The following is a 72,089-nucleotide window of genomic DNA, read 5'->3' as shown; positions in this document are numbered from 1 at the left end:
GCCCTGTGACATGCTTCCCGATGATGCAGCGGCGTCTGATGCGACATTGATCCTCTTCTCCGGCGATGCGAGGCGCTTTCTCGTTGTGAAGCGACAGCGGGAGTTCGGCGACATGCTTCTTGCTCATGAGTCGCGCTTCCAGCTCTTTGTGACACGCAGTCCCTCAGAAAGCCTCGCAAAACAGCAGGCACTTCCAAAGAACTCTTGGGGAGCTGGTTGGTGAAGTCTGTTGTCCCTGAGACTTCAGCAGGAGGCAAGCTCTTTTCTCAAGCCCTTGGAGATCCTTCACAAGTTGAATAAAGTATACACAAAGTTCCTTTCTCCTCTCTTTGGCAGCCAGTCAACCACTGCAGGCCAATCCCTCAAGCTTGGGAATAGTCTCTCCTCAGTCTCTCTGGTTCCTCTCCTCAGCAAAGGTTTCTTCTTGTTTCCCAAAGTGATCTAAAGTTCTTGGGTTTCGGTCCCAATATTTATACTCAGTTTCTCTTTGTTCTCTGAAGGCAGAGAGGCCTTTGCCTAGTCCAAACCAGTTCTGGTCAGTCCTGGAGCACTTTGTTTACATGACTCCTTCTGTCCTTTCGCAGTGCAGGGCAGAGACATCAGACGCACCACAGGGGGTGGAGCCAGCATTGTGGAGGGAAGGCACAGCCCTATTCAGGTCCCAGGTGTAACTCCTCCCACCCATTTGCATGCAGATCTCTCTATTCAGTCCTGTGCTGACTCACCCTGTCTCCTGGAATCCCCCAGCCCCTGTCACTCAAACTCCAGACAAGGAATACACAACCTATCAGAGGCAGGCTTGAATGGTTAGACAAGAAAACACCTACTTTCTAAAAGTGGTATTTTCAAACACAGAATGTTAAAAACAACTTCACTAAAAGATGTATTTTATCATTCTGAGTTCAGGCATACTAAACTCGAATTTCTACCATGTTCCCTGAGTCAGTTAGGATTATAAGCTGAAACAATCAAACTGGCCATTCTGGCCTATCGGGACTGGCAGCCTTGCAATAGTGAAAAACGAGAATGGCTGTAATTCTTTAGTAGGACATGCCACACACTCCAGGGCACGTCCTACCTTATACTTACAATGCACCCTGCCCTTGGGCCTACCATAGGGGTGTCTGATATGAAGAAAAGGGAAAGTTTAGGGACTGGCAAGTGGGTGCACTTGCTCAGTCAGCATGTCAGTACCAGACTGCACACGGGCTATGCAATGGCAAGCCTTAGACACACTTTTACAGGCCGCTTCTGTGGGTGGCACAACCAGTGCTGCAAGCCCACTAGCAGCATTTGGATTATCAGCCCTGGGCACTCCTGGTGCACTGTACTAGGGTCTGACAAGTAAACCAAATCAGTCAATCATGGCATCACTAATCCATACATCAATTTAAAATAGGGAGGACTTGCACTGTGGCACTGGATAGCAGTGGCACAGTGCCCAAAGCATCTAGCACCAGCAAAAACACATGAGGCAACAGCAAAAAAATGGAAGGGAGACCCAAGCCAAGGTGCCAGGTCTAACAGACACGCAAAGCATTTTCAGCACATAAGCAGTGAAGTCAGGATATTAATCTATGTAGGAGTGAGAGGAAAAAAGACAAGAGAAACATACTAATATGTATAAAGGATCAGTTTACAGACAAGCAACAATAATCACATATGCACATGAGGCACACAAGAGGAAGACTAAACTTACCATTGAAAACATATACAATGCCAGTTGGGGAGATGTGAACAGACCATGAGGAAAGGAACTATACAGTGATGCAACAAGAGGCTACTATTTGGAAGAAGGTAAAAGAGTAACAATAAATAAATGGTAATAAGTTGCAATAAGCATTTAAAGAAAATGAAAAAGATAAACAATGCTATATTATGACAAGTAATTTAATGGAGGATGCCCCTAAATCCATGGCATCTGTTTTGTGTTGCTTAATGAAGATTCCTAAGTCAGCGGGTTCTTCAAATGAGTAGGATTTGTCCTTGAAAGTGATTTTTAAGAGGCATGTGTGAAGTTCACAATGACATCATCCAAAGTCAAATGAGTGCGTGATTTGGTGGGGGAGTCAAGGTCTTTTTTTGGCTGCTGGAAAGAGGTGGGATTAGAAGATGTTTTTGATATGGTGCCAGTGGGTGGAGAGGAGAGAGAGCACTCTCTTAAAAATTCGGAGGCATTTTCCTTAGTGACGGAAAATGCCAGAATAGATTTTGCTGACTGAATGCGCTGTACACAGACAGCTGATGCAGACTTAGAAAAGGAGGATGAGTTACTGCTACTTTGCACTTTGTGAGGTCTCCCCGTATAAGATTGCAAAGCCAGGGTAGTGAGAAAAAGAAACAAGCATTGGCATAGCCAATAGGTCCCGTCTTTGGGAGCTTATAAGTATTTAGCCATGCATCTCATTAACCTGGGTGCTACGAAACCTACAGATGCAGTATTTCTTCATTCTGAGTTGATGCAGCCCCATTTATAGTGGATCTGGTGGAGGATGCTAGCGGGTGACCGCGCTTGAAACAATGTTTAAACAAGTGTGCTCCTAGACAGACACAGATACAGATGCAAATGTGAACATGGATAGACATGGCGACAGAAGAAAATATGCACAGACACTAAGATAGAGGCAAGCGTGCACACCAGCACAGACAGGGCGACAGCTGCAAACACACAACCCTACAGCTGCGACACACACTGTCTGCCGACAGTCACAAAAGTACACAAAATGCACTCAGCCACACTCACTCAGCACAAAGGAATGTAAGGAGCAGAACAAACATGGAGACAAGCTCACAAGCACAGACAGATAGTCACAGAGTAAGAAGGACAAACCAATGCAGACAGGCTGATAGTCACAGAGGAACATTTTTAATTAACCATCACACAAACAAGTAAAGGGACACACACAGAGACATGCACACATACACACCAGCATGCATGAAGAACAAGGAAGATAGAAGCACACAGTCTTGTTTGCGGGAAGACGTACATAGAGACATACTTGCGCATAGACATGCAGGGGCAAACATGCACAGCTACCTGCAGACTGCCATGAGGATATGGAGATATGTACATGAAACATAATGCTAATGCAGAGCACACAAGACACATCAACAAGTACACACACAAGCAAAGAGGCACATATGCACATCCATATCTAAACAATGGGGGGAATAGTCAGTATGCAGACAAACAGAATCTGCATTAAACAAAACCTAGACAAAAAGAGAGCCAACGAGGTGCCTACTCAAACATGCACAAACAAACACAGCACAGTTGAGTTTGTATGTCGTGCACTGCTCTGGTTTTTGGTCAAGCTGATGCTACCTTGCAGGGGCTACAGGCAGAAACACAGACAAAACAGACAACATATGAGAAGGCATATCAGTTGTAAGAAAATGTATTGGTGAAGGAGAGACATGCAGTAAATAAGAGTGCATGTCAAAAATTAAACAAGCAGAAGCTCCATTTCCCTTTTCTTCGAAAAACATGCTGCTATCAAGGTGAGGGAGGAGGGTGGTAAATACATCGGAGGGTGGTGGGGGGGTGAGTTAAATCACTGGGAGTGGGAGGAGGGCATGGGGTTCTAAGCCCAGCTTGTTCTGAAACATACAAACAGAAAATAAACACAAACAGGGGCAGATTAGTGAGGCCACAAGTGCAACAGCGTAAAAGCAGCAAATAATCGATTTGTCAATAAAGACTCAAGTTGTCATAGACATTTTGCCTGGCTTCAGTATCTCTGCCATTTCCTGATGTGACGCAGTACGCAAGCGCAGTTTAGCGCATGTTGATGCTCTTGTCAAATGCGTGCTTTATAACTGAAGTTAACCAAACGAAAAAAAAGAAAGTAGCATTTACTTGCAAAGAGAAGAAGTGCATCGTGGTGGATATGTTTAACAGTTCAAATAATGAGGATTAAATAAAAGATTTTCAGAGCTGTTGGAGCAGCAATGATGTGCAGGAGGGGGCAGGGGATGGCACTGAGAGATAATGTGATTTACACCAAATATGAAGCATGGAGGCCACCACACTGATATAAGGTGCGCTTCGCACATTCGCAAACAGAAGTGCTGTTTGTAAATAAAAAATTGCAGTAACATGAGACAAATTGTCAGCCGTCAGAGTAGTAGCAACGTGCGGGAGGTGGTGGAGGACGGCACGGTGAGATGACATGCTGATGTGATAAAAGGCATGTGGCCACACAGCTGCAAACAGAAGTGCAAACAGAAGTGCTCATTTTAAATAAAAGACTACAGTTACAGAAGAAAAATTGGGGGAAAACCATGAAAGCAAAAAAAAAAGCAGACAGAGCTCAGAGTTTCATTAATAGCCCGGATGATGCCCCACTTTATCCTCCAACCCCCCCAAAAAAGGGGCTTGACGTCCATACTTACGTCCATTGCTGTTGCTTGTGCAGTGACACACTTCAATGTTTGTCCGTTTGCCCAAGAGGAGGAAGAAGAAGAGACTTGGGTGCCAACCAAAGTTAAATAAAAAAAGTAGTGCACCTAAATTAAAACATATGGCCGATACTAAAGGATCCTTGTAGCAGGGGCAGTCTCCAGGGCGGGAACAAAACAATCAAAAGGCGGGACATATGCAAGCTATCACCAACGAATCCAAAGGAATTTCTAAAAGCACACAAAACCCCCAATGAAAAGAGGTGGGCGTGTTTGAAGCCCAGAGAGTGAATACAGAAGGTCTTGAATACAGTGCATGCGTGCTGTCTAGGCTCGACTCAAAAAACTTCAGTCAGTAAAATTTAAACTGAAAATAAACAACAGGAACAGGAGTTAGAAAGGTTTTCATGGAATAATTATTTCCTCATGTTGAATAGAACATAGCAGTAATGAGCCTCAGCACTGAATAACTTATGTGGTAATGAAAGTTAAAGGAAAGCCAGTATGCAACATTTTAAATAGACATGAGGATGAAACCAAAGTGCTACCATTTTAAGTCATCTAACAGCCATAGGGCAGTGCAAATAAACAAGAGTAGCGTGTTGTGTGACAAGAAAGAGTTACCTCAGGTGCATTATTCAAGGCTAAATTATAGCCTCCGGAGTGTGCATCACATCTGGGTACTGAAACTGAAATAGGAAATGCTGCCATATTTATGTTGCAGAGGTCTTCCGATGGCAGGGGATGAAGAGGAGGTCTTCAAAATCGTGTCCAGAGCTCTCGTTTCTACATTGAAGTGCCACAGCCACACAGAGCTCTAGTGAGCAGCGGCCATCTTGCGCGGCAGCCAGCCAAACCCCCACTTATCAGTATTAAAAAGGAAGTCTCAGGCCTGGCAAAAGGTTTATTTTGAAAGGTTGAAAGAGCAGTTTAAAGCTGCACTAGAGGCTGCAGTGGCAGGCATGAAATATGTTTTAAAGTGCTACCTTAGTGAGTGGCACAGCGAGTGCTGCAGGCTTACTAGTAGCATTTAATTTACAAGCCCAGGGTGCAGTTAGTAACATTTACTAGGGACCTAAAGTAAATTAAATCTGTCAATCAGGTGTAGACCAATTTTACAATGATTTAAGGAGAGAGCACAAGCATTTTGGCACAGCTAATAAAGGAAAAGGCTCTGGTGATTAGTTCTCCTCCATGGCCTGCCTATACGTATTCAACCATCCTGCAGTTCTTGAAAAAGAAATGGCAAATAGTCACCATGCAATAATAGTGTTCCAATCCTAGTGACAGAGAGGGAATTCAATCCTAGAGACAGAGAGGGAATTCAAGCTTTGAGACTAAAGTCCCTTAGTGAATCTGGCCAGAGTGTGGCTGCTTTTGGGCAACTTCAGGCTGGTTAGTGGCTGCTTTTAGCCAATCCACAGAGGAACTCAAGAGGCTATCAATATCAGTATTTCTGTGCTTAGAGATGGCGGAGTAATTAAGGACTCAATCTGCGTATCTAAATGCTGTAGGATGCTTGAATGATAATGCAACTTCAAAGATGTAAAGAAGAAGGTGATTAGCACATCACTGTAGACAACATTGTTACAGTCTTCATGTTCAAGTCGTAAGCATGAATACTTCATGAGAGTCCACATTTGATGATGTCCCATCAGTACAGGAAACAAAGGAAATCAGCTGATTTTTTTCTGTAGATTTATGTAACTTCATTCTTTTAAATTAAAGTGGTCAGACAGAGAAGGTGTCAGTGTAAAAGTCTCCTTTTTCAGGTCGTAAAGACATGATTAGATACAGCTTCATACAATTGCTTTCTTTTACGTGTTCCTGTAAATGTAAGAAAATATAACATTATATTGTATTTCGCATTTTCCACTCCTCATAAACATATATTAGTCACTCATTTAGAGACTTGCATGTGGTCAGTTATCCACTAGGGGCGGGCGGCAGAGGCAATAACATCCATGGCCCTCGTAGAGATCTTTATGCCTTCAGAGAAGCCACCTCCACAGCAGCTCCTCTGAAGGCACAAAATGTTTTCTGAGTGGTTGCCATGATTCATGCAGCCACTCATCAATATTTTTGCTTTTCAAAAAAGTCACAAAGCACATAATGACCCTGACACCATGGGGGGTTTGCCCTACTTTGTAGGGGGTCATTTTCTTGTTTTTGTGTGGGGGACGCCGGGCTTTCCTTGGAAGTTCTGAATAGAAAAAAAAAGTATCTCAGGAAGCTACCCTACATTGGGCAGATAGACTGAGGTACTTTCATTGATAGCAGTTGGCTTACATTTTTTGCTGGTGAGACCCGGGGGAACCCCTGGTAGAAATATGACAGCCTTACCACCTCCAAATAGAGTCGGAGTCCCATCAGTTTGGTTCTAGGGTACTTAGTCACCTTTATGGTGGACTACCCTGCCCACCAATGTCAAAATGAGGGCCTCAGCCTCCTACAAGAAAGTCAAAGAAACTCATTTACATTCCAGTTTATTTTCAGTAAGTAATTGGGATACTAGTTTTAAATGAATCTCTTGCTGAACAGCACCCAGCTCTTGGCTTTTGTGTGATAGCTTCTATAAAAATTATAGCTTTCAGCTCGAGAGGTCAAAGTGTTACCCACATTCTGGTTGAACATCATATGAATGTAGGTCACTGATTGGGTCAGACAGCACACTCCAAGGTAGCCTTTCCAGAGAAATCCTGAAAATTCTAACTGAAGAATTTTTGTCATCACAGATTTCAACTTATAATTTTGGGTTATGATGTTAAGACTAACATTTACCAGAATGTTGGCACCTCTTGAGGAGGTGCTGCATAGTAAGAGTACTCACTGTTGTCTGGATGTCTGATTAAGTCACTTCCCTCCCAGTCCTATTACTTATTTGGATACACAGGGATTTTCCAAGTTTCTACTTATTCATTAATTTTTAATATTAGATAACATACAGAAGCCCTACTTCCTTCTCTCAGTGGATTTGAAATTAATTTGTGTTTGGTTCGGATTTGAACATGGAGCTATGCTCTTACTCATAAGCTAGTAAATGGCAAGACTGCTGTAGTAGAACTAGGTTTTCGAATTATATAATGGTTATGAGAAGCTAATGTATGTGCCAGCCCCCTTGTGGCTTTTTTGTATACCTGCAGGCTGCATGTGCTTTTGCAGCACCATAGGTTTGGATGTTGTAAATGAATTGGAATAATATTTGTTGTGGCCAACTGTCCACCTTAAGGAATAATCACAACTCTTGTCAGGGTAAACCCTTACAGTCACCAAACCAATCTGAGTTCAACCCCTGTGGATCTCTACTTAGAGCCTACAGGGTTAATTTAGGGCAATGTATAAATTATTTCTGCAGTACTAAAACAGTAATACAATTTTAAAAAAACACAACTAATAAAAATCAGAAACTGAATAATAGAATAGAGTAACATGTATTAAACAAAACAACACAAAAAATCAATAAGGGAAATGGAAAGATAGAATTTTAAAGCTTTAGGTTGAAATAGTGCCAAAAAGGACAAAGCGTCATTGATAGTCAATGGTCATGTGAGATCAGTACCTAGGCACGATTTGAAGCCAACCGCATGGAGCTTTGGTTGGATGCAACAAGTGAATTGTTCACGTTAAAAAGTCCAAGTTTGAAAACATTTCTGAGTCCTAATTCAAAAAGGGTCTTTGTCTCTTTTTGAGTTGAAAATCCTCTCTGTGCAGTTTGAATCTGAAATTATAGGCACCACCGTGGAACTGCAGTTTGGATGCTGGAAGCAGGTTGGTCCAGCTAACACTCTGGAGTTTTTCAATCTTTTGTTGACAAATCTTCTAAGTCCCAACACAGAAAGGATTATGGAGATGTAGAGATCTCATTTACATCAACAATAAAATCAGGAAACAATAAAGTTGCTATCAATACTTTCTCTTAATGTCAATGGTATGACTCATATTAAACACAAAAAGGTTCTGGTCTTCTTAGGAGTCAAGATACTCGACATAGCTCTTATACAAGAGACACATCTGATAACGGAGGAAAGCAACAATCTTAAGAGAGACGGGTAGGAAAATTGATCCACACCTCCACCTTCAGGGTCCTTCGAGAGACCCCATTAAACCACAGGACAAGGGATTCGGCAGTACTGATTCATAAATCCCTACTGGTTAGATTGATCTATACCGGTCAGACAAAAGGGTCAGATATATATTTGCCAAACTCAAAATACGTGATACACATATCATCATAGGGTCCATATATGTACTGGTGACTGACAAGACAGGCCTTTTCTTGGACAATGCGGAACTGCCCTCCTCATTTTGAAAGAAAAAGTTGTAATGAATAGAAACTGGAAGCTTATGATTGACACACTCCTGATAGATTGGGTTCCCGTATCTCAGACATGATAGAGATCAATGAATATTTACATATATCGTTCAGGATAATGCCCTATTTGGGCTGTGTAGACTTTTATATACCACAGGCCGGACCTATACCTTTACCTCATGCCCCCACGGAACGGGCACCAGGATAGATTAAATTGATGAGAGAAGTACATATGGCCTTCATAATCCCGGTGGTGTTTCAGACCACAACATGATTGAACTAATTATAGATCTAGGCCTGACTACCATGCCACATAGTCAATTGAATAATACATATATCCAACTACCAGGACCCTAAATTTAAGGACATTTACAAGCATGTGTGCAACAATGCATAACAGAAAATAAGGTCACACTTTCATCTGTAGAGATATTATATGGTGCATGGTAATGCATGTATCAGAGGAAGCCTAATGAGAGATATAGCACTGACAAAAACAAAAGCAAAATGAGAGAAAATTCAACTTAAAATGCAAGTCGGTATGTTAGCTGTCACAAATACTTCACATTCCACACAATTCGAACTTGTGTAAATTAACTAAGTCTAAATATACCATAAAGTCCTATACAAAGCCTAAGCTGAAATTGTCCTCTTTTGTTTCCAGCAGTGACATTAAAAAAAAAAGGTGAAAAAGTAGTACGCTTATTGGCAGTGCAACTCAAAACACATGACACAGACAGGAACAATCTGGCTATTCGTACCACAAGAGCTAAGTTACTGACAAACCTGAAAGACATCTTATCTGAATTCCAGATATATTATGAGACTCTATACAAATTGGATGTCCAGCATTATCTGACCAATGAAACTAATTTCTTCAACTAACTACCTATACCAAAATTACTGGTTACACATGCTGCTGTATTGGATTTAGTGATTACAGAGGAAGTGGTACTACGAACAATAGACAAAAAGTCCCAGGAAAGGATAGCTTCCCCACAGACTTTTACTAGGTCACCAAACCACTTATGAGACTCCTGCTTATGTTGGGGCTGCGTCACGCAATGTCTTTTCCGATGAGGAGCTGTGAGGTCCGGATCGAGGATGCATCATGCAGTGGCAGTTTCGATGAGCTACAAGGGCTGCGATGTGGACTTGCATTGGCTTCTGCGTCATGCTGCATTGGTTGCAAAGAAGCACTGCAAAGAGCTGTGTCTGGTTTGTGTTGCACTGTAGAGGCAACAGCTGGGCTGACAGAGCACCTTTAGCCCTAAACACAAGGGTCCGTGACTTGGGAGGGCTGGGACTCATGGTACGTTATTTCCAGGTGCAGGAGCTAAAATGGTTGGACCATTTTCTGTCCTTGATGATCTGACCAGGAGGCCAGCCAACTAGCCCTTGGATTTACTCTGGTGGTCTTGGGTTCAAGATGCATGTTAATTCCTTCTCACTCAGGCAGTAGGGCATCAGAGTAGCAGGGCAGTTACTCTTGCAGCAGAGCAGCACACCAGTCCTCCTTCTGAGACTTCCACAGGTCCAGAAGTATAATGAAGAGTTTGGCGGGGGTTCAATATTTTTACCTGGTACCAGCTTTGAAGTGGGAGTTTCCCCATACAGATGTGCCTGGAATTTCCTTCCTCCCTGCCCTGGCCCTAGCTTGTCTTGTGTTGTGAAAGTGTGTACTGACAACTCCACCCCGTTATCGAGTCAGAGATGGCCCATCCTGCCAACACCTATCCCCCTTTGTCTCACTGTCTGGGAGCAATACACAAAGACCAACTGCCAGCTACACCTAGTCATGTGACTCGGATACAGGCTGTAGGTGCCAAATTCTTGGGACAAGAAAATGCCAAATTTCTGAAAGTCTATTATCTGGTACAAGTACCTACAAGGGAATTTGCTTTGCTATATAGGAACAATCGATAATTTCATTTGTGAATCCAAAATAGTGGATTCCAACATAAAATGTCGATGGTTTAGTGTAATCAAAAATGAGTAAACCATATACAGACAGGTGCATTTTATATAAAAAGAAGATTAATAATCATGTTAATTGATCTCAAGGGTCAATACAGTCTTTACATAACCAAAAGTGACAGAGATTTGACAATCTTCCAAATGAAAAACATCTAGAGATCACTTAAGACTATCTCGTCATGAACCCCACCCACTAATGCAACGCCCGGCACAGGAGGGGGAAAGGGCGTGGCACTGAAGGGGTTAAGTACTATACCCATTTCTGATGTCTATCGGTCTTCTAACGTTATGCATCTATGGTGAGAACTCTGCTGCCCTAACCATGTCAGGACGCTAAATGATTATGGTGCCTTTCACAGTTCACAACGATTGACACGCCAAACTTTGACAGCGCTAAGACTTATCCAAGAGGCATGTTCCAACGCGCTTTGTTATAAGTACTCTACATTGACTGATTGAAGGCACAAATTGCATATTTGTTTTTGGATCTTTTACCTGCAAAATCAACTTTGACACATTCTCCTTATAAAAAGTCCTCTCTCCATATAGAATTGTTATCGTCCTGAAGATGGCCTTAAAGATGCATAACGTTAGAAGACTGAAACGTCGACCAACATACACACTTTATTCTACAATAAAGTTGCATGCAATTCTTTGCCTAATATGCAGGAAGAATTCCTTGTTTGTGATAGATATTAGAAATGGGTATTGTACTTAAGTGATCAGTAGATGTTTTTCCTTTGGAAGATTGTCAAATCTCTGTCCCTTTTGTTTATGACTGTATTGTACCTTTTAAAACAATTATAAATCTTCTATTTCTAAAGAGTGCTCCCGTCTGTATATGATTTACTCATCTTCGATTACACTAAACTATTTACATTTGTCTGTCGGAAACCACTATTTGGGATTCACAAATGAAATTATTAGTTGTTTCTAAATACCAAAGTAAATTCCCTTGTAGGCACTTGTACCAGATGATAGACCTTGTTAACCAAACCCACAAGGTTACATCGGGTTACCCAATCAAGTTTCTAAAAGTGGCATTTTCTGAATTGTGACTTAAAATCCAACTCTACCATTAAAGAGTGTTTTAAATCACACCTCCTTAGAGATCAAACTTGATATTCCTACCTACTCCCAATTAAAAGTTATCATTCATAAAATGTACTAAGGTAACCAAATGGTATCCTATGAGAGAGATAGGTCTTGCAGTAGTGAAATGCAAATGTAAGAGTTTTTTTCTACTAGGATATGCAAAACTTAAAAGTACACGTCCAACTTTTTAAATACACTGTACCCTCACCTAAGGACTATTTAATGCCTACTCTAAAGGTGACATATGTATTGGGAGGCCTGAGACAGGTTTAAAGGACTACTTAAGCATGTGGCTTAAAACTGCTTGCCAACACAGAAACAGCAGGTCTTAGGCTAGTCAATGTAGAATGTTACTGGATGTTAACAATTGCCCAATTCAGTATACATACTCAAAACCTATAGAGAAACACTACAGTTGGTTCTTATAGAAAGACGTATACTTCAAATGAAGGTTGAATTAGCTATCTGAAATGAAATTAAATGAAATGAAAATGGCACTTATAAAGCGCATGGCTACCCTAAGGCCTCCCAACGCTATCTACTATATGTGTTAGGCCCAGTGTTATTTGCATTATAACCCTATGATGCATTCCCCGAGGCAAGCATGGCTAAAATCTCACAGGATGTAAAACATCCCAGTGCTTTCATATGCTAAAGCTCTTTTGTGAAGAGCAAAGACATAAGGATCGGAGGGGAGTAAATAAGTTTCAATATAGGCAGACCCGTAAATTCTATTCATTGAAGCTATGCTTAATAATGGAAGAATAAAATCCTTTCCAGGATTAGTATGGGAATACCACATTCCACAAACACAAAAAAAAGATACGCCAAAATGTCACAGGCCCTCAAACAAACTCTAGGTACTTGACTCATCTCTTTGGAGAGATCCACACGTCAACTCTACCTTTTAACATGGATGGAATTTAGAGGAAAATTTCAGGATTTTACTCAACATTGATCAATACTGTTTTTTCAAAAGACAATTCAAAAACTCTTTGACTGTCATGGCAAGATGAGACTTAACACATAATTTCTAGATTAGGACTGAGATACAGTAATGGATGAACAGGACAAGGGCTTAATGAAAGCCTGTAATCACAGGGAAACTCCACGATGCGTGGAGAAAGGAACAAGAGGCGCGGGGTTCTAGGAGCTAGCAGCCTCCACTACTAACTGTTTACCACAAAAAGAGCTGCTCCTAGTATAGTGACCCTGTTGAAGTTACAATAGCATTGTGAGTGAAGGCATCTCACAAAAAGTGACAGACTGGTCTCACACACCACCTGGTGTTATGCTTCATCATTGACCAGTCCTCGCCCTATAAAACCTTAGTTTTATAGAGGGCGGGCATACACCTGACAACAGGGATGCACTTCTAAACTACTAAGTGGGGGCCCGTGGAAATGTGAGTGAGGATAAAAATCATTATAGTTATCATAAATCTATTTTAATGTGGCTAATAACTATATGATACTAAAATCAATAGACGGTGAATGGGGAATTTATTGTCCCCTAGCCGTCATGTGAGTGGTCAACATGTTTCTGCCATGTTGGCCCAAGTGGGTCCAGGGCATTCATCAGGACCTAAGTATAAAGATGGGGGCTCCATTCTTACCAACTGGTGGCAAGAAGATACAACTGTGCGGGTGTGACAAAAGCCACTCTCCACTTCATAAACGGCTGCCAAATGTCAAGCCTAAATAAAAAAGTGTAATAAATATTATACATTATTGTAACAATAACCTTGGGTCAAGAGAACATGTATACATTTTTTGAAACAACACATGCATTGGTTCATTAAAGGTGAGTGACTATTGGTGTGACATGTGACACTCTATGTGTGTACACACACAGAAAATTGTGTGAGTGAGAAGACTCTCACTTTCCTTACCCTAAATGCAACAACTACTTGCCCCATGGGGGGAGGGGGAGGGAAAACTCCTGTTGTCCGCTCTGAAAGGAAAAAGATATAAAGACCACATTCTGCGTGAATGAAGGTTTTGGAAATGGAGGGAAGCCTCCACATACAGACACATCCACACGCTCAGTCACACATTACAGGATCAAAGAATCCTGATGTTATCTCTCAGCTCAATCACACTCTTACTGTCTCAGGTAAGTTTTCCTCATGCGTCCTATGCGGCTGCTCCCGGTCCTCCCGAATGTTAGAGTGAGGGAGTGGTGCTGTCGAATGTACAGTGCAATTCGATTCGCTAATTGATGGTAACAATGTCTGTAATTGCCAAAAAATGCCTCCCGGTGTGTGACTTCCGGTGTCCCCTATGATCGTAGACTCGATCGTGCTGGCAAGTGCCTGTTTTCGAAATGGCGGCGGTGCGCGTCTACTGATAGGGTGGACGGAACGAGATGTGCCCTTATCAGGGGCATCCGGGGCGGGATGAGGCTAGATGTGAAGTAAAAGTACTCCGTGACTGGCTGGAGGAGTGCGCGCATGGGTATTGATGTCCCCTGAAGTCAGGTGCCGTCCGAGTGTGGGCTTGGTTGTCATCAAGCGTTATCATGCGTGCAAATGTGACGTGTGACGGCATTTGTTGTTGCCATAGTGATGCGGTAGCATCAAAAGGAGTATAGGTGATCGACCGCCGAGGCAGAGTCTATGTTGGAGTCAGTGCTCTTAAGTAAATGTGCGCTACATACACAAAATCTACACCAGAATAGACAATACAGTGATATTTAACTGGCTGCAAAGGGCAGTGGATTAGCCGTATGGAAGTTCCATAAACGTCATTATGATGACGGGTATTGCCTGCACGAGGGAGTAGAAGGGATCTATTTTTATGTTTACAGTGATGTTAATAAAATGGGGGAAAATGCCCTGATGTTGCTAGATTTTGGGTTCAAAAGGGGGCAGTGATACAGATGTGCCCCTTGTTCTTCGAATGGTATATCAATTGAGAGTCCCTGTGGTAAGACCTTGTGTTGTAGGAAATTAATGGTCACATGTGGGTCTATGGGTTCAGTGGGGGTGATAATGATAGGTCTAAATGGGTGATCCTTCTGTAAATGTTCAGATGTGTCAGGATATTAATGATTATTAAAAGGCAGGGAGGGATTGTTGTATAGTGTTTATATCACAGTCTTTATCGTCGTCCCAACTGTAGCCACGGGATATCATCATTAAGGCCCTTCTCATGGGATGGCAGGCGGTAGACCCATCTTTGTTCCCTAACATGTAGGGCTTTTGTAAGATCCAATTTGCTTTTCTTCATTACCTCAAGGATGGTCCACCTCAGGTCCATATCATTGTGATTTCTTTCCATGAAGTGGCGTGTCAATTTAGTGTTTGTCTTCTTACACCTGATGGTACTACGGTGTTCGTTGATGCGGACTTTTATCTTTCTGGTGGTCATGCCTACATATTTAAGGTCGCATGGACATGTTATTAGGTATACAACGTTATCGGTGTTGCAGTTGCTGAATGCTCGTAGTTGCCATGGCCTTCTGATGCCTATGTTCACCTCTTTTGTGTTGTTAGTGAGATTACAGGATGTACATCCGCCGCAGGAGAAGTGGCCCACTACTCGTGGTTGATTCCAAAGTCTCTGTTGTTCTTCACCTTCAGGGTTCATCATTTTGGCATGTACCAGTTCATCTTGCAGACTCTTGTTGTGTCTAAAAGCAAACAATGGTGGTTCCCATTGTCTTCCAGCACTGTTCAGGATGTGCAATTTCTCCTAATAATTTTTTGTACTGTATTCGAGGCTGGAGTGAATGTGGTGACGCACACCATTCTCTCGGTGTTTTCTTTTGTCACATCCTCCAATAATGCTTCCCTTGGGTTATTTCTTGCTCGTTTTTTAGCTTTTCTCACCATCTTTCTAGGATAATGACGTTCAAGGAGTTTCTCTTCTAGTTGTACTGCCTGTTCCTCAAAGGTATCTGTGTTGGAGCAGTTCCTCCTGACACGAAGGAACTGTCCCACCGGTAGGTTTTGTCTTAGAGCCTTCGGGTGGTAGCTCTCATATCAGAGTAAGCTATTTTTATCGGTAAGTTTGTTGTGTACTTTGGTTGCTACCCTTCGTTGGTCAGTGTAATATCCAAGACTAGGAATACTGCATGGTTCTTGCTGATTGTGTGTGTGAATCTAAGGTGACTGTCTTTGGTGTTGACCCACTGGACAAATCTTGTTGCATCCTCTTCCGTTCCATACCACACTATCAGCACATCATCTATGTAACGCTTCCATATTTTTAAGTGTTTCAAGAATGGACTGTTTGGACTGTGGAAAAAGTCTTCCTCGAATTGTTGGACATAGAGGCAGGCCATACTGGGGGCAAAAGTACTGCCCATCGAAGTTCCTGTGATTTGATGTTAAATAACACTCTCAAATTCAAAGAAATTCTCTGTGAGGGCCAGTTCGGCGCATTCCATCACAAAGTGTTGTGGGGTGATGAAATCCAACTCCATGTTAAGGATGATATTTTCCACGACTTCCAGGGTCCGTCTTTGAGGTATGCTCGTGTATAAGGCTGCAATGTCCATTGTTATAAACCAGTTGTTTGTTACATCCACCTCCAGGTCTCGGAGGAGACATAGAACGTCCTTTGTATCCCTGAGGTAAGATTGTGATTCCTTCACAATTGGTCGTAGGAACCAGTCACAAAATTGTGACAAAGGCTCCAGAGCTGACCCTATCCCCGACACAATTGGTCTTCCTGGTGGGGGCGTCCGGTTCTTATGAATCTTCGGGAGTATGTTGAATCTTGGCATCCTGGGATCCTCGCTCACAAGGAAGCCTGCCTCTTGTCTAGGATCCAGTCGTTGTTGAGTGCTTCTTCCACAATATTTTTGATCCTGGCCATGAGTGGGCCTGTAGGGTCGGTCCGATGTATAGCGTAGCTAGCTGTGTCAGAGAGCAATCGTATACATTCTTCTCGGTACATGTCTTGATCCATAACAACAGTGGCTCCCCCTTTATCAGCAGGCTTGATAATAAGATTGTTGTTATTTTTCAAGCTTTGCAGAGCCGTGCGTTCTTTTCTAGTGAGGTTATTGAACCCTTTCGTATCTTGGAAATTAATTTCCTCAATATCTTTAAGCACTGCTTGTTCGAATGCTAGTACCTGACAATAAATGTTTTGACTGTGTGGTTGGAAGGTTGACTTCTTCCTTAGTCCTGTTTATCTTTTCTCTTTTGTGTCATCGTTAGTATCTCCAAAGTAGTCGCGGAGCTTAATTTTACGGAAGAATTGAGCCAGTTCCGTATTAAGTACAAAGGGGTCGTTGTTAGGTGTAGGAACAAACCCCAATCCTTTGGAGAGGACAGTCTCCTCATCACATGTAAGTGTGTGTTTACTGATGTTAACAGTGTTTGTTATTCCCTGCTTGTCGAGGGCATGTCTGTTCTCCCTTTGCTCCTGGTCACCACCCCATGGGGAGGTTGGTCCTCCCACTGCACCCTTGTGTTCCTTCTTTTTTGGCGGCCTCTCCCGCTGCCTCTGCCCGGAATAAAAAAGGCGGTGGGACTTGTGGGAATCCGAAGCCTGGTGGGAAGTATGGTTGTTGCCAATAACCAAATGGTGAAGGTGGAGCTTGTACCATGGGTTGGTGGTAGCCCGGTTGTTTGCCATATTGTGGTCCTGAGCTCTCATCGCTGCTACTATCGCTCTTCTCCTCTCCTGAGCTGAATGTCCAGTTTAAGGGAGTGGGTCTAAACCGTTGTTTTCTCCCTGCCTGTTGTTGAGCTGGTTTGTCATAATGTTCATCAGTGACATATGGGTATACAGTTTCTTTACTGAACTTCTGTACGTCTTTTCTAAGTTTTGTCAACTTGGATTGTGTAAGGCATTCCTTATACTCGGAATGGTCATTGTTGATTTCTTCCAGTTTTTTCTTAAAAACTGAGAGTTGCACCGTTGTTTTAAGTTTACAATCGCTTTGTTGGATCTCAACAAGAAGGGCGTCTGCTAATTGCCTGGCGGTATTAATGATTAAGATTAGCCAATCTTTAGTGCACTTCCAGGCAATGCTGGACCAGTTGATCCGGAATTCTTTGTTGTTGAGGAACAATCTTGTTTCATTAGTGACAATGAGTCCCCTTGGAGCCGTGTTTTTTCGGAGGTACTCTGTAAGGGTGGGCGTAGTGGGTGTAGTGGGGCTACGTGAAGCAGCACGTAGTGTGCCCGAATCTACGCACACTACGCGCTTCGCGTAGCCCCACTACGCGCCACCCGCCACCCACCCACCCTACTTTTAAAAGCTAAAATAAATTTGTAATAAAGCAAATTAAAGGCACTTACCTGATGCGCGGCATCTCCCGGGGCTCCCTCTTCCTGGTTTTCAATTTTCCTGACAAATGCGCATGCGCGGACGCCCGCGCATGCGCATTTCTTGCGAGAAATGCGCATGCGTGGGCGTCCGCGCATTTGTCAGGAAAATTGAAAACCAGGAAGAGGGAGCCCCGGGAGACGCCGCGCGTCAGGTAAGTGCCTTTAATTTGCTTTATTACAAATTTATTTTAGCTTTTAAAAGTAGGGCGGGCGGGTGGTGGGTGGCAGGCAGCTACGCTTCGCCCTCGCGTGTGCGTAGGCGCTGCCTGCTTCGCCTACTTCGAAAACTGTGAAGCAGGCAGCGCTACGTACACTACGTGGGCGAAGCGTAGTGTCGCGCCCAGGGTCTGTCACAAATGCCCATGGAGGGCTGTACGTATCTGTTCTTTTTTCTTAGTAGATAGTGCTTCCCATTCAACGGAATTTTTAACCGTTTGTGTAACTACGGTCTCGGCTAGCAGATATGGTGTATTAAGGATGTCTGCCAAGACATCCTCCCCGAACGAGAGTTCGGTATCCATATTGCAAGTAGAGTAAAGGGATTGTTAAACGTGATCAACCTGTGATTAGCTACTTTCGTTATTCGTGTATAGGACTTGGACTTCACTAAGTTGGTCCGTCCTTTTGTTCTGATCAAAAGAATTTTTGCTTCAAAACATGCCTTTACAATTATGGAAGGGTACCCCTTAATCTGTTCCCACAGCCATCAGCTTTACATAAATGTAATAATCACAGGGAAACTCCACGATGCGTGGAGAAGGAAACAAGAGGCTCGGGGTTCTAGGAGCTAGCAGCCTCCACTACTAACTGTTTACCTCAAAAAGAGCTGTTCCTAGTATAGTGACCCTGTTGAAGTTACAATAGCATTGTGAGTGAAGGCATCTCACAAAAAGTGACGGACTGGTCTCACACACCACCTGGTGTCATGCTTCATCATTGACCAGTCCTCGCCCTCTAAAACCTTCGTTTGATAGAGGGCGGGCATACACCTGACGACAGGGATGCACTTCTAAACTACTAAGTGGGGGCCCGTGGAAATGTAAGTGAGGATAAAAATCATTATAGTTATTATAAATCTATTTTAATGTGGCTAATAACTATATGATACTAAAATCAATAGACGGTGAAAGGGGAAGTTATTGTCCCCTAGCCGCCGTGTGAGTGGTCAACATGTTTCTGCCGTGTTGGCCCAAGTGGGTCCAGGGCATTCATCAGGACCTAAGTATAAAGATGGGGGCTCCGTTCTTATCAACTGGTGGCAAGAAGATACCACTGTGCAGCTGTGGCAAAAGCCACTCTCCACTTCATAAACGGCTGCCAAATGTCAAGCCTAAATAAAAAAGTGTAATAAATATTATACATTATTGTAACGATAACCTTGGGTCAAGAGAACATATATATACATTTTTTGAAACAACACATGCATTGGTTCATTAAAGGCGAGTGACTATTCCGGTGACATGTGACACTCTATGTGTGTACACAGTTACAGAAAATTGTTTGAGTGAGAAGACTCTCACTTTCCTTACCCTAAATGCAACAACTACTTGCCCCATAGGGGAAGGGGGAGGGGGAGGGGGAGGGGGAGGGGGAGGGAAAACTCCTGTTGTCCGCTCTGAAAGGAAAAAGATATATAGACCACATTCTGCGTGAATGAAGGTTTTGGAAATGGAGGGAAGCCTCCACATACAGACACATCCACACGCTCAGTCACACATTACAGGATCAAAGAATCCCGATGTTATCTCTCAGCTCAATCACACTCTTACTGTCTCAGGAAAGTTTTCCTTATGCGTCCTATGTGGCTGCTCCCGATCCTCCCGGTCCTCCCGAATGTTAGAGTGAGGGAGTGGTGCTGTCGAATTGATAGAGCAATTTGATTCACTAATTGATGGTAACAATGTCTGTAATTGCCGAAAAATGCCTCTTGGTGTGTGACTTCCGGTGTCCCCTATGATCGTAGACTCGATCGTGCCGGCAAGTGCCTGTTTTCGAAATGGCGGACGTGTGCATCTACTGATAGGGTGGACGGAATGAGACGTGCCCTTATAAGGGGCGTCCGGGGTGGGGTGAGGCTAGAAGTAAAGTAAAAGCACTCTGTGACTGGCTGGAGGAGTGCGCGCATGGGTATTGATGTCCCCTGAAGTCAGGTGCTGCCCGAGTGTGGGCTTGGTTGTCATCAAGCGTCATCATGCGTGCGAACGTGACGTGTGACAGTGTGTGTTGTTGCCATAGTGATGCGGTAGCATCAAAAGGAGTATCGTTGATCGACCGCCGAGGCAGAATGAAAGCCTACCACAATACAGTTTCTTCTAGATCCTCCAGCATTGGCATCGACCGCCTGTAAAATTTCCAGAAAGCTAAATTCTGCCCAGAATCTAAGATCTGAAGATGTAATTAGAGAGGTAATGCAATAGTTCACATTGTATGGGAACCTCCATCAATATCTACTTACCGCCAGCCGTTATGGGGCATTATAAAAGTTAACACTGATTCATCAATGGATCTTACTGCTACGATTGCAATGCTATATGACACCATGGCTATAGCCACTGTTGAAAATATCCCTTTCTGCAGGGTCATCCCCAAATGCCTGTCATTGAAGAGCCTGTGTGGGCATTTTGACCTGGAAAAATTAACCTTTTGCCAAGCCAAAACCTTCCTTTTTAATATATGGAAGTCACACCTAGGGTAGGCCCTGGACAGCCATAGGGTAGGCTGCAATATATTTAAACAGCAGGACATGCAGTTTTAAGGTTATATGTCTTGGTAGTAAAACAATTCCTAAACTCATTGTTCACTACTGCAAGGCCTACATCTCCCATAGGATAACATTGGGATTACCTTATTACATTCTATAAGTATAATTCCTAAATGGGAAGCTATGATCAGATAAAGTTTAGTATCTTTGGAATCCTAATTTAAAATCCTAATTTATGGTGAAGTCGGTTTTTAAATTTCAATTCTGAAAATGCCACATTTAGAATGTTAAAAGAACAGATGATAGAAAGAATGGTGAACAATGCAAACATTCATCCCCAGTCATCAGATCTGGGTTTAAACCATCATTTGTTTGCCCACCACACTACCCCAATTTGGGCCATGCCACATGCACATCAATCTTGACCCTGCTCTTCATGCGATCAGTCCAGCCCGAACTGCCAAGCCAGGTGCACCCTGGGACTGGTTTCAGGGCATTACCACTCATCAGCCAGGCTAGCTTGTATCCAGTGGCACAGGGAGCAAGGGACCCACGTCTGGGCGCACACTTCCCACTTAGGGTGACAAAGCAAAAAGAACAGATGATGAACAGAATGCTGAAAAATGAACAGATTCACCCAATCAACAGATTTGGGTTTAATCAACCATTTATTTGCCCACCAAGCCTCCCCGTTTGGGCCCAGCCATACTTAAATCAGTCTTGACCATGCTCCTCATTTAAACAGTCCAGCCAGAACTGCCACGCCAGGTCCTCCCTGGGCCGAAAACAAGCCGGAAGTAGATGGATACTCTGCCAGGAAGAAATACTGCTGTGCTGCTGAAAGACTCTCACTCTATTGGATTGCACTCGACTGGACGTCTCCTTTGCTGTGCTGATCCTCTGCCCTCTTGCCTGGGTGAGAAATTCTGAGCCTGCATCTCTTGATTCCTGACTCCAAGGGCTAATTGGCTGGCCTTCTAATCTGAAGCTTCAGGGACATAACAGGATTTCAACCCCTGTACCTGAACTCTGCCATCTGTAAGTCTACCTTGCCAAGTGGTGCCACCACAGTCCTGGAGCCTTGGAAATGGTGCTAAGGTGCTTGCCAGTGGAACCAATGCATCTTGTCTGCTGAGCAATGCATCTCCTCGGCTGAGCGTGTCATCCCTGAGTTGAACCAACACATCACCACTGCTGCATGGATTGGACCCATTGCAAAGCATTTGCATTGCCACCCCTCCCACATGGACTGAAGCATCACATTCGTAACCACCGCTGTGCAGTGCTTTTCCAGGTGCAAGATTCTCATAACCATCGCAGACGGAAGCCTTGATAACGCCGCCGAAACTCCGCATCACAACTTCACTGCTCATCGGAACTGACTCATTGCCTTGACTGTGCCATGAATCTTCGACATCAGACTGCATCACAAGCCCTGCTTATAGGATACTCAATGTCGACCCCACCCCTATATTGCTTTCTATAATATGTTACACACTTCTCACTTACATATTATATGGGGTAGGAAATATGACATTCTTTTTGTTTATGTCAGATGCCTAATAATTCCCAGTATTAAATCTACTATGGACAGTTTCACTTTTCATAACCTACTACTGCTTTCCTTAATTTATACGGACCTATAAATATTATTTCAATAGGCGTATCTGTATTGTTGTTATAATGTGGAGGTGTGGAATAGCAAGATGGCATGCTGGGCATAGCATATCAGAGTTCTTTCCACCCTTCAAGATTGATCTACTTGCAATCCGGTAACTGTTTATATATCAGTCTTACACACCCTCTGACAAGAGTGCTGGGTCAACACAACAACGTTTATGCAGTAAACCAGAAAAATGGAGGGAGCCCCATATCAGCATGTAAGTTTCACGATTTGTACAGTTCTGCAATAAAATCTAAAAATTCATCAACCTGTTGTTTGAGCATGAAATTGTTGTAATGCGTTGGACCCACTTCTCCTACACTTGTCCGAGTTTCAGTTGTCACCTTTATATGGTTTCTGAGATGAATATGTGTGAGGAGAAGGGGATATTTTGTACTGAAACCCCCTTGACACTTCTAAATGCAGACATATGTCATGAGGTAACAAATAAACCATAAGTATACATCCTCCTACTATAATGTAAACTCGTTGGAGTTATGTAGTGCTCACCTCAACTCCTGCTAACCTCAAAAACCACGGATGGAAATCTCACAGGTTTTGGTAAGTTGATTGGGTCACTAGAACATCTCATATAAAGTAATGTTTCCAATTAATAAACTGGACAAAAATGTACCTATAGAAACAGTCAGAACAATTACCAAACACAATTAGTACAATAGCCGTTTACTGTTGCACTCTTAAAACAGAATTCACACTTTTCTCCTGTCTTAAAATCAATAATTCACCTGCAATGGGGCTTTTCTTTATTGGAAGAGAACCTCACCTCAACCCAACAAGAAAATGATAACTGCCTATTCCATGAGGACTTCCATGCACACAGTCATCTGATTTAACATAACCTTCTGATATTACCTCACACAGGCAAGTCATGAATCATGATTTTCACCGTCTGTGCTATGTTACCCAATAAAAAGTACCTCACACAAAAAAGAAAAAAATAATTTAGATACTTTCCTTTAGTTATGAAAATCATTGTCTTACACTTGGAAGGAAAGCTTTCTAGCAAAACTACAACTGCCTTTTGCCGAAATGAAAAACGAGCAATATTTGATATAAAAAATTCTGGCTGTCAATCTTAACAACTGTATTCAGACAAGAAACCGGAAAAGTTAGCCATCTTATCTGATAAGGACTGTATGCAACACCACTATCAACCAAGAAGTTCAGTTGAAGATAGACTCACCAAACAAACCCAAAGAAGCTCCTCTTCATCAGCCACCAGCATACTAACAAGACAAGGGATGACCTAGGAGAGTCATAATTCGAGAGATGTGTGCGTCCGCATTGAAGGCAAGCCCTGCACTTACCAGTCTCTCCATTAAAATATTGTAAGAAATTGGAGTAGTGGTTGATGGTGGTGAAAGTTTGAACCATAATCACAATCCCTATTAGGGTGAACCACTCATGTCACTAAATTAACCTGTGCTTATCCCATTGGTAGCTTGGTACAAAGCAGTCAGATTTAATGTAGAGGCAATGTGTGAAGCATTTATGCAGTGATCAAACAGTAATATAGTGAAACCTCAACACAAGAAAACCCCTTCACCAATATAGAAAACTAGAAAATGTTTTAATAAATAAACTTACTCCAAAACAACAAAAATCCAATTAGTAGAACCGGAGATACAAATTTGAATTGAAAAAAGCGCCAAAATGCATAAATCGCCAAACATGGCTATCTGGTCGATCTAGACTGAGACGTAGTTAACAGTCAAGGCCGACCGCGATGGAGCACATGTTGGCTACAGGGACCTGGTTCAGCCCGGTGGAAAGTTTACCTTCTGACTGAAAAATATTTTATGGAGAAATTTTTTTTATTGACGAGTGATTAGCGGGGCAAGCTGGATCTCAAGAATGGTTTGATAACAGTAGGAAGCCTCTGTGCGAGGTATAAGAGTCAATCAAAGGCTTCTTAGCATCGGGTCTGGTGAAGCTGTCGATAAAGGCTGCCAGCATCACGCAGGTGCTCCTCGACGCTGAGTCCAGTGAAGGAGTCAATTGAGTGCAGCTTGGCATTGAGTCAGTGAAGCCATCAATTGGGTGCTGCTGGGCATCGAATTCAGTGGAGCATACAACAAAGGTTTTTGGCATTAATGCACAGCATCAAATCTGGCAACTCCCGCAGTTAGGCATGGAGAAGTACACTTTGACCACAACCAAGGCTCCAGAGTCTTAAGCAATGTACTTGAGGGTCAGGTCTCACTGTCACAGATGCCAGCAGAGGGAACCAGGTCAGGTAAAGTGGGAAGTTTTTAGCTGGAAAACCGAAAAAGGCCTTGGGAGCATGTTGTGTCCCTATAGCTGAAACAGTAGGTGAGTCCAGGTCCTGGGTTCAAGGCAAGCAGGTGTAGTCTTCCTTAAGGTTCTCAGTCAGCAGGGCAGTCCTTCGTCTGATTCTTCACAGATCCAATAGTGCTCTAAGGCGAGGTCTGTGGAGTACAGTTTTATGCCCAGAGACAGTCTGTGGGAGGAGGGCAAGCCTTTGTCTACCCCTTAAATCTGTTCTGGTCAGCTCCTCTTCTGCCACTAGGTTTGGTGCCAGCATAACTAGAGAGGCAAAAGGGAGGCAGTCATAGGTGTGAGTGTCATCTGTCAGTAACAAGGCTGGCATTCTTTGAAGCTCAAGAAGGGGATGGGAACAGCTCCCATGCCATCCTGCTCTAGGAAGCAAAACACCCCCCCCACACACACACCCAAGCCTTTTGTCCAATGTCTGGGAGCAATACACATCTCACCACAGGGGAGCCATCATCACTCACGTGACAAGGTCACTGGCAGAAAGTTCTTTTTGGCTTAGGCAGGTAAATCACAACTTTCTTAAAACTTAATTTCCAAAATAAAACTATAAAATCCAACTTCACTATTAACTCAGAAGGTAAATTGCTATTAAAATGAGTTCTTGAATCATTTTCTAGCTGCTCCCAAAGTGAAATTAGGCATTATAAGTTGATTTAATGTAACCCAGTTTTTTTCTATCGGAGAGCCTGCCTTTCCACAGTGAAAAATGACTTTGGAGGTTTTTCACTGCCAGGATATGTAAAACATTAAATATACATGCTCTACTTTTTAAATACCATGCCACGCACTGTATGCATTTGGAAACTACCTTAGGGGTCACCTATAAGTACTAAAAAAGAAAGGTTTAGGACTGGTGAATAGTTTGTTTGCCATGTTGAAATAGCAGTTTAAAAATGCACAACCAGGATACATGTGGCAGGCCTGGAGCTATGCTTTACAGTGCTGATTTAGTAGGTGGCAAAATAAGTGCTGCAGCCTCAAAGCAGCATTTAATTTATAGGCCCTGGGGTCATATGATACCATAGATAAGGGGCTTACAAGTAAATTGAAGGTGTCATTCAGAGGATGCCAATCTTGTCATGTTGAAAGGGGGAGCACAGGCACTTTACCACTGGTTAGCAGGGGTAAAGAAGTGAAGAGTGCTATAGTCGGCAAAAACAGTCAAGGTAAAAGATTTGGTGTGATACCATACAAGGTATGGTCATCTCCAACAAAGAGTCTTCTTCCTGAGAGTAATGGTGGACTGAAAAGTGACGTGAAATTATGGGCTTGATTTAGAGTATGGAGGATGGAGTAATATCCACCCTGTTGAACATCCTATTCCCCAAATTTAGAGATGTCCACTGATCCTGCAGACGTTTCTTAACATTAGCCAGAACCACTGCCCTCAATGTTGTAAACGTTTGATTGACTGCACCATCAAACATGACAGTTTTCTATCAAACTTTTACAACGTTTCAATTATTTCCAAAAGTGAACTCCCAAAGTGGGAGTTCGTTTTTGTAAAAAGTCAAACTTATGACTCCCACACCATGGAGAAACCCCAAGGGATGTTCTCCTTGGTATGGGGTTCTCTTTTTTATTTTTTTATTCCTTCACCACCAGGTTTTACCTCGTGGTGATGCACACTAAAAATGGGCATACAAGCACCCACTCTAAAGTGGGAGGATGATCAGAGGTGTAACCTTTGCTTGGCTGTCAGAGGAGTATGTCGCCAATGGAGCTGGAGTAGACTTGTTTATTGACATACTGTCTTTCAGTCCACCTCTAAATTGGTCTGGCAGGACATGGGTTTGGTGGAGAGGATACTCTTTCGCCGTTACAATGCAGTACCCTCTCCACAAACTCTAAGGCCCTTAAATTAATCTTGCACAACAGAATGCTCACAAACACCATTTTTTCCCCATAAATATTCAAGTCTACATTTAGAATATCCCATTGCTTATCACTATATTAGCAGCTCCTGACAGTGTATTCCCCCAGGCTCTTCCAATTGATTTAGGTTCTGAAGGAATCTTTTGATGGAATGTCCTGACTAGTTTAAGTGAATGTACATTCTTAGCTGTTCCCATGATCTTTTTTCTGATCAACACCCTTTCCAATCAATGTAATAGAACAACTTCCCTTTAAATATGGTAGTTTATAAAATACAGCGTATTTTAAATTCAGGTTGATCATCAGTAACATCAGAGCTGGTACTTGAATAACCTGAGTTCCTTCAATAACTGGATTAATTAGGGACACATGAAAGAGAGAATGAGCTGCCATGGATTCAGGAAGTTGTAACTTAACTGTGACTGGAAATAATATTTTGTTAATAGCAAAAGGACCAATACGTTTGGTATTACATGTGTTACCTTTTTTATTTTGAGATGCTTAGCTGACATTCAGATTAGTTCCCCAAATGTGTGTGAAGGAAGGAGAGGGCCTTCTTTTTGTCATAATATTTCTTAAAAATACATTTTGAGTGCAACAAGATTTGTTTGAACTTATCCATACATTTCAGCCACTCTTGCATGGCTAACACTTCCTGATTTCCTAGTGTTTTAGGTTGTGTAATTTTAGCATTATCTCCCTTGGCACAAACAGGACGACAAAGTCCAAGTGAAGATTGAACTACATTGCTGCAGTCAAAATGTTAGCCATTACAAGGCCTCCAAATCTTTAGAATCATGGAACAAATCACAAAATACATAATGCTTCAAACTTTGGTTGATGTTTCAGTCTGGCCATCTGTCCGTGGGTGGTACCTAGAAGACAGATGGCATCAACACCCATATCAGAACATATGAGAACATGCATGTTTCCAACAGTGACTGATGCAATGCAATGCAACCTAGTTAGATGGTCAAAAGCAACTAATATAGTATAAAAAAGGCCATAAATGTGGGCTACTCAACAATAACATCCATACAATGGTGCACCAAGGACTGCATGGTACTGGAATTGACTTGAGTAGTACTGCCTTGGCTGATTTAAAAGATTTACCACATGCAAAGACTGTGCATGTTTTTACTTTTTAACATCTTCCTCAACAAATGACCACCAAAATTCTATTTCATGAAGCTGAAGAGTTTTGGTGCTGTAATGGGTGCCCAACTGAATGTGAAGAAGGATACTAACGAAAGGCCCTTTTTTCTAGTCTTCTATTTAGAAAGAATCATTTTTCTCCTTTAGAGAGCAAGCTATTTTGAATGGTTTCATCTGACTTAAACTATTCTGTACTTTTTAAATCATGGTGAGTTTGCATAACTTCTTGTAGAAAGGCAAAATTAGAATTAACAATTAATTTTTCATTAGGATGATATTTGAGTGTTTAGCAGTAGCCAATTATTTTTTTGCAGAATAATGCCAAGGTGATAGCGTATCCACCATATCGTTTCTATGGCCAGGATGAAATTGGATCGCAAAATTATAATCCCCAAAAAGTTAAGACCTTTCTCAATTGCCTGGCTAATAATGGTTTTGCTGATTTTTTAAATTGTACGTTTCATTGATAATCTAATTATGTGATAGTATGTTTAAAGCCTCCCCAATATTGGTACCATTTCTCAAAGCTACTTTAATGAAAAATGCCTCTTGAACTGCAATTGTGTATGTAATCTCTTTTGAAATATAGTTTCCGAAAAGAGAAAGCAACAGGATGTAGTTGAACAGTACAAGGGTTCTTTTGTGAATAAACAGCTCTTTGTGCTACTTGGGAAGTATCTACTCCAAAACACTGGGGGTCTGATTCACAAAGGTAAACTTATACTTTTGTGTAAGATTATGATTGTTTCCTATCCACAAAGATATTTTACTAGTAGTATCTTTATGACTGTGGAGTCGCTGCTTGTCCTATCTTTTTATGTGAATAGCAAACAACGATAAACTTTCAAAAAAGTGTAAGTTTACCTTTGTGAAACAGGCCCAGGATACTGACGTGTCTAAATGTTATAAAATAGGTGAAGTGGCAAATTTTTTAGATCTAAAAAAGCATGTCTGACAACTACTGACCACGTAGAGCCTCATTTACAATATTTTGACACATGACAACGCAGTAAGCTTTCCTGCTGTGCTGCTGTGAGTCAAAATAAAAGTACAGGAATGCACCGTACCTACAATATACCGCGCATTCCTGTTCCTCTCCTCTGCGCCGGCACACAAACAGCAGTCCTGCGCCTATGCTAGCACCCTTGTATCATTTTGCAAGGGTGCCTGCACTGAGGGGATGATTGTTTTGTGTAGAAAGGGACACCTTTCTGAATAAAACAATCTTTAAAGGCATTTTCCTCTAATAGAAAGAGGAAAAAACGAGGAGAAATTAAAGTATTTCTCTTTGTTGTGGCTCCTTCTGCCTCCCCTGGAGAGGCGTGGGATTCTGACGCATTACCGGGTTTACAAACTGTTGTAAATTTGGGAATCGGTCAAGTTCCATGGATGTTGCGTGGGAACACTCACAGCAACACCATGGAACGCCCCTTTTCAGACATGCATGAAAGGGAAATATATTCACAAGGCCATGAAAAGTCAGGCATGGTGACTTTACATGGCCTTGTAAATATGGGGAAGCTCATTGGACGGCCGGTGCATTAACAAAAAAGACCCGCCAGCGGTGCAATGGCTTGAAAATAAGCCCCTGAAATGTCACCGCTTTCTTTGAAAAGGTTAGTTATTGAAGCAATACATTTGGAAAAATTGTCAATAAAGCAGTAATTGAAATTTGTAAATCCTAAGAGCTTTGTATACATGTGACAATTTTAGGAGACAATCATTGTTAAACCACGTGTACTTTTTTAGGGTTCATATGGATTTCAGTCAAAGTTACAATGAACCCAAAAGACTCTACTTTATTTGTATGAAATTCACATTTTCTTTAGCTTAGCATACCACTGATGTTTTCTTCAATGATGGGTCTGACATGTTGAACATATTCCTGTTTAGTTTTTTAATAAATTAATGTCATCTAGATAGTCGACTTATCAAACGTTGATCAATTATCAAAGAGCTTCATTGATAAAAGACCAAATGCTGTCACTTGATATCAAAATAAACAAGATTTGGTCCAGAACATGGTCTTCCATTTATCCCCAGCTCTGGGCCTGTTGTATAAAGTGAAACCAGCAATTTTGCGTAAGTTTTCTATTTTTTTAGGGTTCAAAAACTCCGAGTTAATAGTAAGTTTATGACTGCGTAGACTCCACATTCTAGGTGGAGACTTTACAGTTGAGACAGAGAACGCTGTACATAAAGAGATAGGACAGGTCTATCTTGTATTGATTTACTTATTTTACCACTTGGATTCATGTTGTTGTCTTTGGGTCCTAAGAATGTTTTCTCCTTACTGTTTGGAGCACAATACTCTTTCCAATGTTTTGAAACAAATGTTACCACTCCTTCTTTGCAGCTGATAGTCAGTTCATGTACATTAACCATGCAAGACCTAAGATCTCTAAAAATGGTGTGCATGTGCATCAAATAGATGTGAAATGATCTCTGTGTAATGTTGCCCAAAGACCTCCAAGGCTATTTTTTCAGTCTCAAACTTAATGGGTCGAGATGTCAATTCTTACCCACCAAGGGTTGAACTGCCTTTGGAACTGTTATATTTTCAATAGCTATTCCCATAGTTTTAGTAAAATGAACAACAACAAAATTACCAGACGCCCCAGATTCAAGCATTGCCTGAATCTTAAAAGTGCCCATTCCGCAAATTGACTCTATAAACAAAAACACATGCCACTGTGGTTTTTACACTATTTGGGTCACAATCTGGGAAACCACATAAAGAGCACTTGAAAGTGTGGCCTCAATCACTAAAAGGTCTTCTCTTTTCCCAACTTCTGACTTTCACTTGTATGACTTTCAGTGTGGACTTCGGGTTTAACAGGACAAGCTTTTTAAAAGTATCTGCTTTTACCACAATACATGTCAAATGTCAGTTTTTATCTTTTCTCCCTTTCGTCTGTGAGAAAAGCATTCCCATCTCCTTTGGCTCTTGGAACGCAGAACCCACACTGACCACCTGCAGAGTCCCACATGGATCCTCCATCAGCCCAACCCTGCTCAACTTCTACATGGACCCACTCACATCCATCGTCAGACCACACAGACGCAACATGGTATCGTACGCAGGCGACACCCAACTCATCCTCTCTCAATCCAAGGAACCCAACATCACCAAACACAACTTTCTAGATGGTATGTAAGCAGGTGCCAGGTGGATGGAGAACAGATGCCTACAACTTACTCAACACAGACAAAAGCAAGGTACTCATCATGGGCCCAGACCTCAACACTTGGAACGACACTTGGTGGCCCCCTGTCCTCGGAAACCCTCCCTCACCCTTACACAACCTCAGATTCCTCCTGGACTCTGAATTCAAAATGGACCACCAGATAAACGCCGTCACCATTTCCTGCTACCCCACCCTCTGCCTACTCCACAAAACCTTTAACTGGATTCCCCCCGAACAGAGGAAAACTGTCACTCACTACTTCATCAGCAGCAGGTTGGATTACGGCAACACACTCTACGCCGGGATCAACAGAAACATATCCCGCAAACTCCAGATCATCCAGAACACCACCGCCAGACTAGTCCTAAACCTACTGTGTCACTTCCACATCAGCCAACACCTACGGACACTATACTGACTCCCCGTCGATAAGAGAAACACCTACAAGCTTCTCACCTGCACCCACAAGGCCCTTCACAACACCGGACCCGCCTACATGAATCACCGCCTCACGTTCCACTCACCCCAAAGCTCCCTCTGCTCGGCCCAGCTCTCCCTCGTGACAGTATCTCGCATCAAGAAGACCAGAGCAGGAGGACGCTCCTTCTCCCTCCTCGATGCCAAGGCATGGAACTCCCTTCCTCTCCACCTCCGACAGACACCATCACTCCCCAATTTCTTGAAGGACCTCAAGACCTGGTTCTTCGATGGAGCTCCGTGATCTCCCGAGAGCTGCGCGCCGGCCACAGCACATTTGAGACCCTTTTCGGCTGAGTAGCTGCACTTTACAAACCTCTGACTGATTGCTTGACTGAAATGATGGAGTCTCTGATCTCTATTCTCTAAATATCAATCTTTTTGTGTCAATCTTTATTCTCTCTCCTTTTGCACTCCTGAAGTCTGAAATCTGGTTGATTTCACTAGGTCTACAAACTTGGATCAGGACTCGGGAGGATTAATCACCCGTGTTAATAAATCTTTTAATTCCCCTTTCAGGGTCCTATAAAACATTGAGGCTCTTTTTTCCTTAGGCTAATTTGCTTTTGAGCAAAGTCTGCCAAATGACACTAGTTTGTAATCACATCTCGAGTTTGCTGTTTTAAGCTCAACATCTCATTATCAACAGATCTAGTAGGATTCTTTTAGCAAATATTTTCTTTCACCCCTTCCTTAACAGCCTGGAAATCTGAAAATTGTAAATGAGTGTGTCAATACACTAGACCAATGGAATTGACCAAGAAGCTGCTCTTCGGCCTAAGTATGATAACACAAAGCTACCTTTGATTGTTCCTCAGGAAAAGTTAAGGACCTACACACAAAATGTAACTGACACTGATTTTTGAAGATAGAATTTTTTCTAATAGTCCATAGAACCAATCATGGAGAAGCTAAGGGAGCAGGGAAGGGGCTATTACGTAAGTATATTGAACTTGAAAATGTGAGAGGGAAGACTTTGACTTCTCTACAGTCTATTGCTTGGGAAGAGCATCTCCTTTGGCACAAGAGTCATGAACAAAGGTAGGAGGGTGAAAGGTTTGGGTTTTGAACATGAATCAGCGGGTGAAGAGATACTCCATGGTCGAGTCTGTAGAAACAGGATTGACCCACTTGTCCTAAACAAGCCTGGCTCTCAGTTCTTATACTTATTGGTTTGTGGGAAGAACATGAGTGAGGGAAATGGAAGGTTTTGGACTGGAACTCTTGGGCACCTCTTGAAGTAGATAAATGTCCTGAGGGCCAAAGATTCAAAGGTATACATCCTCCTTATATATTGTGAACACTTGGAGCAATGTATCACTCTTACCCATCTCCCTGCTAACCTGGAGAAGTATATGTCCTGGAATGGAAATGTTTTAGGTTTGGTTAAGCTTGATTTGGCCACTAGTATGCGTTAATCCTATAAAACAATGGAACTGATTTAAACTGCACCTATAAAGGTGGTCAGAACAATCACCAGACACGATTAGTACTACCCTTTCAAAGTTGAAAGCTCTTAAAACAGACTTCACACTTTTCTTTTATTTCAAAACTGTTAATTCGTCTATGATGGGGCCTTTCTACCAAAAATATACTGATTATGTCCATAATGAAGAACTAGCTACATTTTCTATCAAAACAGGTGCTGTACAATCTTTGGGGCATATTAACAATGCGGCGATAACAAATTATCGCCGCTTTTGCGGCCGTTTTCGGCCGAAAAGCGGTGATAATTTTATCGCCTTATCAGCAAAGACACGCTATCGCGTGTTTTTCTGATTCTCCTCCCGTTTCCAGCACGCCTAACTTTGCATCGCTAATGAAATGCAAAGTAGGCGTGTCTGTGGAAACAACATGGGTAAATATCACAAAGGCAGCTTCGTGATATTTACAATGCGGGGAAGCGATTATTTAAATTGTGCTAAGTATGCCTTAACGCAGGAATTTAACGTCTGTTAAATTCCTGACTAAGGCATACTTAACATGGGGGGTGGATTGTGTGGCTAAGACCACAGGCCCCTATTGTCAAGGGTATCGCGATGTTCCATGGAAAACATCGCTATTGCTAGGATAATTATCGCCATTGCGCTGTCCGTTGTTAATACAGCGCTAGCATGGCGATAATTATCTGCGATAGCCGGCGTTAAACATTTTAGCGCTAAGAGCGGCCAGCGATAATTACCGCTGGCCGTTGATGATATGCCCCTTTGTGCTGTGTCTTGCTTTACCTGTGCTGTGTCCCCGCACTCCTGCGATGAGTAGGATACTACATGGAATGTATGTGACTTCCCGTGTTGGTCTGACATTGGCACCAGATGAGACCAGTGGCAGAGCAGGAAAGTCCCATGATCCTCGTGGTGTCTCCTGTACCTATATACATGCCACCTGCAGCTGGAACTGATGGTCTTAAATGTTGTCTGATCGGTGAATAAAGGCATTACTTTTTTTTTACTGCACCGCATACGGATTACTGTGCGCAAGCGACTTTGCAACACTGGAGTGGAGATTTCAGAACTCATGAGTGTGAAAGAAGTAGAAAGAAGAGGAAATAAAAAGTGGGTGCCTCACCAATTATCTTCAGACAGTCTCGGAAGTGGTCAAAGAAGAGACGGAAGAGAACCCTTCCAGCTGCTTCGAAAGAACCGGCAGCCTTGGGATAAAGCTCTGTGAAGTGGTGCTGCGAGTGCAACAAGGAGTTAAGGTGCAAGGAGGGAAGAACGGCGGGAAAGTGCGGGAGGAGAAAGAGCAGCCGCACAGAGGAAATGTGCGGGGAGAAACATCCAGGCATGAAAGAAGTGCTACATTTACTGGTAGGGACATTATTATTGTGTTTTGCTTCACACTGGCCGTTGACCCGCTGGAAATGTATGTAGTAATGCGAGCGGTTTCTCTAACTGTGATTTTACTTTTGAATTGTTGCATCGCACGCTCTACTTGGTTTGTTCAGCTCGTATATTCAAAGTAAGTCCTGGCACGAGCTCATCTCTGCATCTTTGGATCTCATATGAGAGGTTCCGGGACTGGGCAGCTTTTTAATGGATAAGTACAGCAACACACTTCTATACAGCTGTCCATCGTGTTAGCACGAGAGAAAATGATCTTCATTTTTAACCCGCCGAAAATTAAAAGAATAATAAAAAAATAAAAAAATTATGTGCACACCTTTTCTGCTGACACCTTTAGGTGAGGAGCTGGTTCATGTGCACAACAAAGATGGTGACAAGTGTGTTTGGTCATTATTCAAGTGTGAAGCATGACATCTTTCCAAGAATTGCAGCCTTTGAATAAAGGTAAGACCTCAAGGCTCATGTAAACACTCTGCATTTCAGTGTTTATGGTCTCATGCAGAAAGCAGGTGGGAATCTCTTTCCAGACATGTAAACTTTTTGCCCCCCAACTTATTTCTAGCATGCAGAGAGAAGCTTTGTTTCTTGGGTGACTCGTGTGGCAGTTCAATTGAAATGATTAATGCTATATTTGAGTAAAATAATAACTTGAACCATATATCTCTTGTGTTTAAAGAAACCAGCATTGTGGGAATTGTTTGAATTTCTTGATAGTGTTTTGAGTATGAAACGGTCACATTAGCTAACTATTTCCATTTGTGAGTTCATTAGCTTAGCGTAAAGGAGAGGAGTGAGCTGAGCTTTAGTGTTTAGTGCATTTCTTCCCTCAAAAGCATTGGAGTGTTCCTACAGTCGGAGTGCTTAGGAGACTGTTTTATTCTGTGTTCTCCTCAGCCAGGGTAAGCAGATGTGTGTGCTGTAATACTATCTCTTATATGTGCACTTTGGAAATAACTGCAGCTGCACACTTGTGTTCATGATTCATAAGCTGTCTTGTTATGATGTAAGTGAGAGATGAAAGATACCCAATATCTTATTCACAAGATGCCCTGTTAAAGGATGAGGGAGAGGTTGAAAGACTACCATTCCTAATACCTTGAGTAAGGGTTGGGAGCGACCCATTGCAAAATACACTAGATGTCCTGTGGTTATGGGATGAGTGAGGGTTGAAAGCTACCCAATGTGTTGTTCACATAATGTGATGTCCTGTTATTGACAGAGGAAGCACCAGCTCTGTGCCCAGCACAGGGGACTGCATCCCCCTACAGCAACCGCGCCAGGAGGCGCTCACGTGTTTCCTTTCTGCACCGGAGGCGCTTAAGAGAAGTCTCGGGCTCCTGCTGCGCGGGAGCCTGTTATTGACAGAGGAAAGCACCAGCTCTCTGCCTAGCACAGGGGATTGCTGGGCCATTCCTCTAAGCCACAGTACCTGAGAAAATCTGAGTGTTGTCACACCTCCTATACAAGGTACTGTACACTTAGCTGTCTTTGGGGTCACCTGAATTAATTTCTGCCACCTGCTGGGGGTACTATAATGGCCAAAGGGAAGGGTTTCACTGATCAACCCGGGAAAGGAACAGCAGGGACACTTTCAATTAGTGGAACAACAGCTATCACTGGGATCCCTTATCTCCCAAAAGCACTCCTCCCTAGGTAGTATCACAAAGGCGGGTGAAACTTTAAACATCTCCCAAACATCACCCACTGCTTCCTTGTGTCCTGCACCACTAATTCCACTCTCCCCCCTACTGGAAGTAATGAGGGGTCCAAATAGTATCACCAGGGTTCAAGCCGTTAAATCACACTCTGTAAATGACAATGAACCACCGGTCAAAAAAAGGAAAACTGGGGGATCTCAAAAACAAAAAACCCTGAAATCTGTTCGGGCAGGGAAACCTAGAGGGACTTGAGGGACCAGAGCTGCTGAATCTAGCCAAACCCTAGACGGGAACATCATATCAACCCCGACTCACACTCTGGGCTCGGTTGACAATGCCACCTGTGAAAGACTGAAGACTATGGTTACCACGCTCTTTGAGCCACTTTTTCTCAAAATAACACAAATTGAGGAGAGGCTTAAAATTACTGAGGATGTGGGGGCAAGCTAGGGGCTCTCAACATCCACACCCCCTGAGATGCATACCCCAATTTTCCTCATGTCAACGCCATCAAATATCTCCTGGTCCACCAATCCCTAACCCAAGTCTGCTCACTCCCTACATACTCGAAATGCGCCACTCTAGACTGGATCATCGCCAAGGAATCAACAGTCAAGCTTCTTGCTATAGACCCTTGTGATTGGTCTGACCACCACGCTATCACCTTCCTACTACCTGGGACCCTACAAACACGAGCTCCACAACAGGTGATTCCTAAATGCTCAGTTAGAGACACCAAGAACCTTGATCCTAGGGAACTGGCAGCCTGTTGCCAGTCTGAACTACTCCCCCCCATATCACAACGGTCAGTGACCTCAATGATCATTACTCTGGGACTATAACTAACATTCTTGATTACCTCGCCCCGCTAAAACTAAAAAGAACCTGAATCAAAGACAGAAACCCCGGGTTCAATGGATCCCTCAATAGCGAGAGGAGATCCCTGCGACAGTCTGAAAGAATCTGGAGACAGCACCCCTCAGCCGCTCATTTAAAACTTCTCCGCCAGGCCAGAAATGCCTACAACAGAAACATCCTCAACTCAAAAACAGAATTCTTCAGATTTGAACTGGCGAGCGCCAAAAACAGACCCCGCAAACTTTTCGAACTGGTCAAACACCAATCAAACAAACTGGCCAAAACATCGAAAGAAAACCCCAAGTCACTAATATCATCAGACGAATTCTCCTCCTTTTTTCTGACAAAATCACATCTTTAGGAAACAAACTTAAATCTGCCACTAACTCTCAACCCCTTCCAGATCTACATCCTCCCTCCTTGCCGCCTCCCCAGGCTTCACCAAAAAGCCAAGCACACTGGACCGACTTCAAAATCTACGACGAACACTCCGTCTTGAAAATCCCCTCCACCTTAACTCGAACAACCACTTTAATGACCCACTCCCTCTAACTGCCTAGCTGCCGCCTCCCAATCCATCATTCCGAGCTGGACTGCAATAATCAACGCCACCCTGCTTCAGGGATCCATACCCGACTCTCTGAAAGCTGGCCAAGTCCTCCCCATTTGAAAAAAAACTATCCCTGGATCCTGCCTCCCCTGACAACTTCAGACCTATTTCTAACATCCCACTTTTTGCTAAAGTTCTGGAGAAATGTGTGCAACAGCAACTGAGCCAACACATCACCAACTTCCACCTACTGGATAATTTCCAATCCGGTTTCAGGCCAGGGCACAGCACGGAAACCACCATTCTCCATATCGTGGATAATGCCTTCCAAGCCCTTGACCAAGGCAAAACCTGTCTCCTAATCCTCCTAGATCTGTCCTCGGCCTTCGACATGTTCAACCATGAGAAACTACTTGAACGCCTCAAACTCAGGATGGGAATGGATGGCTCTGTTCTTGAATGGTTTAGGTCCTTCCTCCACAACCGATCACAGAGATTCCTAAATAACGGTAGCCTAACTGCTCCCTCCCCAGTCACGGTTGGAGTCCCCCAAGGATCAACCTTGTCCCCAACCCTCTTCAACCTTTACCTAGAACAGCTTGCCGAAGTACTACACACCACGAATATCTCATACCACATGTACTCTGAAGATACCCAGATCTACATCAAGATCTACTCTCTCGAGGAGATTCTCTCCAAGAACGAAGCCTTGAAATTGACCGTCCAATGGCTCTCTTCCAATCAACTCAAACTTAACGCAAAGAAGACAGAATTTCTTCTAATTTCCCCGCCCAAAACCAACCCTGAGACTCAGGTATGGATTAAGGTCATCACAGCCTTAAACTGCCCTCCGACCATCGTGGACTCAGCCAAATCCATTGGAATTACCCTGGACTGCAACTTGAACATGCGGGACCACATCAATTCGATGGCCAAATCAGACAGATTACACCTAAGCTATCTAAGGAAACTGAAACCCTTCTTGGATACTTCCGATCTAAAAATGGCAGTACAAGCACTAGTCATCTCTAGACTGGAATATGGCTGTTCTACCCTCTTGGGTTAACCCAAGATCTCCGGGCACCCCTACAAGGACCTGGGGACCTTCGTTTCTCATTAAATGTAAATGTATTTTGTATTGTGCCCCTTTTTATCCCTTTGTATCCAGCCCATCCCCCCCTCCAAGTCTTTTGTATACTACTGCTTGATTCCTGTAAAGCGCTCTGATACCCTAACGGGTCAAGTTTGCGCTCTATAAAACTAAAAAATAAATAAATAATAAACAGATAACCGCCTAAGTACTCCTAGAACTAACTTAGGCTTCTCGAGTTCTATACCTTCACAAATCCCCAACACAGCTTGTAGTGTTTACCCTACTATTGCTGGGTTATCTATGCCCCCACAACGACCGTCTAGTAACACCACAAACAGCTCAATGACCAACCTACAGATAGCAAATCTGAGAAAGGGTACAGAGGATCATAACCCAGCAGGACAGTTTAAATCTAATGTGGTGACTAATGAGGGTGCCCTGAGCATTGGACATCAGACGCTTCAACTCCCTCCTGCATCCTCCCCCCTTATATTAGTTTTGGGGAATGTTCTGAATTTGAGGGAGGGCCAGTATGAGTCTACGGGTCAACTAATGGAAAAATTACTACACTGGCTGTCTCGGCATATCAAGCCCAGAGAGGACCCTCCATTGAACAATCAAATAATCATGGAGCGAACGGTAGGCTGGATGGGCCCATCGAGGAAAATGCTAGAGGGTGACTGCATGGTGATTAACTTCAACAATCCACTCGCACTGAGCTATATTTTAGATCAACTACACAGTCATCCCCCAAGAGACACACAGATCAAGGGTCTCCTTGATTTATTTCTATAACCGCTCCCTACCCCGCCTTCGAGATCCCAGTGTGAACCTATTGGGCGGCCCAGCTAGGCCCATAACCGAGAGGGATACGGCTCCAGTAGGGTTAGGAGTTTGCACAGCAAATAGGTACGCCCCACTCTCTGATATAGACCTTTGCAACTGACTATGCCCTTTAATATCCAAAACACCTCTCTCTGAACACTATTTACCTCCTATGATTCCCCCTCCCCTCAGATAGAACGAGTTTGAGGGAAAGCATAATAGCCTATTTAAAATAAGCTCTTGGAACGTGGGGGGAATTAACAAAAAACTGGATAACGCACATTGGCAAAATCTTTGGCAAGCAAATAATATTATTTGCTTTCAGGAAGCGTGGTCTATGGAACATGTAATGGCTACCGTTCTTTTCAAACTATGGCCTTGCCATCAACTGCCGGGAGGCCAAAGGGGGCCTGCTAACCTTAATACCTCAATCGTCATTAAAAATAAGGAAGTTTGATGATAGGAGCCCTTTCTTTCACCTCCTTGTCTTTGAGTTTCTGAAAATGGGCATTTGGATCCTGATAATTTTTTATAATAATAACTTTGGCCCAAAAATGCATATGGTTGTAGACGAGGTCAACACCTCAATAGAGGAGATGTTTAAAAACAATAAGCGATATGAGGTATATACTATAATTTGGATGGGAGACTTTAATATCAATTCATGTAAACATAGTCAAGACAAACCATGCGGTTTGTTTGATTTGAAGGGTAATCCTGTCTCCTTAATAGGACTCTGTTTACTAGAAACTTGGCCATTATCAATATTGGGGGTATTTCAGAGGGTTCACCCATTAAAACTTTTACCCAAGGGCCCTATGAGTCAACGATTGATTTTATATTAGTTTCCTCTATGGTTGAGGGTAGTTTCAGTAGTACAGACGCTAATTTTAATAGTTTTAGTGACCAGGGTATTTTAACTGGTCTAACAACACGTGTTTCGGCACCTGGGTGGTAATCCGTGACTCTTCAGGGCTGGGAAGGATACAAGGTGTATGGTACAGTAAAATGGAAACAGTCCATAACATGTAGTGGTGACATAGGTGAAGTGATAAATGGCGAGAACCCCTCTAAATGTGGAAACCCTAAAAGAAACGTGTGAACCAAAAAAGGAGAACATAAAAATGTGACTTTGCAGCAATTGTAATGGAAGTACCTTGTGGGAGAGTGAGTGACAGTATTTAAATAATCACTACTAATGCAAAAAAGTGTGCCTCGTGTGCCTTCACATGTTGCATGGTATCCTGGAGGAAAAAAAGGCCTAGGTATCATATTGTGAAAGCGTGTGGGTGGGTGAAAGAATGGTGACATCAAGTGTTATGCAATAATATAGCATTGATACTGAGACTTATATACAAGGAAAAGAGAAATAAGGAAATGCAGAAGTCCAGAAAATTAAAAAGTGAGAGCTAGGCTGCTTGTTGAGAAAAACTCTATGGGGGAACAAAGGTGAAGGAGTAATCTACGATCTAATGATACTGACCGTGCAAGATCTGGAGGGAGAGGTTAAGCAACAGTGGTAAAATTACCTGACTGTAGATAATAAAGCCTGTGCGAAATCTAATCGGAAGGAGCAGAGTAAAAACATATGAGTAAGTCTAAAGTAATGAGCATGTGTATGCAAAATGGCTGTAAGAAGGCAAGCATGAATGACTGGCTAGGTATGGACTCACCGCTGGACCGGTGATAATTCAAACCCGGTCTTAAAACGGGTATTAAAGCTGCAGAGTAGTGCGGCTGTGAGGGTAGTTTGGTGGGGTAGGCAAAAGGACCCTGGACCCCATCGGTACTGGTTCCAAGAACAATAAACAACAGGCGGGTGCATCTGTGTTCAAAGGGTCCTGTCGATAAAGTAAGAAAGTGACAGTCAGGCCAAGTTATGTATTAATGGAGGAAACATGGAGTCCAGGCATTTTCTATGTGAGGGGGGAGCATGAGCTGCAATCCTACCTGAGTGAAGCTGGAGGAATGTGTACGGATCCGTCTCTCATTCCGAATGTGGAAGGAGCGGAATCCAAACGGAAGTTGTCTATTTATTGATGCGAAGAGCTGAAACGTACCGTTTCACATTAGCGTGGGCTACCGGAAGTGAGTATTTCGGGGCATTTCGAAGATGTATGATAGACAGTGAAGACAGAAAAGAAAGCAGGAGACAGAAAAATGAAGTCAGGCCAAATTATAGTCCGGAATATAAAGCACAATTAAATACGATTCTATCAGTGTGATAGTCGACAAGATGAACTAAACAGTACAAAGTGAAAAAATTCTCATTTTGAGCACAAAAATGACGTTTGATCATGTTAGCAAGAGATTAAATACATAAACCTCATCATGCACATGAATGTCTGTCACAGAACGATAGCGTAAAGCGAAACGTTCAATCTCATTGACATGAGTATTATACCATAAGCTACTTTACTCATAGTAATGTTATTTATAGAAAGCATATTGATCAGTGATCGTTATCGCAGATGTACAAAAGTTTCAGAATCATCTGATGTTAAATAAATGGTCAGTTTTGGAGAACAAAAAACAAATGTGCGGAACAATAACAGAAAATATCTACTCTTATTTCAAACATTTGTTCAACACGGGACACCAAGCGACATCTTCGTATGTGCTAAATAGTGCGGTAATTCAAAAGGTCTGAGTTTCAGAGGGAAACCCTAATGGGACATTATTTAGGTTTCTCACAGAGAGTGGTGACAGAAATTTAGATCTTGGAGCAGTCCAGTGTATAACGCCGAGCATCAGGTGCCCAGAAAATATTGTAACTCATGGTCGGTGTTTTGACCGTGTCTCACAGTATGGAGACGCATGATCCAGGTTGCTTCTAGACGTCTCAATCTGAGTTCGCGATTTCCATCTCTTATGTTGGGTTGGGTTACATCTATACCATACAAAGAAAATCTCTTGTGTGAACCCTGTGAGGGGCATGATGCTATGTGTAGAGCCATGGGATATCTAGCATCCTGTTGGTGTATTGCTCTGGCATGCTCACTTATGCGTTCCTTCATGGTCCTGATAGTACTTCCAGCATATTAACTCTTACACGTACTTTCCAGAATGTACACCACGTACTTTGTGTTGCAGTTGATGTTCTGATTGATTTGAAATTTACGTTTGTTATGACTGGTGAACTCTTTGATTCTGTTGTGAGCCCATTTGCAAACACCATAATAGCCGCATTTGAAGAAACCCTTCATATGTGGAGTGAGCCAGGACGAGGTTTTAGTGCTGCGTGGACCGTGGGACTCAATCTGTTCCTCAGGGTTCTGCCACATCTGTAGGTGATCTGGGGCCTAGATGTGATTGTCTCACTGAGTGTTTTGTCTGCCAGTAGAATAATCCAGTGTTTGTTAAGACTCTTTCTTATCACAACACTGATGTCGTTGTAGTCGGCAATCAATCTCACTTGTCGCTTTTGCGATTTTTTCTGGGTCTTTTCCCGAAGTGTGGTGTCTCTCTCAGTTATCTCGATTCTCAGTATGGCTTTGTGTAGAGTGTGTTGTTTGTATCCCCTTCATGAGAATCTATTTTTCATGTCATAAATGCATTTCTGGAATTCAGCGTCTTCACTGCAGTTTCTCCTGGCTCTGATAAATTCGCCGTAAGGAATGGCCTCTATTTGATAAACAGGATTGGAGCTATCCGCATGTAGGATGGCGTTGCATGCGGTTACTTTAAGGTAAACGTCATTTTTGTGCTCAAAATGAGAATTTTTTCACTTTGTACTGTTTTGTTCATCTTATCGACTATCACACTGATAGAATCGTATTTAATTGTGCTTTATATTCCGGACTATAATTTGACCTGACTTCGTTTTTCTGTCTCCTGCTTTCTTTTCTCTCTTCACTGTCTATCATACATCTTCGAAATGCCCCGAAATACTCACTTCCGGTAGCCCACGCTAATGTGAAACGGTAAGTTTCAGCTCTTTGCCTCAATAAATAGACAACTTCCGTTTGGATTCTGCTCCTTCCGCATTCGGAATGAGAGACGGATCCGTACATATTCCTCCAGCTTCACTCAGGTAGGATTGCAACTCATGCGCCCCCATCACATACAAAATGCCTGGACTCCATGTTTCCTCCATTAATACATAACTTGGCCTGACTGTCACTTCCTTACTTTCCGACAGGCCCCTTTGAACACGGACGCACCCGCCCTTTGTTTATTGTTCTTGGAATCACTACCGATGGGGTCCAGGGTCCTTTTGCCTACCCGACCAAATTACCCTCGCAGCAGCACTACCCTGCAACTTTAATACCCATTTTAAGACCGGGTTGGCATTATCACCGGTCCAGTGGTGTGTCCATACCTAGCCAGTCATTCATGCTTGCCTTCTTCCAGCCATTTTGCATACACATGCTCATTACTTTAGACTTACTCATATGTTTTTACTCTGCTCCTTCCGATTAGATTTTGCACAGGCTTTATTATCTACAGTCAGGTAATTTTACCACCGTTGCTTAACCTCTTCCTCCAGATCTTGCACGGTCAGTATCATTAGATTGTAGATTACTCCTTCATCTTCGTTCCCTCCGTAGATTTTTTCACAACAAGCAGCCTAGCTCTCACTTTTTAATTTTATGCACTTCTGCATTTTCCTTATTTCTCTTTTCCTTGTATATACGTCACAGTATCAATGTAAAAACGAATACGATATTATGGCATAACACTTGATGTCACCATTCTTTTACCCACTCACACGCTTTCACAGTATGATACCTAGGCCTTTTTTTCTTCCAGGATACCATGCAACATGTCAAGGTGCACGAGGCGCTTTTTTTTGCATTAGTAGTGATTATTTAAATACTGTCACTCACTCTCTCACGAGGTACTTCCATTACAATTGCTGCAAAGTCACATTTTTATGTTCTCCTTTTTTGGTTCACACGTTTCTTTTAGGGTTTCCACATTTAGAGGGGTGCTCGCCATTTATCACTTCACCTATGTCACCACTACATGTTATGGACTGTTTCCATTTTACTCTACCATACATCTTGTATTCTTCCCAGCCCTGAAGAGTCACAGGTTTCCACCCAGGTAAAGAAACATGTGTCTGCTGGTATTCATATCTTGACACACTGCAAGACTTGTATAAACACTATCTACCAAACCATCCATTGGTGTCAACCTCTGTGATTTTAACATTGAGTATTACAGTTTGTACACTGACACTCTGATTCATCATCTTACACGTGAGCCCAGGACTCTTTCTCAGTACTGAAAGGTGTCTGGACTTAGGCACACCACCGTTAACCCTGGTCCTTTCATTTATGGATTTTTTTAAGCATATAAAGGCTTCTCTCAGTTTTGAAAGTAAAGGAAAGAGCCTTAGCCAAAAGGGATGGTTCGACCACACCTGTAGTAAAGTCAAGAAAGCCCTTACCATTGCTCTCAAAACATGGCCACACGGTCAAACTCAGATTGCCCTACTCCATACTCAGTTTAAATTGACTAGAAGAAAAACAGAGAGAACACTAAGGGAGGAGATTTGGGAGATGGCTCACCCAAGCAACTATGTCGGGAAATAGAGTTTTGGAGCATAATCATCTCACCGTATTTTAAGACCCAAAGGGATCCTTCGCTGGATCCAAACATTGGTGAGGAGGAGTGGATAGAGCACTTTGCTCATATCTTCTCGCCCCCTGTCCCTTCCCCACCCGCCCTTCAGAATAGAAGGAGGGCATTCCTGTCATTCTCACTTACTGAGGTTAGGAGGGCCCTATTGTCATGCAGTATAGGAAGAGCCCTTGGCCCGGATGGGGTCCCAATAGACTTCTTCCAGGACAACTGGGTTGCTTTACTCACCAACGCTTTTAATAACATAGCAATAGTAGGTCCCCCCTCATGGAAAACAAGCATAATAGTTCCTATCTACAAAAAGGGGGACAAGAGTAGCCCAAAAACTACAGGCCTGGCTCCCTCCTACATACAACTGCGAAACTCATGGGCCGTCTGTATTTATCTAGATTAGAGGCCTGGATAGATGATAAGAACATTCTAATGCAGGCCCATATGGTTTTCAACAGGGAAGAGGAACTGTAGATCAGTGCCTCAGCCTTTCTTTGATCATTGACAAATATACAAGGGCTAAGGGTGGGAAAATCTATCTCACCTTCATGGACCATTCAGCGGCGTTTGACTGCCTTTCCCACCCAAAGCTCTGGTATATCATGGAAGAGATGGGGGTCGACCCTCCAATAACTGATTTTATCCAGCAATTATACTCGGAGGCATCAGCATTGATCAGATATGGAAAAACGGGGAATGTACCCGCCCCTTTATGATCTTAAGGGGGTAAGAAAGGGCTGTGTCCTCGCGCCGTTCCTATTTTCCACCTATATGAACGGCGTGGGGAACGCCCTTTTGGGTGTAACCCCTGATCTCCCCGTGTCTGACTCCATCCAGCTCCGAATTCTGGCATATGCAGACAATGAAGTCCTCATTGCCAGAATAGGGGTAGGGTTGCATCGTCTAATCACCACCTATGCCGCCTCCATGGACTCTCTTGACACGAAGGTTAACTGGTCAAAATCATTTGTAATTATAGCCGGGGTAGGGGGCCCTTGAGGTAAACCATCCCACCTCCACACAGCATCAGGGAAAATCGAGGTGGTGGAGTCTTTTCCCTATCTTGGGGTTCTCTTTTATAAGAACCAAACATGGTCAAGATCAATTGATGCAAGGGCCAAGGGAATGGAAAGGAGCTTGAGAGCATTAAAGGCATTAATGTCCAGGATGGGCATGAAACCTCTGGCTACTGTCAAGCATATCAATCATGCAAAAACAAAATCTGCGGCCATATATGGAGCGGGTGTTTGGCACATACTGAACCACTCCAAATCATTGAAGATAAGTTTTTTAAATCCTTGGTCTCTCTTCCCCAGTCAACATCTAAAACTATGTACTCCATCTGGAGTTGAGCCTACTCTATATCACGGACTCAATTAGACTGGTTCCTTTGCTCCTGTGGTTCTCCATCTGGCAAAGGAATACTCTCACCTTAACTCAGAGTATAATATAAGATTGCCTTAGCCCAGATAATTATAAGAAATTTAGATGGATTAACTACGTCGAGAGAGGATTGAAGGAACTAGGGTTGAAAGTACTGTTTACGGACCCGTTGACTTGTGGGCTAATGTCAAAGCAAAGACTGGTGGACACTTTAATGCTGAAAGCCCAGAACACCCGTAGGGAGAATAACCACAGGAAGCAGTCTACTCTGGCCTATCATCCACATTTACCTTTTTGGGAAGGTGGATACCCCTACTTAGAGGAGGTCATAATACCGCCCCATAAATTCATACTATTGCGGTTTCGGTTAAATCTGATCCCACTAATGTTGGGGTGCCCATCTAGAATTTTTAATCATTCGGATCTGATTAATTGCCCCTATGACAAGTCCTCTGCCCAAACAGACCTCCATATATTGTACTTCTGTGGGTATTACCTTAAAGAAAGGATAAAGTACATTGTACCAATTTTAAAGAGCCATCACTTTCCTCAATGAAGGGTCTCACTATTCTTTTTAAAATCTCTACCGACCACCTAGTGTGCTTCTCACTAGCTTCATTTCTTTGGGCTTGTATAAAAAGACAGAACTCCTTGGGAGTGTAAGTTTTCTATGGAAATTAATTTAAACATATATACTGTATTTTAACTTGTATTTGACTGGGCAGTTTTTAGAACCTATAAACTGAATCCTCGCATGAATTTTATACCCTCTTTATAAGAATCTAGATGAAATGAGTACCGTATTCTATTTTTGAGAACTGTTTTTAAATGTATTGTTGTTTATGTACTTTTTGATCATACTTAATAATGATTGAATAAAGCTGAAATTGTGATGTCCTGTAAAGGGAGGAGTCATGATTTTTAAGACACCCATTCCATATTGCTTGAGTGAGGATTGCAAAACACCCTCTTCATGTTGCTTGAGTCAGAGTAAAGAGGCACCTGTTATTTTGTTCACAAGATGCCCTGTTCTGGGACGAGTGAAGGTTGAAAGACACCCATTACGTATTGCTCAAGTGAGGGTTGGAAGAAACCCATGGTGAAATTCACTAGATGCCCTGTTTTTATGGGTTGACTGAGGGTTGAAAAACTGTCATTACAAATTGGAAGAGTGAGTTGCTTATTCATGAGAGGCCCTGTGCTCGGCTAAGTGAGGGTTGACAGGTACTAATTTCGGTTTTAGTTGACTGTTTGCTGTGTTCCTGGTTAGGTAATTGTTGGTGGTGTGTTAAGATCGTATGAGGAGGATTTTGGAAACATTCTTTCTCAAGTTGAAATCTTTTTGCATGACATTGTTGGTTCTTTACTCTTTAACTTTCTCTAAGCATATAATTTCGAAAGTCAGGTCATCCTTATTGTACAATCTTGTCTTGTCAAGGTATCATCATTTGTTGTGTTTCCAAGGGAGGAAGGTGTGAGAAATCGGGTTGTTGGTTGAGTGGGGTTATGTTATGTTATGTTATTGTGCTTGTAAAGCACTCAACTCACCCTGGGGCATCTCGGCGTTGCCTGGTAGACCAACAACTTAGACAAAAACCAGCAGAAAGGACTAAGAGAAAGCTCAGAACAAAAAAGCTTGAAGCTTTTTCTTAAAAAGTTCATATCTGGGCGTTGCTCGCAAAGCAAACGGGAGCTGGTTCCAATATTTTGGGCCTAGATAAGAAAAAGATCTGCCCCCTGTCCGAAAAAGACAGAAACGGGGGACCTGCAGAAGACCCTGAGAGCTAGATCTAAGATTCCTTGCGGGGCAATATTTGAAACGTTTTTTTTGTAAATAGAGAGGGCCACTATTGTTAAGAGCAGAATAGGTGAAACAACAGATCTTAAAAAAAGCTCTCTTTTTCACCGTTAGCCAGTGGAGTTCTCTAAGTAGTGGTCGAGAGGGGGTGCCTGCAGGTTGATTCAAGATCATCCTTGCAGCTGTGTTCTGGACTACCTGCAGCTTGGCTAGGTGGATCTCGCCTACTTCTGCCATCAATGCATTGCCATAATCCTAACGACTGGTGACCAGGGCTTGTACCAGAGTCCTGCGATGGTAGGTAGGCATATAGGGAAGGATTTTTCTCAAAAGCCGAAGGCTATAATAGCAGGATGCAGATGTGGACACGATATGTTCTTTCATAGACAGTGCCCTGTCTATTTTTATGCCCAGGTCATTGACTGAGACCTTAGGGGTGGGGCAGAGCCCAAATTAGTTGGCCACCAATCGCTTGACCAAGCATCGGTTGCTTTACCCAGTAACATAATCTCTGATTTGTCTGGGTTTAGTTGTAAGAAATTTGCCATCATCCAGTCATATATTGTCACCAGACCATTTGCAAAGCAAATTTTCTCCTCCTCTAAGTTACCCCCAATAGTGAACAAGAGCTGCGTGTCATCTGCGTAAGAGATGATCTCGAAACCCAACTGTTCAACTATCCTTGCCAAAGGAGACATGTACATATTGAAGAGGGTCGGGCTCAGACAAGATCCTTGCGGGACACCTCTCTTCAAAGGCATCTTTGGCGAGGACTAGGGACCCAGGATAACTGTTTGGGATCTATCCGCCAGGAAATGTTTTAGCCATTTCAAAGCCGTTCCTTTAATACCCCCAGAAACTAGTCTCTCCGCAAGCTCGGTGTGCGAGATGGTATCAAAAGCTGCGGAGAGATCTAGAAGGATCAGTATAACTGCACCCCCTGCATCAACTGTTCATCTAAGTGAATCAGTTACTGCCAGCACGGCTGTTTCTGTACTGAATCCCTTCCAAAAACCCGATTGTGAGGGGTCTAGGATTCCATTTTGTTCAAGGTAGGAACAAAGTTGTTTATTTACAAAACCTTCCAACAATTTGCCCAAAAGTGGTAAGAGGGAGATGGGACGGTAATTGGAGAGGATAGTTGGGTCCGCTGAGGGCTTTTTCAGAATAGGACGGACAGATGCCTCTTTCCAAGCCGTAGGGATGGTGCCTGTAATTAGAGAAGAGTTGAAAATGTCTCTAATGGCTGAAGCACAGCTAGTGGCTAAGAGGGCCATGGTTTTCGGAGGACATAAATCATTAGGAGAGCCTGATTTTGCCTTGGACAGGCCCTTTATGATCTCATCAGTAGTAGTTAATTCAAAGTACTCCAAAAAACCCTTAACCGTTGAGGCTCCAACATTCGGTTCGGACAACAGATCTGGAGTCAATGACATTTCTGGAGGAAAATTATTGTAAATTGTGGATATCTTATCCTTAAAAGACAGTGCCAAGGAATTACAGAGGTCCTGAGATTCAATAAGTGTTTGGGCGCAGGCTCTGAGAGAGGAAAAATCTTTGACTATAGAGAATAAAACTTTAGAAGTATTACTGGCTTGTTCTATCTGTTTGATAGTGAAAGAGTGTCTTGCTATTTTCAGGTTTAGGTGGTAAGTGGCCAAGGACTGTCTAAACAGGAGTCTGGATTGACATTCCTTATTAGCTCTCCAAATTCTCTCAAGGCGCCTACAATTAGCTTTTTCCCTCTTAAGCTCCTCTGTATACCAAGGACTAGAGTTTCGTCTTGTAACTGCACTCTGTTTAATTGGTATGATTGCATCAAAAGCAGTAAGAAGGGCAGTGTTGAAGGCTTCTAATTTTTCGGCGGGCTCAGTTAGATCAATTTCCCCGGGAGGAGGGAAGATCTTGTTAAAAGCTTCTAGAGAAAGATTTTGCCACACTCTATGTTGTCCCAAAGCTATTCTCTTCTGTGGTTCACCCTTTTTTTCCCACGCCTTATTAAAGGTGAAGGAAATCATTGAGTGATCCGTCCAAATCAAGAGGTAAGGTGGATCACAGCTCAATTGGTCATCGTTAGCAAATACTAGGTCTAGTAAGTGGCCAGCTCGATGTGTTGGGCCAGCCACCCGTTGAATGAGACCTATTGAGTTCAAAGCGACCAAAAGTTTGTCTACCTCTGGATTCGCGGCATCTTCCGCATGAAAATTAAAATCCCCAAGGAGGAGAAAAGAATTAGCTGCAAGCACATGCAGTGCTATAAGTTCAACCAAAAGGTCAGAAAAATTAGCTTTAAAACCGGGGGGGTCTGTACAGTAGTGAGCCATACCAGGAGTCCGTGGGAGACACAACAACCTTAAAAATTCCTAATTCCAGCCAATCATTTTGTACTGAGAATACCCAATTAACTCGTAGATGCCTCTGAAAGGCAATTGCGATGCCGCCACCTAATTTCCCTTCCCTATTTAAATGTATAAATTGATAATTATCTGGAATAGCCAGATGGATCTGGGGAAGGTTAGTAGAGTTTAACCAGGTTTCTGTGAGGAAACATAATGCAGGGGTATAGGAGGTGATGAGATCCCAGATTTCAAATGGGTGTTTGGCAAGAGACCTAACATTGCAGAGGATATTTTTAGACCCCACGATGGAATGGGTAGGGGTCAGATTCCCTGGGAGGTAATCCCCTATATGAAATCCCATGGGAAATAGGCAACGCTGACACACAACAGGACCTTCTAATGCCATGGGAAAGGTCTGATTACAGGTGATGTACTTATGCCTCTTTTGGACCCACGTGTGTCTTATGGCCCACAAAGATTCCTCTGAGTAAGTGATACGGCTATTGCAGTCACTTGCCTGGGGGGTAGCAGCATCTCCAGCCTCCAGTCCCGGCTGGGCGCGGACGGGCGCAGACGGGTCTTTCCTTTAGCACGCCTTTGGCGCGCCGTCGGCGTGCCCGCTGCACGCGTCCGCTGCGCGCAGTCGCTGTCATCGTCTTTTGTAGGCAAGGAAGACCAACGACTAGGACGCTAAGCGTAAGCCCTGTCCAATATATCTCCCGTTTACTAACGAGGAAGAGGTGAAAAGGGACTAACACCTTACATGTTCTGCTTTGCTACAATAACAAGCGCGAAAGCACCATGCATAAAAACAAATCACACCACACGGACAAAGGGAATAAAAATACGGAGCTAAATTAAAAGAAAAGCAAAAACCAACGTAAGCAGTATCAGACTCCCGGCTTCCGCCTCAGGAGTTAGTCTATAGAAGTGCGCGCACGCGCTGTCATCGTCTTTTGTAGGCAAGGAAGAACAACGATTAGCGCGCTAAGCGTAAGCCCTGTCCAATATGTCTCCCGTTTACTAACGAGGAAGAGGTGAAAAGTAGGGGTGGGCGGAATTTGCGGAATCGCGTTACGCAAATCTCCACGAAACGGTAAAAAATCTCAGCGAACACGCAGAAATTCTGCGAACACGCGGAATTGCTTGTTCGCGATGCTTTTTTCCTGTTCACAATCGCTGTTTGCGTGCTCGGGGAGAAATATCTCGCGAACACGCATTTTGAGAACGTGAACAAGCAAAAAATTTCGCGAAGATGCGGAAAGCAGAATTTTGGGCAATTTCGCGTTCTCCGCGGAACGCGAAATTACCCAAATTCCGCAAATTCCGCGAGCGGAACGGAATTTACTGCCCAGGCCTAGTGAAAAGGGACTAACACCTTACATGTTCTGCTTTGCTACAATAACAAGCGCGAAAGCACCATGCATAAAAACAAATCACACCACACGGACAAAGGGAATAAAAATATGGAGCTAAATTAAAAGAAAAGCAAAAAACAATGTAAGCAGTATCAGACTCCCGGCTTCCGCCTCAGGAGTTAGTCTACAGAGGTGAAACCCTACTCAAGCCACAACTACAATCCTTGTCCCTGTCTTCAGGCAGGTCGCTCCCCCTTGCCGCACAGCTCCACCTGCGTGACTGTGTGCCCCTGCTGCTTGTCACCGCCGCAGGTTCGAGGCTCCTCTGCCTCGGTAGCCCGGTAACACCAGTCTTGAAGGCGCACCTAAGGCAGGCCTGTCTGTGCCCGTTCGCGCCTGTACCGCGCCCAGCGCCAAGACCTTTGGTCCCCACGACTGCCACGACAACCGACGCCACTACAACGCCAGCACCCTCCTCGCACTCAACTCCGGACGATCACACACCTGCTTCTTGGCTGCCCCGAAGATCACCCAAGGACCCTTCACCTGCCGGAACTGCACCTTCACCAGCCTCCAAGCCGCGAAACCACCCGCCGAGAAAAAACTCAACCACCTCAGATGCATCCTTCTAAACACCCGCTCCGCATGCAAGCACGCCATCGAACTCTGGGACCTGCTTGGCGCATCCTCCCCAGACGTCGCCTTCCTGACAGAGACCTGGATGAACGCCTCCTCGGCTCCGGATAATCTCCATAGCCATCCTGGACGGCTGCAAGATCACCCGCAGGGGTCGCACCAATGGAGCTGGAGGTGGAATTGCCATTGTCCACAAGATCACCCTCAGGGTCTCGACCAGCACCGACGACACCCTCAGCACTGCCGAACACCAGCACTTCCAGATCCACACTGACCCCAACACCACTCTCAGATGAACGCTCATCTACAGACCCCCCGGACCATGGCCTCAGTTCAGCAACTCCATCGCCGACTTCGTCAGCACGCACGCCCTGGCCTCCACAGACTACATCCTCCTCGGAGACCTGAACTTCCACCTCGAGAACAATGACAGCATCTCCACCAACCTGATTGACAACCTCGCCAACCTCAGACTCAGACAGCTCATCACAACGCCCACCCACTCTGCCGGACACACGCTTGACCCCATCTTCTCCAGAAGCTCCCACGTCACCTTCAGCCACACCACCGAACTCCACTGGACCGACCATCACTGCATCCACTTCACCTTCCGGAAACTCACCACGCACCACCGCACTCAACAGATCCCCCGCCGCAGCTGGAGCAAAGTCACCGAAGACCAGCTAAACACCATCCTTGCCTGAAGCCCACCCGCCATCCCCACCGATACTGACACCGCCGCCCACAACCTCAGGCGCTGGATCGATTACTGCGCCAACACCCTCACCCCGTTCAAGAAACCCTCCAACAGACGCACCGACAAGAAAGCCAGCTGGTTCTCCACAGATCTCCAGGCCTCCAAGCAAACCTGCCGGAAGCTTGAGAAGAAATGGCACCGCGAACAGACACTGGACAGCTATGCAGCCCATAAGAACACCATCCGCAGACACCATCACCTCATCAGATCTGCCAAGAGGACCTCCTTCAAGTACCACCTCGACAACAACACACACAACAGCAAGGAGCTCTTCAACATCATGAAGGAACTCTCCAACCCCAGCTCCAACACCAACGACATCCCACCATCTCAAGACCTGTGCTACTCCCTAGCCACCTTCTTCTATCGCAAGATCACAGACATCTACGAAAGCTTCAACAACCAGACCACCCCGGCAGTCACCGACACCTCAGACCACACGTCCACCATCCACTTCGACCCCCTGCTCGCCTGGGCCAACGTGATCGACGATGACACCATCAAAATCATGAACACCGTCCACTCCGTCTCTCTGTCAGACCCATGCCCACACCACATCTTCAACAAAGCCAGTGCCACCATCACACCCCATCTCCGCAAGGTCATCAACATCTCCTTCGAGACCGCTGGAAGCATGCCGAGACCAACGCCCTACTCAAGAAACCTAAGGTGGATCCGAGAGACCTCAAGAACTTCTGGCCCATCTCCCTGCTCCCGTTCCCAGTGAAGGTCATCAAGAAGATCGCCAACGGACAACTGACCTGCTACCTGGAGGAGAACAACATCCTGGACCCGTCCCAGTCTGGGTTCCCCAGCAACCACAGCATGAACCTGTCCTCATCGCCGCCACTGATGACATCAGGGCCCTGCTGGACAATGGTGAAACCGTGGCCCTCATCCTCCTGGACCTCTCAACCGCCTTCGACCCTGTCTGCCACCGCACCCTACGCGCACACCTTCACAACGCAGGGATCCGAGACAAGGCTCTGGAATGGACCACCTCCTTCCTCTCTGGCAGAACCCGGAGCGTCTGCCTCCCTCCATTCCATTCCGAAGCCTCCGAGATCATCTGCGGCGTACCCCAAGGATCATCCCTCAGCCAGACATTGTTCAACGTCCACATGGCACCACTTGCCCACGTTGCCCGACTGCACGAGCTCAACATCATCTCTTACGCCGACGACACCCAGCTGATCCTCTCCCTCACCAAGGACCCCCTCACCGCCAATTCCAACCTCCACGAAGGAATGAAGGCCGTCGCCGAATGGATGAAGAACAGGTGACTGAAGCTAAACTCGGACACCACAAAGGTCCTCATCCTCGACTCCACCCCCTCAGCCTTGGATGACCCCTGGTGGCCGACTGCACTGGCAGTAGCCCCGACACCCACCGACCACGTATGCAACCTGGGGTTCATCCTCGACTCAACATTCTCCATGACCAAGCAAGTCAACTCCGCCTCTTCCTCCTGCTTCAACACCCTCTGCATGCTCCGCAATATCTACAGATGGATCCCCACTGAAACAAGAAGAACAGTCACCCAGGCCCTCGTCAGCAGCAGGCTGGACTACAGAAACGCCCTCTACGCGGGAGCCTCTACCAAACTCCTGAAACGACTGCAACGTATACAGAACGCCTCTGCACGCCTGATCCTCGACGTCCCTCGCCACAGCCACATCACACCCCACCTGAGAGACCTGCACTGGCTCCCCGTCAACAAGAGGATCACCTTCAAGCTCCTCACCCACGCATACAAGGCACTCCACAACACCGGACCGGCTTACCTTAACAGATGACTCACCTTCTACATCCCGAACCGCCAGCTCCGCTCAGCCGACCTCGCCCTCACCACCGTCCCGCGCATCCAAAGGACGGACACTGGTGGCAGATCATTCTCCCACCTCGCTGCCAAGACCTTGAACACCCTCACCATCCTCCTACGACGGCCCAGGACCTGCAACCTTCCGGAGGCAACTCAACACCTGGTTGTTCTAGCAGTAGCAGCACCCTCCTCCCCTCAGTGCTTTGAGACCCTCACAGGTGAGTAGTGCGCTTTACAAATGTCTTGATTGATTGATTGATTGATTGATTGATTGATTGATTGTCAGGGTGAACCACTAAAGTCACAACATTTACCTTTGCTAAACAGTTTGGAAGCTTGGCACAAAAGCAGTCAGGCTTAACTCAGAGGCAATGTGTGAAATAGTTATGCAGCACTTGAACAGTAATAAAGTAAAAATAAAACACAAGAAAAATCTCACACTCATTTTAAAAAAAATAGAGTACATTTACCACATTATTTGACACCAAAAATCAACAAAAATACAATTAGTATAACCAGAGATATGCAAATGTAAAGGTTGAGGTAAAAAAATAGTGCTGATAAGCATAAAGCTCCAACTGTGTTTACCTGTTTGCGCCAGACCGAGAGAATGTAACAAATTCATGCCAACCGCAATGGATATACTGTATGTCGTTGATGTGGGCGTTGCACCGTGCAGCAGTAGATGCGGGGTCCTGCGTAGAATTGAGTCGCGTTGTGTCGGTTCTGATGAGGAGCTGGAATGGCTGCATCAGGTTTTGTTGTGCTGTGTTAGTTCTGATGGGGACCGCAGATGGGTTGGTAGAGCACCTTTATCTTCACTTCCAAGGGTCCTGGACTTTGGAAGCACCAGGCTCGGGTGTTAGGGCTCACAGCAGGCAGAGTCCAGGTGCAGGGTTCTAGTGTGTTGGAACTTGTTGTGTCCCTGTAGCTCAGAACAGGAGTCCAGCCAACTAGCCCTTGGAGTCAATCTGGGTCCTGGGTTCAAGGTGTAGGTCCAGATCTTCTTCATAGCAGGGCGGAAGAGCAGTCCCTCTTGCAGGCAAGGCAGCAGAGCAGCAGGGCAGATCAGATGAGCAGTCCTTCTAAGTCTTCCTTAGGACCAAAAGTGATATGAAGAGTGGGTCTGAGGGTCCCCTTTTAATACCTGGTATCCACTTTGAAGTAGGAGAAGCTTCTGGAGTTCCCCTCTATAGTGGTTTCTGGAATTTCCTGCCTCTCTGCTCCAGTCCCAGTCTGTCTGGGGGCACAATAGACTAGAGTAAATTCCTTTCTATTTGACCTGGGCCTGTGCCTTTGAAGTGCAAGTGTGGTAGGTGACAACTCCATCCCCCATACCCTGCCAAAGATGGTCCATTCTGCCAACACCCAGGCCCTCTATTGTGATGCTGTCCGGTTAAGGAATATACAAAGGCCGACTGCCATCTACACGTAGTCATGTGACCGAGGAACAAGCTGTAGGCACCACATGGTTAGAAGTTAGAACATGAAAATACGAATTGTGACTTGAAATCTGACTTTATTGCTAACAAGGGTTTTAAATTACAATTGCTCAGACATCAAATAGAACTTTCCCACCTGCTCACAATTAAAAGTTATCACATATTAAATATAATAAGGTAATCTACTTTATCCTTGAGTGAGGTAGGCCTTGCCGTAGTGTAAACACATTTGAGAGTGTTTTACTACCAGGACCTGTAAAACTTAAAAGTAGATGTCCAAATATTCAAATACAATACACCATGCCATATGCGTTCTTTAGGGCCTACCCTAGGGATGAATTATGTGTATTAAAAAGAAAGGGTTAGGCCTGGGAAAACGTTTATTTTGCCAAATTAGAATGACAGTTAAACAACTGCGCACACAGGCAGCAGTGGCAGGCCTGAGACATGTTTAAAGGGCTACTAAAGTGAATGGCACAATTTGTGTTGCAGGTCCACTAGTAGCAAAGCATAAAATGTACAGTGCCTGCGGACCAGTGGTACCACTTTACTAGGGACTTACAAGTAAATTAAGTGTGCCAATTGGGTATAATCAGGTGTAGGCCAATCTTATCATGTTTAAAGGAGAGAGCACAAGCATTTTAGCACTGGTAACGGTTAAGGTGAGCAAAAATGACATCCACAAAAATGGAAGAGTAAGGCAAAAGGTTTGGGGGAAGACTGACAGGTCTAGCCCTAACACTCAAATATTGATATCTACTAATAATAGACTGATCTTAAATGGCGGAAAATAGTCTTTAATTATGTTGTAACCACCATAACTGGAAATCTAACTATATGCCATGAAGTGCTCAGAGCCCTAAAAGTCAACAAAAATGGGTTACAAAAACATGAGAGGTGAAAACAAAATATTTGGTAGTGACCATGCAGGGTGTGCCAAGTCCAACAGGAGGAATGTTGTGTCTTGCTTTGCATGTGTTCTCTGTATCCCTGCATTTCCATGAGTATGACGCAGACGTATTTCCTAATTGTATCCTGATCTGTGAATAATGAAACTGCCTATTTGTACTGAACTTCACACTGATAACTTCCCACAGTAGGCTTGCAACACTTTGGACCTGATTCACAAAGGTAAACCTACAAAATTGTGAAAGTTTACACTTTTTCAATGTTCACAAAACTGCAATTTAATAGTAAGTTTACGACTGCAGAGACTCCGAATGTGGGTCGGAGAACTCCGCATGTAAAAAGATAAGCCGGTCCTTTCTATTTATGGGCAGAGTTCTTTGCCCTGACTGTGGAGTCTCCACAGTCGTAAACATACTATTATATTGAAGTTTTGTGAATACCAAAAAAAGAGTTAATTTACACAAACGTCTAGTTTTCCTTTTTGAACCAGGTCTTTGGTAACTGCAATCACACAAGTAATTAGAAGACATAGCCAGCCTATCTGTTTGAAGACAACACTGCCAGCAGCCAAGTGGTTCTGTTGAGATGGGCTTGTAAAACAACGCCATAGAATCACTTCTTTAAAAGCCACCAGCAGACTAAAAGGTCCAGAAAAAATCTAGGAGAATCACAAAAACTATGCAGGAGATGGATGTGACTACACTGGACCACACTGGAGGTAAGTGCCCCACTAACCTTCTAGTTATTAAGTTCCCCTCTCAAGAGCAATGTTGAAATGGATGCAAAGTACTGATGTGTGATGAGAAATTATATCAATCGTTCACACTGGAATACTCACAAAAACCCTTTCTCTCCACAAATATGTATGTGGAAATGCAAGCCTACATTTGGAATACCCCATTCCTGGCCACACTATCTTTGTCATTCTGTCGTCTCTAACCTTTTCTGTAGTGAGAGCTATTTCTGCTCCAGGAAAGTCCGTACGAGCTACTAGCATATTTTATCGGTGTAAAACAGTGACCAGATATGACACAACCTAAGCAAGATTGTCAGTAGTACCACTCAAGCAATATAGGTGAGATTGCCACAAGAAATACCAGGTTAAATGTCATTGGTATTAAATGCCTCTCCCTAATTAATGAAATAATAGCCTAAGCATCAAATGCCCTCCAGCACAAAGGACATAACGACAGCAATAGATCGCCCCCAACTCAGCTTGAATGATTTATCAACTAGTAACTATCAGGCATTGCCATTTTTATGCTAGGGGCAGCCACCATTGTCAGGGATGGCTACAAGTTGGCTAGTCATGCCCTTAATAGGTCAATGATGGCATCCTGAATGCCACAGCTAGACCAAGAATGCCTAAAATGGTCAAGGATAACCATTATTATGCCATACGCACTATTATGAAATGGTGACAGGCGTTTCTGCGAGTCAAAGAGTTGCACAGCTGCATTCACATTTGTGTTTTTAAATAATCCACGTATTCAGCTAGTAAATCAATATTCATCCATTTTATTTCAAAAGTAGTCCAATCCTTATTCGCCACGTCAAAGGTACATAGTTACATCGTTTTTTGCGTTTTAACTGCTCCAGAATTGCCCATCCAGGCCTATTCATAGGCATATACTGTAACTGAGTTCCTCGATCACATAAAATCCACCCAATGCATTTCGGTCCGCCTGGACCTTCGTCAGGGGTATCTGCGATGTTTAAAAAATACACGTCAATTACATACTCTGAGAATGTGTGGTTAATACATAATCAAATAAATAAGTGGCATGTCTTATCGATTACAACTAAACATACCCATTAAATCAGTGCCTTTATATCTACCTTCTGAGCCCAACAGTCGTAACTCCCACCAATAACGTGCCTTTTGGTTTAAACAAATCCCTGCCCTAATTAAATATGCACTATTATGACATGAACAAACACAATTGTTATCCCCCAGTTATGATGGGAGGTAACTTAAACTTCTGTTGTACTTGATACCAGGCAAAGCTTTCGGGGAGTGATATTGTTTATTATGGAGGGACACAATTTCACACAAACAGACACATAAATGTGCACACATGCATATACACACCCAGATGGGGTACTTATTTGTCTCATCTCTGTGTCCAGATCCTGTACTTTTCCGCTCTGACTGATTGTGCACCTAAATAACAATTAATTTCATGCTGACTCCTGTCATCTGATACCTTGGTGGGTCAGCATTAGTTACTTCTCAGGCTACTGCTGTCACTCTTCTTTCATGGCCCATTCTTCACACACAGTGTGAGACTGATAGAGCAGGGCCTACAACATGTCCAATCTCCCTAGAACCTAGCTAGATTGAGCCTGGAGACAGATGGTGACTTTGTAGACCCCATAGTCTGGTAGAGTGTGTATTTGATTATCGTGAGGCATGGTATTGGTTTGCCTGGCTGCCACTCTAAGGGTCTTGAGATTATCAGTATTGCCTTATTTAATATGCACAGACACTCTGAATGAGATGCTTTGCTAAACTTCTCAGAGCTACACTGAGGGTGCTAGTGAGCTATCAGTAGTTCCAGAGCTATTCATTGGAGACCCCTTTTCAGCTTTGTGGTATGAGAGTCCTGAATGGGTGGCATGGAATGGGGATTTTATAGCCAAGAGCAGTGAGGGAAGTTGAGAAAGGCTTGCATTGCATGTGGGCAATAACTCTTTCCTGCAGTAAAGCTGAAACTGACCATCATTTCAGAAGAAGCACACAGGTATGCATAGTGATGAACAATTTTAGCAGCCTCCTAATATGGTGGCTGAATGGGACATGCTCTAATGAGGGGTGGAGGCCACCCACAGAGGTGGGCACTGCTGTCCAGAGGGTGCGTCTCACTAAAGAGGAATTTATGATTGAGGTGTTTTGCTGGGTTTGGGTCAGAGAGCAAGGACATAAATATGGTGAGTGCCATTTGAAAATATTGGCCCTTTACTGAGGGATTGATAGTACAGGTAATGAGATACCCCTGTATGGTGATGCCTGAAATGTCGAGACGGATGGCAGTGGAGGACCTACACCAAATTAAAGACAGAAGGTAAAAGAGCTGCATGTATATTAATTATCAGTCCCCTAAGAGAGCATAGAAATGTCCTACACTCCAAAGAAACACTGTCTGGAGAACACTGCATTGCATAGTATAATGACAGCTATGCTTTCTTAGTGTGGGGTGATAGATCTTGCAAATACACTTCAGGACCCAGGACCCTCTTGCAGAAGGCAGAGATGTTTAATTTACCATGAACATTTAAGATATGTTTAAGTTACAGTGAAAGTTCCTTTGCAGAAACTTGGGACCCTGACATAAAAGGATGCAATGCCCTGTCTGTAGACGAAGGAGCTCCCTCAATTTCCCAGAGGCTCAACATTTTTAAAAACGAGCTAATGTGCTATCTAAGAGAGGCCATATTGAACCCAGTGGCAATGATGGTGCCCTGATCTAAAGACATCATGCTTGCAATTCAAAAGTCCAAGGCTGAACCAGTTGTGAAGGGTCACACCATTTCCACTGATATCAAGCTCCTAAGGGCGGATATGAGGAAAATCATCTAGAAGGTATATTAGGAGGAGACAGTGGGATATGGACATGTGGGAGTCCCGCAAAATGCAATTTGGTCCTTACCAACCCTAGAGCACAGGCTATAGGAGCACATGAAAGTTATAGAAGGGGCACTCTTGAAGCAGTAATCTACATATGCTGGAGTTCCAGGAGCGAGTAACTAGGCTTAGATGAGCTGGCAAATGCTGTTTTGTGGCTCGGGAAGGTGGAGCTCTTCCTGTTGGGCAGAGCCTTCAGCAGATATCATTGGTGCCCTGCTTCACTATAATTCATATTATTAAACTTAATGGCATCACACATTCTAACAAAATAGAAATTTGGGTATAGTTTGAGCACACAAGAGAGACCCTAGCAGATATACATGGCTCTAAAGTTTGAACGTGTGCTTTTCGCATTATGGTTGCTCTCTGAAGGAAAGGGTGTTATTTTATAAGGGAAAAACACAATACAATATACTGGTTAAGGGCCATGTGCAATGCAACCGCATCTGACTAGACACACAGTGGTGGGCCCAGAACATGGGCACAAATGGATGGATTTATTGAAACATAATAAAGAACAATGATTAACATGAGGAAATACATAAGAAGACACGCCAGGGACCTCATTATTATTCCAAGATACAGAGAATACACTCCTATAAGATGGAATATGGATTACAATCGTAATGCTGTAGGAGACAAACATACTAGGGAGGACTTCATAAGGAATGGTGTGCACAAGTACTTGCTGCAAATTACTTAACTCATGCAAGTGTGTTGACTTGGGTAGCACTAGGAATACCCTTCCAAAAGAAATAAGGCAGGGCTGTCACAGAAGGGAGATGTAAACGGATGTAGAGCATCCTAGATAGGAGGGGTATTTGCTCGATAAATGTGTTTGCCACGACATAGGGTATGCTCTGTTTTCCCAGAGAGTACTCCGGATAGCTATACCTTTTATAGACACAAGATTGTAGTGTGTCTAGAGACCTGAGATGGGTCCTGGATATGCAGAAGAACAGGTTAACCCACAAAGGCAAAATAAAAAAAACGAAGAGTGATGAAGGCACTCGAAGCAGTAATGGGGGAGGTTGGCCTAATTGATCTTTAGAGCATTAACACCACACAGCAGGATGTCTCATGACAATGCATAACACTTTGTTCGCCATAAGTTGGCAGTGTATGCTCAGACGTGAGTCCCTTGCTCACTTTGCCACTGGATTCAAGCAAGCCTGGCTGAAGACGGCTGAAATGCCAGAAACCGGTCCTAGGAAGCTTGTTTCCGGTCCAGGGAAGACATGGCTTGGCAGTTCGGGCTGGACTGTTCCCATGAGGCACAGGGTCAGACTGATTTGCATATGGCCATGTCTGAACTGGGGTGGCAGAGTGGGCTAAAGAACGGTGATGGATTAAACCCAGATCAGTTGACTGGGGGTGAGTGCTTGCAATGTTCAACACTCCGTCCATCATTTCCTTTGGTTTTTGCTTTGTTTGCCATAAGTTGGCAGGGTATGCTCAGACGTGAGTCCCTTGCTCACTTTGCCACTGGATTCAAGCAAGCCTGGCTGAAGACGGCTGAAATGCCAGAAACCGGTCCTAGGAAGCTTGTTTCCGGTCCAGGGAAGACATGGCTTGGCAGTTCGGGCTGGACTGTTCCCATGAGGCACAGGGTCAGACTGATTTGCATATGGCCATGTCTGAACTGGGGTGGCAGAGTGGGCTAAAGAACGGTGATGGATTAAACCCAGATCAGTTGACTGGGGGTGAGTGCTTGCAATGTTCAACACTCCGTCCATCATTTCCTTTGGTTTTTGCAATGCATAACACTAGCAATAGGCTGAATTATGCCACGATGAAGTGAGGAACAACATAGGTTTTGTTGAACCCTCTGCCGAAGCAGATTTGATCACTCCCCAGTTCAGATAACCCATAAGGGCTCTGAAGGTAGAAATGGCATTACCACATGGCACTTTAAGGCAATGGTGCACCGTGATCAAGTCTTTTACAGTGAAATCCGAGACATAATAGAGCAGTATGCTGATGATCACTGGGGAAAGGCCACATGCATAATAAATTAGTGGGAAATGTGTAAGGTTGTGTTGAGAAGAGAGGGCATGACTGAGAGAAAGGCCTCAAGTACTTAGAAGGGGAAGCTTTGGTGAACCTGGGAATTTGACAGCTGTACTAGAAATGAGGTGGTCTGCACCAGACAGATACAGAAGAACTATGAACTTGAAGAAACTCAACGAGAGAAGGAAATAAAAGAGGACAGCCCTTCACCAGGTTATTGAAAAGAGAAAGACCAGATAACACAGCTTAGAGAAGAAAGGTGCAAAAATACGATTGCACAAGCATGAATAAACAATGCATGCTATATTTACCTTGCCGATGTTTGTAGGCAACTAGAACTTTGTTCACAGATCTCAAATAGAAGACTTCCTGGCGGAAACTGTAAAACCGAGACATACAGATGACCATAAAGGTATGCTACATGCTGCTCTTACCAAAGAGGTGCTGATCATGGCATCCAGAGACATACAAAAATGAAAGGCACCCAGCAACATTGGTGTTCCCAGAAAACTTAGGGCTACCTACCAGTGACTTCATTCCAATTATTTCTTTTGCAGTGCGGGATACTGACCCCTCCACCTCTCCCTTTGCGATAATGGTGGGCACATGGACATGCGCACACACCTCCAAGAGATGTAAGTTTGCAACACCCGACTCATGTCAGGCACCTGGATAGTTCCATAGCACGCATAACATACATGGCCGTCTCTATGTGCACATCCAAAATAACCACAGTCCTCACCTTTTGTCTCTTTACAGAGTACCGTTTTTAATATTCTCTTCCTGATGAGTGCATCTATACATTGTGGTTATAGGTAAGCCCACTGCATTCACTTTTCATTACCAATCTTTACCATACAGTCCTCAATAATCAATATATTAAAGTTCTTTATACAAGGTGCACAGAATATTCCAGCACCGAAGGTATTTATCCCTTATGTCTAAAGGTCAGATGACTCTTCGTATCTGACAAGGTAAATTTCCACATAAGCACAACAGCATGTACATTTGGTTTCTTAACTACACTGGTTGTCACACTGAGCATCACAATTATACACATGTCCTAAGGGGCCGCACTCAGTGACCTGAGCTATATATATCTAAAGGGATTCTTTCTGTATATGCACCATCCTTTTCTATTCAGGTGCTCTTTCAACTTATGGGCTTCACTTCCTTTTCATAAAGCACGGTATTCGGTGACTCAAAGGACTTTTTATAGACTTTTAATTCAGTCTACTACTGGATTTTTTTCAAACGTTATCACTTTTTTCTTCCGATTCTTTCATCATCTTTTTTTCTTTCCTGTGACAAGTTTTTAAATAGCTTTTTCATATACGAATTCTGGCTCTTAATTGAGCAGAAACTTTGAGTAGGGTCCTCAATATGTAACTTCTAAGGTTTTTTCATAATATATTTCTTTAGGTTCTTTACATACATGGCTACCTGATGAAGGCGCAAATGCGGAAACGCGCGTAGGACATGAAACTTGATTCAGCCATGGCAAATATGAATGTTTTCCAATATTGAAACTATATGACAACAATTGAACTGTAGTTATTTCACTGTTTAGTCCATGTTTTGTCTCAAACTACATATTAATCATGTATAATATCTTCACAGAAAATCTATGTAGAAATAGGTATTGTATAAGTGCGTGAGTATGCCTGGATGCCTATAATAGGGACCATGGACCAACAATATGTTGAACATTGAAAATCTATATTGCACACTTTGTGAAATTGTTTTTATGATATATTTCTCTCAATTTTTACCAAAATAAACAAAAAATATAAAAAAATATCATCGGTATAAACAAATATGTATTTTTGATACTCCACAACACTTGGTTGTTTGCGTATTGTTTTGTAAATTTGAGGGTCCACCTTTTTATTGCATTTCCTAAATGTTTTTTTCACACATGGAATTCAGACCCTGATTTAGGAAATTTAGTCAGGTGTACTCCTATTTTTGCAAACACCGTTCTCAGAAAACTTCGCCATGCCTACAGGAAACCACAGGCAGAAAAAAGGCGACATGGTCATGGGCAGCTCCCATCCTCTATGGGATAAAGTTTGATCGTATTGATCCCAGAGCCAAATAGGAATTTGGCAAATTCAAAAGGGTATTTCTAACTACTCTTTTTCAGGTTTTAAATAAAAATACTCTGCAAGGCACTAGCTTACAGCTTAGTGCGTGTTAAGGTGGTTGGATCACTGACAGAATATCGGAAACAAAACTATTGTGTGGACAGACTATCGTTTCAGAAATATCGGGGACCAAAATATCGAGAATAAAAGTGCAACTAGGTAAGTATAGATCTACTATTCTTGACTCCACATCTGCGTACCATGATGAGATATATATTGTCAGGTTACACATATGTGGTGTTATATATAGTAAAACTTTGCTTACCTACAGAAATTTACCTTTAAGATATTCTTGACATGATATTTTATCCCACGGTATTTTGGTTTCCGATATTCCGTCTAAATACCAGAGTGATTAGAGTGGTGCTGATGGCTCTCCATATTCAGACGACATGTCTTGTGTTATATCAAACCAATTTGGAAGATTACACAAGAGAGGTCTATGGCCAGATGGAAAGAAGGACGATATAAGGAGGGGATTTGTACTATAATCCAGGTTTATTGTTCTTGTTGAGACTCAACAATGCTTCGCCACTGAAGCAGGTCAATTGGGTATGTATGCACAAATGACCTGGAAAATATATAGGCAATTTTCTGATGTCTTTGAATTAGCTCATATAATGGGGTCACTATTGAGCTTGACACAGAATCTGAGATTAGTAGGCAATGTTCATAAAGCTTTTCAGAGAGAAAAGAGGGGGAAAAGTAAGACAACTCATTAAGAGAAAAATTGGATAATGATTGCACACAAGTTGTAAGGATATTGATGAACATCAGATCCCATATTTCAGATTCAATTATTTATGTATGATCTACCTTACAGCGATGTTAATAAGATTTTGCTTACTAGATCTCCAAGATACAAAATGCCCAATGGAAACTTTTTACATATGACATGGAAATACTTGTGGGCTCAAGTATTATGGTCCGAAGCTATGATGACAATACAGGTGATAATAGGGGGGTTGACTGGATGCGCCATGTCCTTTAGGACTAGTCCATAGAACAAAGGAGGCTAAAGGAAGGATACATTTGCAGTGCTTGGAACAAATAATTGGTGGCTATATTAAAGATATGGAGAATGGGTGGTAGCTGAAGCAACTTTGATTACATTTATGGGAAAGAATGAAAAATTAGCAGGGAACCTCTCTGACTGGGCTACAATGCTGCAGGAGTTAACTGATTCTAGTTGATGTTAGACCGCCATGAGCATACTAATGCCACAAACTAGGGGAAAGAAGAGCTGGACCCATGTGGGTGTTTATTATGTGCATACAACCATCAAACTATAAGGGTAGAATTAAGATACATGGAAGCCCCAAATTTTCATTGTATTAGCTACTTCCACATTTTAGTAGCTACTTCCACATTGTAGCTGTTATTCCAGAAAACAAAAAAAAAAATATATATATATGCGTGTTGGTTTTTGTAGAGGACAACCTTCACTCGTTAGCAATAGAGTGCTGAATGAGGGGATGGCTCCTGGGAAAACACACTTGTATGTGGGTACTTGTTACCAGTAGGAGATACTGTCAGTCTGAGCAGTGCTCCTTTTAGAGCTGTGTCGTCAGCCTTCTTTCTGAATTGTATGAGCATTGGTGCTGATTTGATGTCAATAGAGATGCTTTTCCAGATCCTGGGAGCATGAACATAGAGGGATTACCTTCTGTTTTTTCCCTTCATGCAACTTTTTGCAATTCCTAGGCTCCGTTTTCTGGCATAGTCCCCCAGAGAAAGGTATTTTTTTTCCGGTATGATGGGGTTTGTAGTTGAGGGCTTTATAAATGATGCAGCTCATCTTGAAGATGATCAAGGCAGACAGCTGAAGCCAGTGTAGATCTTGTAATGTGCATATTTTTTATTTGTAAAGCTTCTTCATGCTCTCCTAAAGATGTAGCACAAACAAGCATAGATCTGCTTCAAGTATAGGTGTCATGAGTAATTCTCACGCTACTAACAAGAAGAATATTGTACTCTTTTCTGCTCACATTTGTGTTTTTTATGTGGTTACTTGCTACCAGTAAGAGGGTTCAAAATCTGCATCATTTGCTCTCGCATATAAGTGTTAAATTTCAGGAAATGTTTTGAGCAAAATGCCTCCCAGGATACATTTTTAAGTGAGGGCGCATTTCACGCTAAGAAACTAGCGTGAAAACACCATCGCAGTGAAGAGCATCCACTCGCATTATAGTTGATCGTGATGTTCAAGAACGGCACAAAGTGTGACTGGCCCAATGCCTTATCTCAAGAATTTTGCGTAACAAGCATAAGGCAAAATTCCCCAAACTATTCAAATTTTGCTGATGTAATCTTTCCTCTGCCTAGTTACTACTCAGCATCTGGATTTTTAATGACTAAGAAAATCCTAACGCTTCAGCATGTTCAAATAGCAGTCATGACTCCAGCTGCAAAAACAAATAACATATTGATATTTATATTCTTTGAGGTAGATAATAAAGTACAGGGCTAGATCCTAGGACCATCAGATTGCTTGACAGGGAAAACGTGAATTGTACCAGTGTCATGTCAGTCAAAAGATGATTGTGGTGTTATGTATCTTGCCTATAATGTAGGGATCTAGAATGTGGGGGTGGTTGCAATCTTGGAATGTACTTTGTTGGATTCTAAATCAGTTGCTAGTGGTACTGAAATGTGAATTGGGTCCCTGCTGATGCTGTAATCAATAAACTGGATCATTATTACCTGCATCTAGTCTAGCATTTTGTGCAGATCTTACATTTGGCACTGAGCAATGTGCCTCATACCTTTTCACCGATTTGGGATTTTCTTTATTGGGGCAGAATGCCCACAGATCTTTTGGCGGAGACCTCAACGCTGCCTCCTGATGCTACACTCATACCAAGCCAACAACTACTTTAGATAAAGAGGAGACAGTACCTGTATTGACTCACCACTGCCATATGCAATTTTAGGAAGCTATTTCAGTCCACATGTGTGTGCACTTTGCCTTGTGAGGAACGGAGCTGTTGCAGTTGCCATGCGCTCTCTGCCTCATGAAGAGCGGAGCGGTTGAGAGGAGCAGAGCAGTAGTGGAGTGCACACCCCTGTGGATCGTGTACTCCTGCTAACGTGTGTGTGAACTGTTACCTTCCTACTCAGGGCTTTGTAGGCTGCACCTTGTTGCCTAGCAACCTGGCAATGCTCAAGTTTGATGGCCTGCTACACGTCAATATCTATGGCATGCATGTCCAGGCACGTCAATGTATGACATGTTGCCAACCTAAGGAACGCTAGAATGGGTGTGTTTGTTTGGTGGCTCCAAGCTCTCTGTTGGCATTCCTTGCAGCTTGACAATCTGTGGAAGGCCCAGGGGCATTCCTCCTATGATTGGAACGCATCAGCGGTGACACACTCACCATTAGGGCCCGTAAGTTAGGAGCCCATCTGCGGTGATACGCTCATCAATGCTATTTACATTTGTTGCCTGAAATGTAATGAGTGCGTCAGCGGTGACAGGCTCACCATTGAGGCCTGAAAGTTAAGAGCGCATCTTTGGTGATATGCTCACCAATTTTATTTATATTGTTGTTGCCTACCATCTAATGACTAGCAAGGGGTTCATTCTTTGGCTCACAAGTGTATCTGCGGTGAAACTCTCATCAATATGATGTGTATCAAATGATCTCTTTATTGTTTATTTCATTGCTTATTAGCTATTTACAATCTTAAATGTATTTCTTTGCATGTAAGTTATTTCAGTTTTGCTGTGCTGTCTTCAAATTGTGCATACCTTATTGCTGTGAGTGTTTGGCAGCATGCAGAATGTTTCTGCACCTCCATTTTTTCCATCACCCCCTGGTGAACCTTCCATTTCTTGGCTTAAGTGGAAGAAGGTTTTTAACCATTATGCTCGCCTGTGACTCTTCTCTCAGTAAGGAGCGGAAGACATCCTTGTTGTTGCATTACCTGGGACCTGAGTGGCAGGAGTTTTTTGAGCATCTTCCTGATCTTTCTGATGGTGAATCTGCAAGTCTGAATGAGTAGGAGAATTTCCTAAAAATAATTTGACTTGCTTAGTACTGTGCTTGAACAGTCACTTTGGGAGAAGAATGAAACGTCAGAGGGAGACAGTGGAACAGGACATCACCAAGTTGCACAAATGGGCATCTACGTGGCAAAGAGTAAGATTTCCAATAGGACAAAGCCTATTTAAAAGTTGTTTCAGGGCAAGTACTTTCAATGTAGCAATTCTAGGCATGTGGCAAATTTTGAGGATTGTTCAGGTTGGAAAGTCACTTGCAAGAATATTTGGATGCTAAGGCCACTTTGGCAGGACTGTAGATCAACAAAAGACTTAAAGAAGGTGAGGGAAGTTGAGTTTGAAGAGTTTGATGATGGGGATGTGGAAGAGATCATCATTATCCAAGTGAAGGATGCGTCCTGTGAAATCAGTTGAAAGTAGTCATGGTTAACGATGAGCCAGCATTTTGATACTGGAACCAAAATAACTCTCATCCTGAAGACATTTTATGAGCAGCATCTGCTTGGCAAAGTGAGACTGTTGAAGACAGATATAAAATTGAAAGGGTCTTTGGGAGAGCCTATTGACTGGTTGCGCTACTTCAGGGGTACAATTGAATTCCGAGAAAGAATTATCCCTGGGAAAGTTTATATTTCTGGAAAAGGTGACTCACATATTATTTGGACTCACTAACAGGATCTGTATGAATACTTGGCAGGCCAGGGCATAGTTCATGTAGTTTCGCTACGCAGAACTCTGCAAAGTGACAAAAAAACTCTGCAAAAGTTGCACGCAACTCGGACGCTGGATTTGAAGTTCTGAACGTGCGTTTTCTGGACCACAGTCCAGAGTTGCTGTTAACTTACCCACGTTTGAGCAAGTGCCCACAGGAGACAGGGTGTTCCATGACAGTTAAGAACTCGTATGGACACGAAGTACGGTATAATTGTTTTGAAGCCTCTGGAAGCATGTGCCCTTGGAGGAAAGGACTTGCCACTGGCTTTTAAGTGGCCTGTGACCAAGGGTTGTGGAGCCTGAAATGCGTAAGGTTGAAGGAACACTGTCCAATGTAAACTACCTGTGTTTGCTGCCATATGAAATAAACCACGTATCAGCCTGTTTGGGAGTGCATCTCTTTGGGACAAAGTCTTTGATGTGCATATTAATGGCGGGTCCAGCCGTATAGACCCACCACCGCGTTATGTAGCGGGTCTGTGTGACTACGATCAACAGGTAATTTGAACTGCTGGTCATTTTTTTAATGCGATGTGAGGATGTGCTCTTTATTATTTGGGAATGGCTTTTGACTATTACCAACATCTAACTTATCTATGAGTTAACATTCATTGCATTGTATATCTGGAGACCTATTGGGTCTTCTCTATTTCAGAGCGTGACGAATTTCCCGCTGTTGTGTGCCTTGTTGCTATCAGCCCTTGCTTCAGATTACATTATGCATGACATATTGATTGTAATCATGTTGTAGAAGGTGACACCTCAAGCCGTTGAAATGAATGTGCATTTTAAATTTTGAATGAATAAACATTGCAAACCCATCTGTAACATCTATTGGTGAAATCCGTTTTTAAACTTGCCTCGTTTTAAACTTGCCTCATTTTAAACTTGCCTCGTTTTAAATTTTAAACATTTTAGAACTTGAAGCAATCTTTGCACATTGTACTCTGCACTCGGTCAGCTCGGCGTCTTCCCCGGTCCACCACGGATTGTTCCTTTTGTGTGGAGGGAATTGTGACGCAGACCAGAAGTGTTGTTCTTTTGGCAAAAGGCACAGCGGCGGTTAGCAGTCTAACTGCTCAACCGGCTGCATAAATACAGATGTCTGCCTCGACGTGCCCGTCCGCACCAGACCTGGCCAAGGGGCCATAAATGCTACCTCTTACATCTCAAAAGGCCTTCATCACCCAATATACTCACATGAGAAGCTTATGAACCTGGCTGATAAACAAAACTCAGGCATATGCTGCACAAAAGTGGCTCCAACAGAGGTGGAAGGACCTTTTTCCTGCCTTAGTTGTAAATGGGGATGCCAAGATGCCCTTACCACACACTTAGCATCAAACTTAACTCATCACCTCAGTAGCCTGACACTAAAATGCATCTATTTTAATACCAGATCATTTCCCAAACATAGCAGGGAGATTTGGGACACACTTGATGATTTAAGCCCAGATCTGACTTTCGCCACCGAAACTTGGCTTGATGATAACAACTCACCCAATATTGTTTCAGCCCTTCTACTTGGCTACAAAATATTAAAACAAGACAGGAAAGGTAAGAGAGGCGGGTGTATTGTCATTCTCTTTAAAGATCATCTCTCCTGCATTCCCAACACAACTACTCAAGTAGGCTCCCATGAGATTCTAGCTTTCACAGTTATGAACGGGGCCCATATATTACTGGGAGGAGCAGTCATTTACAACCCTACGGGCCAATACCCCGGACCTAGCTCTAATTTACTTGCTCAACTTTTTCCTCTCTGCCTAAAACAGAATCAATTCCTGGTCATAGGTGATTTTAATCTCCATTATGAAAACACTGCTAATCCAGGTGTTAAACACCTGGAAAACGATATGGCCATAATGCAACTAACTCACAGGATATCAGATCCAACACATGTGGCAGGACACACACTGGACCTAATGTTCTCAAATATAACAACCATTAATATTCACTAAATTAAACCACTTACATGGACAGATCACTCCTTAATCTCTTTTTCCCCAGCTATTCCAACTAATTCATCTAAGACTAAAGCTACACATCGATCAGGGATAATATCTTGGAAACTAATTACTCAGGAAACATTTTCTATGCACTTCACTCACCTAGACCAGGACACATTTCACTCTCACTGTGCTAGTATCTCAGCCACCCTACTACAACAAGAAAGAGAGAAGTCGCTTGACAAATGCGTCCCCAAACTAAAAAGAAAAAAAAACACTACCAACTCGAGATCAGAAAAGTGGTACACTCCTGAACTAAAAATAAAGAAAT

The sequence above is a fragment of the Triturus cristatus genome, chromosome 5_1 (assembly GCF_964204655.1).
Source record: "Triturus cristatus chromosome 5_1, aTriCri1.1, whole genome shotgun sequence".
Lineage (NCBI taxonomy): Eukaryota > Metazoa > Chordata > Amphibia > Caudata > Salamandridae > Triturus > Triturus cristatus.
The sequence above is the reverse complement of the archived record's forward strand: the minus strand, read 5'-3'. Positions refer to the sequence as shown.